Source organism: Lagenorhynchus albirostris, chromosome 2 (assembly GCF_949774975.1).
Source record: "Lagenorhynchus albirostris chromosome 2, mLagAlb1.1, whole genome shotgun sequence".
Classification (NCBI taxonomy): Eukaryota; Metazoa; Chordata; class Mammalia; order Artiodactyla; family Delphinidae; genus Lagenorhynchus; species Lagenorhynchus albirostris.
The window spans coordinates 31980161-32050254 of record NC_083096.1 but is presented as its reverse complement, the minus strand read 5'-3'; the positions used below and the strand labels follow the sequence as shown (position 1 = coordinate 32050254).

The window sequence follows — 70094 nt, the reverse complement described above, 5'->3', positions numbered from 1 at the left end:
TAGGTACATATACATTTAAGACTAACATGTTTTACTGATAAATTGAGCCCTTTATCATTATATAATGTATCCCTTTATGCCAAGTAATATTTTGTTCTGAAACCTACTTTTTCTGATATTAATACAGCCACTCCAGGTTTCTTATGATTAGTGTTCTCATGGTATATATTTTTCTATCATTTTTCTATCTCAACCTATCTGTGTATTTGTGTCATTAGTTTCTTCTAGACAGCCTATATTTGGATTTTATTTTTTTTAATCTAGCTGATTTATATTTAATGCAATTATAGATATGGTTGGGTATAAATCTACCATCTTGCTAATTGTTTTCAATTTATCCTATTACTCTTCGTTCCTTTTTGCCTCTTTTCCTGTCTTCTTCCAGATTAACTGAGTATTTAATATTCCAATTTATCTCCAGTATTGACTTATTAGCTATAGCTCTATGTTTTATTTTTTAGTAGTTGCTCTAGTTTTGACAATATTCTTCTTTAACTTATTACAGGTAATGTTACACCACTTCACATATAAGTAGCATTACCTGCTACTTTCAGGTAATGTTACACCACTTCACATATAAGTAAGAACCCTACAACAACAGTATACTTCTTTTCCCACCTCCCATTCTCTGTGCTATTGTTGTCATATATTTTATTTTTATGTTATAAACCCTACAGTACATTGTTATTATTTTTGCTTTAAATAGACAACTATCTTTTAAAAAATTTTTTTAATGAGGGGGGGAAATTCTTTTTATATTTACCCACATGTTTACCACTTCTGATGCTCTTCATTCCTTTATGTAGATGCAAGTTTCAATTTTGTATCATTTTCCTTCTGCCTAAAGAACTTCCTTTAACGTTTATTATAGTGAGTATCTCTTGATGATAAATTCTGCCAGCTTATCTTTATTTGAAAAAAAGTCTTTATTTCACCTTCATTCTTGAAAGATATTTTTTGTTGGGTACAGAATTCTTGTTTGATAGATTTTCTTTTCTTTCAGCACTTTAAACATATTGTTTTACTATCTTCTGTCCCTCATAGTATCTGATGATAAATCAGCAGCTTTAAAAAATCTTTGTTCTTCTAGACATAATGTGCCTCTTTTTCTCTGACTGCTTTAAAAATTTTCTCTTTATCACTGATTTTCAGAAGTTTGATTATGATGTTCCTTGGTGTGGTTTTCTTTCTTTTTATCCTTTCTGGGGTTCATTAAGTGACTTAGATTTGTGAGTTCATAGTTTCCATTAAATCTGTAAAAATTTTAGTCCTTATTTCTTCTAATATTTTTCTGTCCCTTTCTGGGACTTCAATTACGTGTCTGTTAGTCCACTTGATATTGTCCCACATGTCAGTGAAGCTCTTTTTTAAATAATTTTTCTCTGTGTTTCATTTTTTATTTTTCCTATTGCTTTGTATACAGATTCAATGAACTCTTTCCCTGCAATGTCTCATCTGCTATTAATCTGTTATGAACTGAATGTTTGTATTCACCCCCCCTCCCAATTCATATGTTGAAACCCTAATCCCTCAATATAATCAACGTAATTGTATTGATATTTGAAGATGGGGCTTTGGAGAGTTAATTAGGTCATGAGGGTGGGGGCCTCATCTCATGGGATTATTACCCTTATAAGAAGAAACACCAGAGAGCTTGATCTCTCTTTCTGTGCACCAGGGAAAGGTCATGTGAGCACACAGCATGAAGGCAACCATCTGCAAATCAGGAAGAGAGCTCTCACCAGAACCCAACCATGCTGGTACCCTGATTACAGACTTCTAGCCTCCAGAGCTGTGAGAAAATAAAATTCTGTTTAAGCCATCCAGTCTACGGTATTTTGTTATAGCAGCCAAAGCAGACTAATACATAATCCTATCCAGTGAAATTTTGATTTCTTTTTATATCTTCTATTTCTCTCTTCATTATGCTCATGTTTTTCTTTAAATCCTTAAGCGTATTGAGCATATTTATAATAGCTCTTTTAATGTCCCTATCTGCTAATTCTATCATCTCTATCATTTCTGGGTCAACTGACTATTTCAATTTACTAGTTTTTCTCCTGATTGTAAGTCACATTTTTTTCTGCTTCTTTGCTGCCTACTAACTTTTGACTGAATAACTGACATTGTGAATTTTATATAACTGAGTGTTGAATTTTATCATATTCCTTTGAAGAGTGTTGGACTTTGTTCTGGCAGGAAGTTAAGTTAGCTCGACCCTTTGCTTGAGGCTTATTTTTAAACTTTTTAAAAGCAGATCTAGAGTACCTTTTACTTCATTTTACTACTAAGGTGTGACTGTTTTGTGAGGTTCTTGCTAAAACTAGTGGAAGTTCAAACAATTCCTGGCTTTATGTGAAGCTAGGAATTGTTAAGATACAGAGGGGAACAGAGGTTGAGGGGCTTTTGACTAATTGGATTTGGAAGGATAAGAGATAGAGAGGAACTACTGGGTGGTGGCATTAGTCATCTACAGTAAATAGGTGGCAAAACCACTATGGTTGGCAAGGAAGACAGTACTCATCATCCTCATTTTAAAGATAGAAAAATGAATCCCAAAGGGGAAGAGATTTGCCTCAAACCATACAGCCTGGGACATGGCAGAAGAGATCCTATCCCCTACACCCGGCCACCTGACTTCCTATCCCACAAGGTTCCCTCCATATCAGTCTAGAGCCTTGCGCACCCCTGCAGGAACCTAGGAAAAGCTGGGTGCCTGAGTTCCAGAGAGAGGAATGCAGGGAGGGTCTTCTAGCACATTCTGGGAAGAGGTGGCTATTGGGAGAGGTATTGGGGAGGAGAAGACAGAGCTGGGAGAAAAGCAAAGGCACCTCCACCCAGTCAGCAGCTGCTCCCAAATATGTCACAACTTGTCAAAGAGGCAGAAATAGAAGCTGTCCAGGGAGTAGAAGGGGGGTGGGGTGGCATGCTAGGGCTCTCGGCCCACAAGGAGGGCAGAATTGAGAGGCTGGAAGGGAAGGGAGACAGGAGAGGGGCTGCGGTTCAGAGATGAGTATGACAAATACATGCCAGGCAGTTCTAGGTAGGCTGAAATGGGTCCAGAGAACATTCCAGTTGCCTTTCAGTGAGATTAAATATGGGAGCAGAAGTGGAGATGGGAAGGGACAAAATATCCAAGGAAACCTGCCCTCTCTGATCCTATGAGCTCACCTTCAGAGCTAGGTCTGATTCAAACAACACTCAAAACAGCCCTCCTACCCCCGACCCCAGGAGCACTTCCTCCAGCCCCACATGCTGAGTCAGAAAAAGAATGTCACCTCTCAAAGGGCCGTTTGAATCATTCAATCCAGTATCTGGATTTACAAACAGGGGAGTTGAGAACCAGAGAGGAGAAATGACAGTAATATGCCCTGACTCCTTATCCAGGGTTTCTTCTTCCTCTTTCCCTGAACTTTCTCACAGTATTTGTCTCAACCAGGAGCTGAAGTTCCAGCCCTCATAGGGATTTCATAAGAAATCCTCACCTATATTTCCAAAGGCCCTCAGGTTCACACTGCCACACACTCTCCTAAGCTCTGGTCTGGTTATTTAAAAAATTAGTTCTGTGCTTTGTGTCTACCAATCACCTCTCCATGACCCTAACTTCCCGAGGACCTATCCCCTTCCACCTCCAGACCTGCACTTCCCCACCCCAAGGCCAGAGATTCTTGATGAATGAGCCTGGCTCTGAGCTCCAGATTCCAGGCAGGGACGGATTTCCCAGTGGTTATTTGATGCGCAGTTCTCAATGGAAACAATGTGTGGCCTCTGGAGGCCTGGAGCCCTCCCCTCCCCCTCATCTCTCCACCCTGGCTCCCATCTGCCTCCAAACCTCTCCTCCTGTCTCAAGCCCTCAGGATTCCCCCTGGTCTCCCCAGCCTATTGTCTCGCACCCTTCTCTTGTGTCTTCTTTTCATCTCTCCATCACTACCTCTCCTGATGTCTCTCTCAACGCTCCATTTGAAACCTAGAGCACCTCCAGTTCCCTCACTGCCTCCCACCTGTGGCCTCAGGCTCACCTGGAAAGCATGTACTCACCTGAAGCACCCTTCTTCACCTGTCAGCCTCAGAGAGGGAGAGGAGGCACCTTCATTCAGCCCCGAGGCCTAAGAGGCAGTCCAAGAGCTTTAGGTAGTCCAAGAGCCAACACTCGTGTTCACACTTCTGACATTGGTGCTCTGTGCACCCAGTATGTAGAAGGAAGAAGGTGCACTAGCTGATCCTTAGACTACCTTACACCTCTGACATTCTATGATTCTGTGATCTGTTCTCACCCTGCTACAAAGCCCCACAAATAATGCTGATTTGCATGACCTGTTCTTGCATCTAGGTCCTATTGAAATTTACATGCATTTCCGCCACCCACCTCCCGCCTGGTCCTCATCCATAATACCAGAGAACTAGCCTAGGCAAACAAAATGTGGGGCCTGTTTGGAGAAGCCAGAGGCTCCCATTCTTCCAGAACCTTCTCCTTGATCCTCTATACCTAGGCACGTGAGACTCTGGGATGGGAAACTTGCTTTGATGCGAGTCAAGTAAACTAGCAGCCCAGGTCAGCCCCCCTGTGAGGTCAGTAGGGACTGGAAGATGCTGGGAGTCGGAAGGTTGGGACTGGGTATGCAGCAGATGTGGAAGGATAGAGTCAGGAGCAGGTGAAGGGGATCGCTGAGCATTTTGAAATCCAAGCACTACCATGCAAATGAGATCAGCCCAGCATGCAAATAGACAGAGTCCAGTTGAGACAGTCAGGGTGGGGGCACAAACAACCTGGCCCTGGAGCCCGAGCCAGGGATAAGGGCTTTCTCTGGAGGGAGCAGCACTGCTGGAGGAGGAGGCTACAGTCAGAGCAGGGGGCCCTGAGTGCCCAAGCCAGCAGGGGTGAGGATTAAGGCCTGACGCCCTGCTGTCAAGTTAGAGCTGATGGATCACCACTGGTGGCAGAGCACAAAGGCTGTTCTGTGCTTGGCACCAATGTGTTCCCATCCATCAGAGGGCAGTTTTCATGGGGTGGAGGAATATGCAGGGGGAGCCTCTAGGGGCAGCTTTTCCTCAGCTCAGTTCTAAGAGAGGAACAAGGAGAGAAAAGGGTCAATCGCTCCATTAGGGTTCTGAGGTGAGAGACACCTGGGCCACCCTATCTTCTCAGTCCTGGAAGGGTCTGTGCCTCACAGCTGGGACTTAACATAGTCCCCAAGCCACTCACTTAGACAGACATACACAAACACATCCACAGACAGGGAGGGATTCATTGAAACCTAGACACACAAGGTCACCCCTAACCTCCCAGTCCTGCCCTCACATTTGGTCAGAGGCAAAGGTCACACAGATCTAAGGCCAAACTCACACCCAGACTGAGGGCAGGGACTGATCTTATTTGCTGCTCTTGCCTATGTCCAGTCATGCCTGGGGAATAATAGAGAGTGGGCTCTCAGGAAATTGAGTTGAGCAGTGAAAGGAGTAAATGAATAAATTCCTTCTCTGGATTATAGTAGCATTTTTCTAGCCTACTCTATTATCACCTACTTTGTATAATCATCTTCCTCACTCAACTGTGAGTACCTGGCAGGCAGAAAGACCACATCTTATTCACATCAGTGACTCTCACACTCAGCACAAGGTGCACAATACCTGTTCCTTGAATGAAAGAGTGAATGAATAAATATATACACACGTGGGGTGGGGCCAGGTTTTCCCTGCTGTTTTGGTCCCCTAGAAGCAATGAAGACAGCTAGGGAAATAGCCTGAGGGAGAGGCCAGGAGTGGAGAAGAGGACAAAGCAAGTAAGGGGACTAATGTTTTGGAGGTGTTTCCATGTGCCAGGTGCCCTTTCATCAATACAACAACCACTCCCCTATAATACACATGTACCATCCCTTTACCAGCTGAAACATACATCCTCTCCCAGCTGAATCCATCCCCTTGCCTCTGAGTGGCTTGTTCAGGTCTTCAGCGCTTCACTCCGGGGTCACTGTCATGGTCTTCTATGCCATCTCCTTGCCTCAGATTTTCAAGTCCCTCCATTCTGCCTAGGTGGGCCTCCTCTCGTCTTTTGCAGGCTTGTCCAATCAGCCACTTACCTGAACCCTAAGCTCCATACAAACCCATCTACCCAATGCTCCCTTCACCCTCCTCTCCTCTTCTCATCCAAATCCTACCTTTTCTCCAAGACCCAGCCCAGGGCTCTCCTCCCCTTCCAGCCTTCGGTGATTTTGATTTTCTGTAAACTTCAACACTCATTTGATGAACCCACTCATTTACAATTGGTCGTGGCCCCCATGTTTACTGCTGAGTTAAAATAGCTCTCTCTTGCATTGTAATTTAACATTCACACAGTGTCCACACTCATCAACTAGAGAGTAAGATCCTAGAAATAATCACAGAACAAGCCCAGTTCTCCTGCTTCCATTTTTAGAGGATGTGGGCACATTGTTTAGGGGCGAGGCAGACTGGATCCCAAAAGGACAAAATAATGCAATTTCTGGGTTTCTATAGTAACTTCAACATCACTTTTTTTCTCAGCGCTCAGAGGATTAGAGTGTAAACTGAGACAAGGGTTTTCTTTTATTTTTTCTTTTCTTGATGGGATGTATGTTAGAAATAGAGATTCTTCTTCAGCCTATCTGGTCTGAGTCAAAGCAAGGTTTACAACCCACAGCCCCCAGGCTGCCACTCTGTATCACAGTGGTAAGGCCAAAAACCCAATGAAGACCTTGCCGCTCCCCCTCAAAATGCTTGGGTTTTTTAAAAAAATTGTCTAGTTATGTCCCCTCCTCATCTCTGTTCCTTACCCCAAAAGGACATCGGCATTTTCCTGGCTCCTCACCACAGACAATGAGACGGAGGAAAGCTGGGTTTTTCAAGCTCCATTCAGATCTCACCTTCTCTGTGAAGTCTTCCCTGAGTCCCTAGCTCAGTTTCTCTTCTTCTTGTTATCCTTGCCACTGCTTGGAACTTATAACATCAGCCTCACCTGTCTTAGGAAGAGGAATCAGACTTAGTCCAGAGTGTCCTAGGGGAAAAAACTGGGACCACAGGACAGAAGATAGTAGAGGGAGCAGATTGCAGTTCAAAACACAGAAGGTCTCCCTGCACATCAGTGGAATGGGCTGCCTTGTGAGGACAACAGATGTCGGACAATGGCCACCTGGGAAGGGGATTCGGACATCAGGGGTTGGGTAGAACCAGGTGACCAGCAGGGTCTACTAGATGGTAAGGTCCTCAAGGGTAGAGACCCTGCCTTGAGCATCCCTGTAATCCTTCAGTCCCAAGATTGAGCCTTGTTCACTGCTGATTTCTGAGGCCCCCCCTACTATATTGGGACCACTGTCCTCTCAGACCCCAAATCTTCTGCTGAGAGATGTCTGTGGACGAAGAAGCCCGAAGATTAAGTAGTCCCTCCTCCACCTGATATTTGAGATCTGCATGATATATGTAAAGCTGATGGCTCAGAAGGGAAGACCAGAACAACCAAGCCAAGTGGTCAAGGAGAGGGCATATTTAAACTGAGTTTGAAGGTCTCTGCTTTCTCTCCTTTCTACCCCACCCACAGTGAGGAGCCAGGAAAATCCTGGTGTCTAAATGGGGCAGGAAACAGAGCTGAAGAGGTGCCATGGGAGGACAGATAAATGATTCAGAGTGAGAAAGGGAGGAGACAGAGGGCTCAGTAGATCTTGACCTTGCCTCTGTGGGGAAGGTGGAGATGTGTAGACGGCTAAGTTCTAATCTCTGCTCTGACCCCGGCCAGCTGTATTAAAGAGAAAACTTCCACTGACACATACCAAAAAAGAAAAATAAGACCAAAAAATTCCTTTTGCCTCAATTTATCCCCAATCACATGAGACTTAAGTGACATATGATGTCAAAGCTTCTTTGAAAACCCAGAAGTTGAATCCATCTGCCAATCCTTGTTACCTCGGGCACTGAGTAGCAATACATGCCCCAAATTTAAAGCACTCTCACCCTCTGGGAGGGGAATCTTTCTAAGAGTTTCATCTGACTGATATAGTCTGGGTAAGGTGCTGTGAGGAAGCAGGGGGATGAATAAGTTGACTTCTTAAGGCCCCTTCCAGCCTAAACCTACCCCTTCCTTACTCCTCCCTCCACCCCCATCCCACCTCTTTGGGACTAGAAGCAGGCAGGCCGCCCAGCTAGGAGTAATTGAAAGGAGCAGATGAGAGGAGAATGTGTGTCCTCCCCCACCTCCCCAGCCCCCATGGAGGCTGTTGAGAAATGAAAACTAGTCAAATTACACCCTATGGCCTCCCTACCCGTGCACAAGAGCCGGATCGGGGTAGGCTGGCTGGGGGCAGGGGTGGGGGCGCACAGGGGGAGAGGGAAGGGGAATCACATCTAATCCACTGTAAACGTCTTGATGTGCAGCAACAGCTTAGAGGGGGCTCAGGTTTCTGTGGCGTTGGCTATATTTATCTCTGGTTCCATGCCAGCGGGGAGGGTTTAAATGGCACCCAGCAGTTGGCGCGAGGGGCTGCAGGAGCTTGGGGGCTGGTGGCAGGAACAAGTCTTTTCTGACCCCATGGAGCTGTATGAGACATCCCCCTACTTCTACCAGGAACCCCACTTCTATGACGGGGAAAACTACCTGCCCGTCCACCTCCAGGGCTTCGAGCCACCGGGCTATGAGCGGACTGAGCTCAGCCTGAGCCCCGAGGCCCGAGTGCCCCTCGAAGACAAGGGGCTAGGGACCCCCGAGCACTGCCCAGGCCAGTGCCTGCCGTGGGCGTGTAAGGTGTGCAAGAGGAAGTCGGTGTCTGTGGACCGGCGGCGGGCGGCCACGCTGAGGGAGAAGCGCAGGCTCAAGAAGGTGAATGAGGCCTTTGAGGCCCTGAAGAGGAGCACCCTGCTCAACCCCAACCAGCGGCTGCCCAAGGTGGAGATCCTGCGCAGTGCCATCCAGTACATCGAGCGCCTGCAGGCCCTGCTCAGCTCCCTCAACCAGGAGGAGCGCGATCTCCGCTACCGAGGCGGGGGCGGACCCCAACCAGGGGTAAGTGGCCACCCCACCCACCTGCCCCAGGGGGGAGGGGGGCAGCAGGCACCTGGATAACCTTGGAGGACCCCGCGGTGGGGCTCAGTCAGATGGCTAGAGCAGGAGCCAGACAGGGTCTTAGGAGGCTGCAGCATGCCTTCCTTTGTTAGAGCTAGGCTGCCCAGCTGACCTCCTGTGTCTCTGTGTCCTTTCCAGACAAGATAAAGGCAGTGGGGAGAAGAAGCATGTGGAGGGGGGTGGAACGGGACTGACGGAGGGATCCAGGAGCAAGTCCAAAGTCAGCTGGATGAGGGGGAAGACAGGGCCTAAAAGTCAAGGCCAAGTGTACCTGAGAAGACTGCTTTGCCCCTCACCCGACCCCCTCCTGGGTATGGCTGAGCAGAGAGCAAACCCACTCAGTCTCTCTCATGGAACCCCAACAGGCCTGCACAAAAGCGGCCCTGGTTGGGGCAGACATTCTGCCTCCTTCACCCTTATCCCAAGGTCAAGAAAACCACAGACCCCCTTAGGCTGGGTGTCCTATGAGGGCAGAATCACCACGCAGAATGGATGCTAGGAATGGCCCTGAAGCAGGGGCTCTGTGGCCAGAGAAAGGCATGAAGGGAGGTGATTTTGAAGATTCTGGAACAGGGGGTGGGCCAGGCTGGAGGGCTGCAGCTTGTGGCCCACCCTCCAACCCCACCACAGGTACTTCTGCCCATTGGGACTGGACGAAGAGACACCACCAGGAATGGCAGTGCCCTGACCTTGGGCCTTTGCCCTGTCTTGCAGGTGCCCAGTGAATGCAGCTCCCATAGTGCCTCCTGCAGTCCAGAGTGGGGCAGTGCACTGGAGTTTGGTCCCAACCCAGGGGGTAAGTGAGACCAGGACCCTGGTTACTTTGACTCAAACCCCACAGGCTATCTCTAAGCCCAGTTCTCCCCTCTTATCTTACTCCCTGCTCTAGTCCTCGTCCCTTGGCCTCTCTAGGGACCTTTTGAACCCAGGGCCCCAAATGGTGGGCTAGAAGGCCATGTGTCTCCATGAAGCCTTGACCAGCTAAGGAGTTGTCTAGGCCTCCTGCAACTCCCCAGCTGGTGCCTGGTAGATGACCTTCCCCACGGAGAGGACAATGTCCCTGCCCCAAGGGTCCCTGGGAATTGCTGAGTCAGTGCTGCAAAACTGGGCCAGCATGGGCTGGGGAATAGGACCCTGAGCTTTTCTCACCCATCTTTCCGGGAAAACCTGTGCCACTCCAAAGGGCTCAGCCCCTGTCTTGGGTCTTCACACACTTTTATCACCCAGGTAACATCTTCCTACTTTCTCCTTACAGATCATCTGCTCACAGCTGACCCTACGGATGTCCACAATCTGCACTCCCTCACCTCCATCGTGGACAGCATCACCGTGGAGGATGTCACCGTGGCCTTCCCAGATGAAACCATGCCCAACTGAGATTGTCTGCCAAAATGGGCAACCATGAGAGGCCCCCAAGCTGGCCACAGAGGCCACCACTTCTGCAGCAGGGCTCTCCTAAGCCAGGCTGTCCTGATGCCAGGAAGCCAGCCTTGGGGCTGCCAAATGCCAGACTATCCCCCTCCTCATCCATGTAAGGTTAACCCACCACCCAGAGAGGGAATGGATGCTCTCATTTAGCTAACTCCTTAGAGCAGAGAGCAGTTCTGTTTCCAGGGAGATAAAGCAGGGGACCGGAGTGCCCCCTTGTGTAAGCCCCCTGGCTCAGGGGGCAACTCAGGAGCTTCCCTTTGATCATAATGCAGCCTCCAATTCCACCCCCTGAAAAGATACACTTTGAGAGACGAAGACAGTGTCCTGACCTGGACAGACTATGTACATCTCCTGTTGTTGTCTCTTCCTATGCCAGGGTTAGGCTGGGCCTGCCCTGAATTGAGAGAAGGGAGAGGAACCATCCTCTGTTCCCAAGTCACTGGGGGGGGCCAAGCTTTTGCAGTGAATGCTGGGAACCTTCCAATGGTTTTATGTTTTGTTTTGTTTTGTGTGTTGTTTGTAAAGCTGCCATCTGACCAAGGTCTCTGTGCTGACGTTGCCAGGGACAGGTGGGGGTGGGGGGTGGGCAGGGACTCCTGGGGTGATTTATTTTGTTAACTAAGCATCGTGTGGTTTTGCCATTGTTTTGTATATTTTTTTTCTTTTTTTTTGCTAACTTATTTGGATTTCTTTTTTAAAAAATGAATAAAGACTGGGTGCTAGAAGAGTGTCTGTGATGATATAGAGGGAGGAGATGACTAATGCTATAGCCTCTCCCACCTCAGTGGTCCAGACACGTGGCAGGGCCAGGGCTTGTGGAGCAGATGGGGCTCCAAAAGCGTCAGAGGCACCATGTTGCTGGTGGTCACTAGGCGCTGGGATCCCTGCTCTTTTTACCATTACAAAGGAAGCCAGGTCTGGTCCATTGGCCGGGCGAAGACAAGATTCTACAGAAATCCTTGTGGGACGTGCAGGAAATTCTGTTGAGCATTCTGCTGCACTCTAATTCATAGACACTGTTCACAGTCTACTACACTCCATCTTATATCCCAATAGGTCCATTCCCTTCCAGTTAACTGAGCATGCTCATATGCCTAGCACTTAGACCACAGCCAGCAGACAGGGGTGTAGAGCTGGAATTTGTGGGTTTCCCCTCTCTAATCCCTGCCTCTCCTCTGGTGCCACATTAGCAGGAGTCCTGTGAGGAAGTGGGAGGTAAATCAATCAGGGTGACTAGGGTCAGACACTATCACTTTCTTCCAGGCCAACTAGCATGTCCCCTTACCACACCCTTCCATTCCTCCAGGCTGCAAGAGATTCTGGTCCCTGTCTACAGCTCAGAGAATGAAGGCAATTCTGCTGGGGGTAGGGGAAGGGGCTTACAAAGGAAACAAAGCTGGGGCTCTCTTCATGTGGGATGCTATCTTCCAAAGACTGGCTTCCTGAGGGGGAGAAGGTGGGTGAAGAATTGGGGAGAAAGAATTTGGATAGAGATCGCATAATATTAACTGAGAAGGCATCAGGAGTTAGAATTTGAATGGACTAAAACCTTTATTAATTCCAACTGCTTCACGCTAAGTGTGATCTGATTTATTGCAACTTTTAAGTTTCAGAATCATTACAGAAGTCAGGGGATTCAGAGTGTGGTACATTCCATCCTGCATTCAATTCCTCAGGGCCCTTTATAAAACACTTAACCCAGTTTTATCAACCAGGCCCTCTTACCCATTCTGCACTTGCTCTGGGCTCAGCTGGGCCGTCTCTACCACACCTGTCCTCTTGATTTGTTCCTGGAGAGGGGAGTCAACACACTGCTCCCAGAGGTTTCTCCAGAAACTCCATTTAAGCAAAAGGTGAAGTAGGCTCACAGAACTCAGGTGAGGGTGCAGAAGGGAGGGTCCCCCCCGGGGCATGCTCATCCCAAACCACCAGTCAGGGCTGGGCCTGTTGGGAATCATAAACTGGCCTAATCTGTCCCGGTTTGTGGGATTTTCTTCTTGGGTTTATGTCATTGTGTTTACAGCTGTGGACAGGGAATGTTGCCTGCCATCCCAAGAAACAACAAACGTTGCCTGCCATCAAACTATCATCCACTGTAGTGGCAAGGTACTCCCTGAGGGGAATCCAGGATGGAGAAAAAACAGGAAGCATTCTGTGCTTCGGATACTGGCCCTAGATTGTTAAGATGCACACCTAAGGAATAATTTCAGTGAGCCTGGACTCTTGCATCTTCCCATACATAGAAAAGCACTAAAATCATTAATTTGATATGCTTGTTTTTTGTGATTAGCAGTAATCTTTGACATCTGACTACATTTTTTTTTTTCAGCAAAAACTCCCATATATCCTGGCTCCTCCCTTAACTCTTCAGAACAGTTCCTCAGAGCTATCTGAGAGGCTGTCTCCTGGGCTATAGTCCTCAGTAAGTTCCCTGAGTAAACCATATCTTGCAACTTTTAGGTTGTGTGTTTTTCTTCAGTTGGCACAGTTCTACCTTCTTGGAAAGGCTGGAGAGGAATACCTAGGTCACTGCCACAACTCTTAGCTCTCCCTGGCTCCCTGCCCTTGGAGATGAGGAGAGTAACATGTGTGGATGGCAACACCTTGGCTCTCCAATCTATACTCACTCCCTTATTATGCACCAATAATACTGAACTACCCATTCAAGGGGGATCTTCTCCCCTCGGGTTCATTTCCTCTGCCCCTGGTACCTCCCAAGCTCCTAGGGTAGATACAAGCCTGCTGCCTTCAGTTGCCCTCCTTCTTACTGTGGGCTCTGTCTGGCCAAGAGAAAGGCACTCATCTCTCCTAACGAACTGATAGGCTCTCGGGTTGCCAGATATATTTTTTAAGTTTATTCCTCTCCAGTTATCATGTCAATTGGAATCTGAGGTTCATATTCATAATCTGTTACGAATGAACAGTTCTAAGCAATGGCTATTAAGGTTGATTGATCCTGACCATTGTCAGGTGTAGTCATTGTCTGCTTATTTCTTTTTCAGTCTTTAAGTCCTTAAGCCTCCCACCAGGAAGAAACAATTTGCTGGAACTTCACATGTGTGAATGGCAAACTTTGCCAAACTGGAGCCCAGCCTCACTCATTATTTTCACAGAAGAAACATTTGTCATCAAAGCACAGGGACTTTCTTAAATTAACAAATGCTTGACCTGCCCAACTGAATTACAGATAAGACTCCAATTAACGAGTAATGAGTGATAGTTCTTTGGGGAAATTAGCTTACATCTGGTCTCCCGTGGAAGCACATGCAATAAATCAAAGTTAAACAAATGTTGCCTAATAACGGACTTTAGGGAATCTGCTAGAATAAAAAGGTAAGATTTGAAATTGACATACCAATTGTCAGTGTGGAGAGAGGAACTTCTTGGAGTGTTTAGATAGTGTGAATTGCAGAATGCTTAAAGTACTATTTGCTACACTCCAATAAACATCCTTAGGTATCTAACTTCTCAAAGTAACCTACTTGGCAGACTGAAAAACCTTTTTAAGTGCTGCAGGTATAGTAGTAGGAGGTTGGACCAACTGGAGACGGAGGTAAAGGGGGTAAAATGGAGGGTGAGAGAAGAGGAGCCCCCTCAGCTCGGGTATCTGTTTCTTGGATAAGACCCACCATGTCACGTCCCCTGGACTTGTCTGAATTCCTGGTTTCCGGGCTCCAGGCTAGGGCAGAGATGCCTGGAGGTGAGCTAAAGCTCAGGAAGAACTGAAGGCTGTGAATTGGGCTAGGATCTTGGCTAAGGAGGCACCACCTAGGCCCAAATGGGATCCCCAAACCCCACAGCGATTCTAGCTGTCCCTCACTGCTCAGCCGCAGGCAACCACCTGATCCAGATTCTCTGCCTCTCACTCTGCTGGGACCATTCCTAAGGAAGGCAAAGGAAGGTGTTCTAGGAAAGAAACCTAGAGTCTTCTTTCTTTTTTACAAATGCTGACAGAAACATGATGTTGGGGTCTCATCTCAAATGCAGCATGTCCAATATCAAGCTCACATTTTCACATGAGCCTGTTCCCTCTACATTCCCCAGCCCAGTAGATGGCAACTCTGGGAAACTAGTTTTCCTGGATTCCTTCAGATCTCACTCCTGTAGCCAGCTGGTCACCAAGGCTGGTCAACTCTACCTTTGATCATTGAGAGGGTGGGAGGGGACCCCCAGAGGCTTGTAGGCACTAGGCCAGCATCTTCCCTTGCCTGTTTGGCCTCCCTGAGTCACAAGTTGCCTTGTCTTACTCCCATCCTGCCATCTGTGCCCATGGACTCTGCCATCCTGTATCATCAGCGGGTCAGTTAGCCTTGGAGAGGATACAAGGCTGGATGGTGGATTATGCTGCCCTCAGGGAGTTCACCATTCAGATGAACAGAAGAAACAAGCCTCCATGAAAATCACAGGAGCCAAGTACCGCATGAGTGGTACAGATGTAAGAGTTTGAGAAAGGGAGCTGCGAGAGGCTTAACTTCAGCGTAAGGTCTTGGGCTCACTTAAAAGAGAAGCAAGTAATATCTGTTAAGCACTCCTGGTACCAGGCCAGAAGTTTTAACAAACATCTGCACATCTATCTCACCAGCTGCACGGTCTCAGCTTTAGAATTTCCTGTTCTGCAAAACGGTGATGAGGATACATCACAGGGTTGGGAGGATTTAATGGGCCAATACATTTAGCATGCTTAGAACAGTGCCTGGCACACAATAGTTCTCAATAATTTTTAGCTTTATTTAATAATAATCCTTATAAAAACCCTCTGAGATAAGGTTGGTTCATTTATTCATTCAAGTATATACCTAACCCTAAAGGAGCTTCCCCACAGCCCAGTGGGAAACAGACAAAGAGAGGACAATGGCTGGGCAGCATCACCGTGTGCACAGAGTGCCAGGGGCGCAAAAGGTTGCTGGTTATCTAATTCTTCTGAGGAGAGGCAGGCAATGCCTCCCAGGTGATGCTTGAAGTGGGTCTGGAAGGTTCACAGCTGCAAAGGCAAGGGAAGAAGTATTCTGTGCTGCCTTCTGGTGATGGGCCTGGGTAGATGCAACATTTCTGAGTTAGGTGGACTCAAGACTGTTGGGAGGAGAGGGCACTGGAAGAAGTTATGATGGCCTCTTGTCCTACACCGAGGAGTTGGACCTCAGTGTTGGGGAGCTGCTACAAAAGCGAACAGCAGCGTGATATGACTAATGGGTATTTAGCTTCAGTAACTCTTGCATCAGTAGGAAAGTCTATGAGGATAGTGAAGCAGGTGTGTACAGAGGAAGAAAAAGAAATAAATCAATCCCAGCAGTCAGGACTCCTCACTCCTTTTCCTATACTCCCTTGGCACAAGTAGCTCAAACACTAATCTATCAACCCATGGTTATGTAAGTAAACAGAAGGTTATTGACTACAAGTTTAAAAAACTCTGATATTTACTTTCCAGATTACAGCAGCCCTTAGGACTGTGGAATAAGCTAGATGTATCAGGTAAGCTCAAAGTTAAAAAAAAAAAAAAGACCAAAGCCATATGTATGTTGTCTCAAAACCAGGTTATTTATTGGTATGTACACACACACACACACACACACACACTCACACTCATACAGACCCATACACCCATTCCTGATGCACTGTGTCGGCAGTACGGTACTGAGAAGGGACCTGAAAAGATACAGGAAGCTGGTGAGGGGGTATGGGTCACAAGTGACTCCCCAAATAAAAAGTATATTGACTGTGAGGCAAGGGATACACCAAGACAAGAGCCTTCCATCACTGTACGCATCACCTCCCTGCAATAATCCCAAGATGCCCCGAACAGACCTGGGTCCTGCCAGCAGCTGCCTTATGACATGACTAATTAAGATAGGGTTGAGTTGTAGAGGAGAGGCTGGGGCTGAATTTCCCACTATGCTAGCCTATCAGAGTTCCCTGAAGGAGTCAGATGGCCTTGTGGTCTCCAACTTCACCAATCTTAGGAATCTGGGGTTTCTCCATAATCTTAACATCCATTACCCAGGGATAGGAGCTCTTTCTCTCCATCCAACTTATTTTCTGCTCAAGAACTCCTCCAGCTCCATTCCCAGTGGCCTGACAGACAGGAAGGGCAGGGAACAATGAGGGAGAGCAAGGGAAGTTGGATGCCTTGCCCATACCCATGGGAGCCCACCCAGCCCCACCACTGGTAGACCTCTCCTCTACTGAAAAGTAGCAGAAACCTGTAAGCCTGGTACTGCCCCAGGCTCCAGCACTCCTTCTGGACAGGGTGCTCTGACCCATCATCCCACCTGCTAGCCTAGCCACCACTCAGAATCCAAGTCATCAGCTTGCAAACCAGCTGCTCAGCCACCTGCAGGGTAGCGCTTCACTGGCTCCTCTCCAGGAAACATGCTTCAGGCACTTTTCCTCTCCTTTCACTTGGATGAAACCTTAGGTTCCATCAGCTCACCCTGAACTTGGGTCCCAGACACTTCCAGGCACCTTGGCAGGATGAGTACATGGGTTAAGAAGAGGGATTTCTTGGAAATAACATTCCTACCAAAGCAGGACCTGTATCCCTCAGCCCTGGATGCTGCCGTGCTACTGGGGAAAGCAACTGAAACTGGGCAGGTCTCAGGAATTTCTGGACGAAGCAGTCCCTGCACACCAAAAGAGCCCTGAACAAGGGGGTAGTGGTGTGGGGACAAGCAAGAGAATGACAGTCTTCACCAACACTGGATTTCCTGGACCTAGGACATGATTCACTACAGGGGAATCTTTATTTTCTTCCTGGGAGATCAGAGGAAGGAAGCCTCAGATTACCTTTTTCCCGAACCAGACTTTAAGGTCAATGTATATACTCAATCCACCCATTAGGTATATTCTTACGGGGCTGGAATTATCAAAGAAGTGGGGCAGAGGGGGACAGAAAGGGAAGGAATACTGGGAGCATAGCTGGCAGTGCAAGGTTAGCTTGATCCACAGCCAAGATCCACACAGTTCCCTCTCCCCGCAGCCCAGCAGCAGCTCTACCCTACAGCTGGGGCAGGAGGCATTCCCGCTGCCATCTGGGCTTAAGGCTGCCACAGGCCATTGGCTCTCCCTCTAGCTGACCTGCCTGCACCTCTCACTGGGCAGGAGGGCTGAGTTTCCCCATCCTTACGCTTGGTGTTTGGGATTCAACTTAAACCAGGGCCTAGAATCTCCACCTTAGCCTTCCCTCTTCCCAGGTTCATCATCCTGAGGAAGAATGGGGCCTTCTACAGCCCTTCCCAGCCCCCAAGGAGGTCCTGGAGGTGAGGCAGGAGCTGCAGCTATGCAGATGAGTTGGGGGAGGGATAATGGTGAAGGTGCCAAGAGCAGATGTAGACCATCTAGTACAACCAAGAGGCGGACAGAAACCAGAAAGCCCAATAACCCAAGCAAGGCAGTCTGGAGTGCCGTTTTCTCGAAAGGGCCATCCCCAGCCCTTGACGCTGTGTCCTGGTCTCTGGTGGAGTTTGCAGTCCAGACCAGCTAGATGCAGAAGAGGGAAGGTGGAGTCCATCCATCTTGGGCTGCCTTCCTCTCCCTCCCGCAGACCCACAAGCATGGACAACCTGGTTGCCTCCACAACACCAGGAAACCCAGCCACATCCCGGAGAGCCTTACAAGGGACACACGTTGGACCTGGGGTAGAGGGATGGCTAGGGGGTAGACAGTATATTCTGAGATATGAGACTAGGAGCCGTGGGAGTAAGGGGACCGAGCAGGAGGGTTAAGGGCTCTCCGAGCCTGTGAAACCAAGCAGAAGGAAGCTGGCCTTGGGGCCTGTAGCTAGTCCCGGAAGGCGGAGAGCATGTGTCCGTAGAGATAGTGAGAGTGTGCTAAAAGAGAGAGAAAGAGACAGGCGTTGCGCGGTGAGCTGGCAGTGAGTCCCTGAGAGACGGGTTGCAAGGTATCTGCGGCGTGCTCGCAAACTCCAAGCGCCCAAGGCCAAAGAAAGCAGAAGGGGTAAGCCGGGCACTGGGCGCGAGCAGGGCGGGAGCGGCACTGCCGGCCGGAGGCCAGGGACAGGTGCGGGGAGGCCTTGTGCGGGCGGAGGGCGGGCCGAAGAGCGCCCGTGCCCAGGGCCTGGCCCACTTACCCCGAGCCACGGGCACAGCCCCGTCAGACCCGGGGCGGGAGGCGGGGTCAGCAGGAGTAGGAGGCGGGGTCAGCAGGTCCGAACCGTGGAGGTCTCCAGTCTCTGCGCCCCCGCCGTCCCGGCTGGGAGGAGTCGGCAGCCGCGGGAGAACACAGAGCGGCGGGTTAGTGCGCGCACAGCTCGCCCGTGGGGCCTTCCCGGCCGCGCCTGCCCGCGGCGGCCGTTAGTTAGTGCAGCGCCGGCGCGGGAGCTGTGCACCCGCCTCGGCCTCGCCTGAGCGCCAGCGCCCGTCCCACTCCGCCGCCCGGGCACCTAAGTCCTGCTGGGCCGCGGCCATGCCCAGCCAGCCTGCCACTCACCTTCAGGCATGATCTTCTTTGGCGGGGCCGGTGGAGGCTGCAATGGCCCCAGGGTGGACACGCGGAAGCCTACCGGGAGCGTTTCGGCAGAGGCGCTGAGCATGGCGCTGCCATGGTGGTCCCGCAGCCGGAAGCGTTTCCTCCAGGAGGGTGCGCGGCGGAACACCTTGTCCTCCCCCTGCACCGTGGGGACACGCAAAGGACCAGGGCTACCTTGGAACTGCCACCCTCACTCCCTGCCTGGGGTAGGACAGTCAATGGCTGGTTCTAGGGGTACCTTTCTCTTCGGAAAGAAGCAAGCAAGGTCACGTCCGCTTTTAGGCCCTCAGCTTTTCCTTGTGTAAAGTGAATGGGGCAAGTGGATGACTCCGGGGAGCCCTTGTGACTCTGAAGTTCCCTGTCTCTTGGCTCGCGGGGTGGGGTCCCCCTGTTCGGATGTGGCATCCTGCAGTTGAACTCTGTTTCTCTGCCCACCCCAATCATCTCAAACTGGGCTTGGGGTGCCCATTGACCTTTAAAGTATTCCTCCTCTCAGGCTCATCCATGGGAAGTAGTCACCAGCCAGCCTCCATTCACTCCTCCCTGCCTTTCTGGGGCCTCAGTATGGCTGCAGCACCGGTGTGCTGAAAGAGCGCTGGGTCAGGAGTCAGGAGACCTGGCTTCCATTTTATCAATACTAGCTATGTGACCCTGAGCAAGTAACCTCTCTGAGCTTCAGTTTCCTTATCTGTAAATGTGAAATAGGAATAACAGCATCTGCCCTACCTATTTCTCAGGCTGCCTATCCCTGAAGGGATCAGGGGAGAACATTGACCCATTGATAGTGATGGGTCAGGCAGATGGCCAATCAGAGGCAGGTTCCTCCAAAGGCTCCTGCTGTCTGCCCTCTCACCCATGCCAGCCAAGTCTCCAAAATAACTATCTCTGCCAGAGGGCACCCAGAGCCATAACTCTACAGGATGTCCCTCTGCACAAGCACCCACCCCACCCTTCAGAGCCCACATCCATCCTGCTTGGCAGCCATGCCTAATCCCCCTCAATGCTTATGTTCTTGGAACTGGTGCAGGTAGACCGCTAGCAGCAGGAATAAGAGACACTAACCCACCAGTTCTCACCTAAACAACCTCTCCCAACCCCATTAGGGTTTGTTGTTTGTGCTCTGAGTAGGCCAAATGCCCCCATCAGTTCTTAGCACCATGTATCTCTGTCATAGCATTCATCATAGCATTTTTAAATGCACTTATGAGATTATTTCATCAATTCCTTTCTCTCCCTCTCTTCCTCCCCCCACCCCACCCTTTCAAATTCTATGCTTCATGGGACAGAGATTATGATCTTTTTTGTTCCAACCAATATATCCGCAGACCTGAGTAGTGCCTGGGAACACCATAGGCCCTCGATAAATATTTGCTAAATGGCAGCTGGCTCCCTAGGCAGGCATCCCATCCCTGAGTTTATCAGGAACTTTCCTCATCATTTCTGTCTTCGCCATGATCCTATCTTTAACCTAATCTAGAGACCCTTCTCTTCTGCATGCTCTCTCTCTCTCCATTTCTATCTTCAGCCAACCCTAAGGACTAGTTTCTGTTTTTCTCCCCTGTCCCCTAATAGTCAGATGTTCTTTGTGTTCCTCATCTCCTCATTTCCCTTGAGTCCTGACATCCATGCATGGGAGAACTGGATATAGCCCTCCAGGGCCTTGAAGCTTGAGAGGGGAGACTGAGAACCAGAATTGTCAAAGGAAACAGTTGAAAGAGATAGCTCAAGGTTGCTGATGGTGTGCTGGATGGCTGGACAGGAGGCAGTCTCTTGGATCTCCACCCTCCCACCTGCCACTCCCCCTACCCCCAAATCTCACCTTATTCCTAGGACCTGGCCTTCTACTTAAGCTTCCTTTTAAAGAATCAGTTCCCTCCAGTGCCACACCTAGCTGCATCCCAGAAAGCCCACTACATTGCCAAGATGATGTCACCTACTCAGTAACCACCCCAATGCCTGAAGCCTGATAGGACAGCTGTCTCCACTTTTAGGAGGCAGCAGGAGGTAGGAAAAAGAACACAGGAATCAGATACACTTTTGCTCCAGTCTGGCTCTGCCACATGTCAGCCTGTGACTGCAGGTAAGTTATCTGTGACAGCAAGTAAGTTACCTCTTTCAGCTTCAATTCCTCATCTGTAAGATGGCATAATAACCTGTCTCACATGATGATTGTTAGCATAAAATAAGATGTCTGTCATCACTGCACCGCCATGCCTTGCCCAATGCCTGGCCCAGAGTAGGCATTCAGAGAATATTTTTGTTAGGATTGAAGGGGTAAAGAGTTTTCTAAATTAGAAAGCACCATTTAAAGATATATGGGAAAGCTGTATCAAAGAAAGCTTAGAACCTAGTGGGTGGGGAATAAGTAGGAGGGTCCACCTTGCAGGGGCATTGGGAAGATTCAGATCTCACAGTGGGGACATCTGGTGGGGTCTGGCAGTTTCTCTCCTTGAGTGGAATACACACACATACATATGTAATATGTGTGTGTGTAAATAACACACTCCAAATTTCAAGGCACCTCTGTGAAGAAAACACCCCTCCACAAATTCTGTATGTTTCTGAGTCTGTCCTATCTACCGAGGTGCAGTAGTCATTCCACAAAGGTGGGGTTTAGCCCTGTTAAACCCAACTAAGAAGAGACTAACTGATAAGCAGATAACACTAATGGTGTCCCACAAGGAGGCCCAGAAGTCTAAACAGAGGCATTGGTAGAGGTAGGGGTGCTGCAGAGAAAATGGGGATCAGAAAGAGTTCTGAATGAAGATGGAGAAGCTAAAAATAAACAGTCTGGGCTCTTTTTTAACTTGTTTGGAACCAAGGCAGCTAAGGCAGACCTGACAGGGAAGGCAGGCAAGGTTAATGGTAAGAAAGGGAGGAGGGAGGAGGGAGGGGAGAGGAGGCCAGGGCTGGGGAGGGGGCTGTGCCCTCAGGAAACACGTATGTTTTAGGAGGAGCATTGTGCTAGGAGCATCAATCTAGCATCCTAATGCTAGATTAGGAGCATCTCTAACAGGAGCATTATGGCTAGAACTTCGGAGTCTTCCAAGACATAGTCCAACCTGAACTCAAGGAGAAGGCCTGATGAAACTCAGTTGGAAGGGACTGTTTCTTCAGTGACCTGGGGCATAAGAGTAAAACTAGAAAGGAAGCTGGGATGATAGAGGCCTGAGCCATGTGTTTAGCTGTGTCAGACTGCACTGAGGAACATGTGAGCAAACCTGTCATTTAATGACCTCAGAATAATGTCTACCTCCAAACAACCACACTATTGGATGGGTGGGAAACTTAGCAGGCTGGAGATATGCTGTGCTCACAGCCCTGAAGAGAGGGGCTCTAAAAGATAAAGAAAAAGGTATGATCCCAAAGAGATGACCTTTGGGGAAAACCTCTGATCCTGTGTGGTTAGGAGGTTTAGGGCACAGAGTTGGGAGAGGCTAGAGGTACCCAGAAGGAGTTTCATAGAGACTTCTCCAGGCCTATTGCTAGGCCTGTCCCTGCCTCCCCAACCCCCTGATATCATGCCCATCCTCTATGACTCTCCTCCCTTAGGCCACCCCACCAGTCATTAGCCCGAGGAAAGCAGAACTCATGAACTCCAACAAACCAACAGTGACCAGTTCACAGCCAGGTACTCACATCATCCAGTTTCCGGTCTGTGCCTAAGGCCAACAGGTTGTTGAACTCTCTCTCCATCACCTGGCGTGCCTGGAGTCCACAGGGTGAAAGGGGGAGAGAAGGGAGGGGCTATAGTTAGTGACCTCTAATGCCATCTTTCACCTGTTTCCTAGGGGGTCCAAGGGCAGAGATGGGGTTTTCAGTGCATTTAACCCATTAGCCCTTGATGCCGCTCCTTTGAGCTAACCTCGGTGTCCTCTGAGAAGTCAAAATGTTAACCTTACAATTTTTTTCATATGGAGCAAATTAGAAAACTATAATTTTTTTAAAAAGTAGGATCATAGAACACGTGGATGGACAGACTTCACCTACTGGGGAAAAACCCCCCACAGTTTGTCTCTGTAAGGGAATATCATGCCATACTATCTTTCTGGAGGGGTAAATTAAGCATGTAGACCATGGATAATGAAGATTTAACTTATTTAGATTATATAAATGTATTTTATAAAGTTCCACATCAAAAATTAAACTTAGGAAAACTGCTCAGTCATGGATATTGGTGGCCCTTGGGCTGAGTGGGGCATAAAGGCCTTCTCTATAGGCCTCCCAGCAATTTCTCGCTAGGAGATTTGAGAAATGCCAGAAACAAGAAAATTTTCAAAATTACCACCAGATATTCTGAACCATTTTTAATGAAGGATTCCATATTGGGTCAGATCCTACTTCCCCTAATAGCTAAGCTAAATGAACGGGTCAGAATAATAAGAACGTTTAGAGAGCAACAGAGAGTAGCCCTGCTACTCTTTACAGATGTACTGCTGTCCACAAAAACTGGATGTATTTAGAGATAGGAAATGAGAGAAAAACAAGCCCATTTCTGGGTAGATAATATTAACCATAGAATTCTGTGGGGACAGTCTTTGTTGGTATTGGGAACATAATATTTTTTTAAGTGATCAGAAAGGAGAAGCATAGTTAATTTTCAAGTATCCAGGTGACACTGTTCCTCTGGGTAATGAAAGGTGACTATGACATTTACAAACTTCAGAAACATTTCACAAAGTTGTATGAGTGGGCAAGAAAGCAGCTGATGGGGTTGGAAATGGGCAAGCATAGAAAAATTGCATTGGGATTTCCCTGGTGGCGCAGTTGTTAAGAATCTGCCTGCCAACTCAGGGGACATGGGTTCAATCCCTGGTCCGGGAAGATCTCACATGCCGTGGAGCAACTAAGCCCATGTGCCACAACTACTGAGCCTGCACTCTGGAGCCCACGAGCCACAACTACTGTGCCCGCGTGCCATGCAGCCATATATAAATAAATAAATAAAATTTAAAATGACTCCTTGATTAAAATAAGAAAAATTGCAGCTTGGGGGAAATCTCAGCTCTTCCTAGAGAGCGAGGGGAATCTGTGCTATCCATTCTGACTGGTTGGGATGGGTCATTGCAGAGAGACTATAGGATGACCTGGCCCTGTGTGCTGCCATCACCCCTAAAAGGCCAACACTCCACCCAAAATTACAAGACAACTCAGCCCTATCCTCACACAAGCGAAAACTCGTCTGCTCCCAGAATAGCTTGTGCAGCTCTGGTGGCTGAATTTCAAGAGATCTGACAGCTGCAAACAGTCCAGACAAGGGCAGCTAAAATGATCAGGGCATGGAGACAAGTCTATATGAGGAAAGGCTAAAAGAATTAAGACCACTCTGTCTGAAGAAACAAAAGCTTGGACCCAGAGGCAACACAATCAGAGTTTATGAAATCACAGAAGGTGAGAGCTAGTCAAATACAAATACCCGTACTAAATCGTAGACAATTAGGATGAGGCAATTCTCTTCCCTGGGGGAGCCGACTGTGGGTACATTTAGGACAAATAAAATTAGGTAGTACTTTACACAACAGGTAGTAATTCTAGAGTCCATTACCCACAGGAAGTTAAAAAAGCCAAACATATAAATAGGTTCAAGAGAATTTAGGTATATTCTTAGATGACAGCTCCATAATAATTATCAAATGTAATGGAAGGAGATGTCTAATCTTTTGAGCTGTTGACAGGGAGGCAAAGCCCTGGCACGGAGAAGCTCTGGGCTGTGTTATTTGGTATATTTAACTTTCTAAAGCCTAGGGACCCAGGAACAGATCCCTGGGGCGGGGGGTGGGGGGGGAACAAAGGGGATATGGGTTCTCTGGTCCTTGTGGGCCCCAGCGCTAGTTTTCTTCTATGAATAGTCAGGTCAGGGAAGCAAGTAGAGGAAAAGTCTCAGCCGTAAAGATGGGGCTGGGAGGAGATGGGGGTGCTCACTGCAGTGTGGGGATTAACACAGTATTCCAGGCCTGTGGTGAACGTGCTCTGTATGTGAAGGGCACTTGTTTCCTAGGGGGGCTTGGTTATGCACAGGGACCACTTGGAGGTTTGAGGACATTTGTGATCCCCTCTAGAACAGGCCTCCAGAAAGCCCTCCCACCAATCCATAAACTTGCGCATATCAGAGGGAGAGAGAGCAAGAGAGTGGAGGAAAGGGAGAGACCAAGATTGAGACTGATGACCAAGATCAGACTGATTGAGACTTACAGCCTACCTGGGTATTCTGCGTGGGTATCTGGAGGACCAGGGCCAACGTGTTGTGGTCGAAGTTCTCGTCCAGGGCCAGCAGAGCACCATGCACACCACTCTCATGCAGGTTTCCTGCATAGTCCCGGAGCCCAATAGACTGGACCCAATGAACCACCTGGTCGTTGGTCCAGACCAGCACATCTGGAGGGCAGGGGAAGAAAAGGAGCAGAAAGAGACAGGTTTGGCCAAGGCCCCTCCAGGGACAGAAATAGAGGTTCCTAGACCCAGAGCCCCAGTCCACCCTGTTCTCTTGGCTCCTAGCCACCCCTACCCCCTCAACTTTCCACATCTTCTTTCTGTCCTCCCTGGCACCTGGGCTCTTGGAGAACCAGCCCCACACCACTCCATTCTTGCCAGCCTGCAAGACTCAGGGTCAGGCTAATAGGCTTTCTCCCCAGAGCCCCTGTACCAGTCATCCACTGACCCCAGGCGGGAATGGCCCTCTTCTTATTCTTTCTACCTTCAAGGTCTCTCCTAAGACTTGCCTTTCTTTCCTGTCCAGCCCCACCCAGATCACCAAGTTCCACAAGCACTTTCTCACACCAGTCTGTAGCACTAACCCAAGGGGATCACTGCATTTGTCTCGTTGGTGGCCATCGTCTAATGTGTTGGGGAGGGGGATGTTGCAGCTGATTGGGCAGGGGCTATTTTTCCTCCACCAGATGGCAGCATCCTTTGGGCATGGATTGCGTCTCCCTCAGCAGACTGGGAGCTCCCTGCTCCCTAAGGGCTGTGTCTTCCCTCTTAGATTTGGAGCTTCCCTGTGGCACAGAATGCCTCTTCTCCCTTCACTCAGCCCAAGGCAGGGATCAGTGAGGCAGGTCCCTGCTCCCCCAAGGCCGCTCCCACCACAACTTTCAGAGGAGGCTCTATTGAGCCTGACAAGCTTACCCTTGATCTCATGCTGGCTTTCTTCCCGCCTCTTCTCCAGCTCCTTCCGGTCATAGTTCAGTCTCTTCAGACACATGATGCCATACTGAAGACTGGTTCTGCAGGCACACAGTCCCCCTGAGCCAGAGCCTCAGTGGGGCCACGTTTCTACCACATCTGCCCCATATCCAGCAACAACCACAGCCCATCAAGACCTATATGCTCCAGCACAAAGAGCATCACAGCCCACTCCTTCTCCTCCTTCCCCCAGGGCTTAGACATAATCCATCACAAGGCCACTTCCCTCTCTCTGCCTACCCCAAGCCCTCCCTCTCAGCCAGGGTGTGGGCCTGCTTGACAAAGGAAAGTTCTTTGAATGATAGCAACATATCCCTCCCTCTCCAGGCACTGGAATGACAAAGAACCCTACAGATATTCTTTTGTGTCCCCATTTCACTCAGAGTCCTTACAATGGCCTACAATGTGATATATGATCTGCCCCTATACTGAGAGCCCTGCTGTTCCTCAAACATGGCAGGAACGCTTGGCCTATGTGCTTTGGGGCCTTTGCAGTGGCTGCTCCTTCTGCCTGGAACACACCCCCTCCCTGCCCCCCAGTCTGCTACATGGCTTACCCCCTTGTCTCCTTTAAGTTTTTGCTCAAATGTTATATTTTAAATTCAGTAGTTACCTTGTCCACCTGATTTAAAACTGCAACATCACCAGCACCACCAATCCCCCTGACTCTGGTCTAATTTTTTTTTCTACCACCTTTTATCTATTAACATTCTATATATTTATAATTCCTTGTCTGTCTCTCCCAGTTACAATGTAAGCTCCATGAGGGCAAGGAGGTTTGTTTTGTTCACTGATGTATCTCAAACACCTAGGATGGTGCCTGACACATTCCACAAATGTAAACACCATAAATGCTAAATGAGTGATGTGAAATAATTCACATAAAGTACTAAAAGTACTTTAAACTGTACCAGGTGCATAGTAAGCACTCAATAAATAATTACTAAGCCAGGCCACGAATCAAAGAATCCGTAGGTTAGAAGGGACCCCACACACTATCAGTCCAAGCTCCCCACCTAATGCAGGAGTCACCTCTGTAAGAGCCTTCTGAGTATTATGAACACCTGTGCCTAAATACCTCTGGTGACAGGGAACTCACTACCTCTTGATGCAGCTCATTCCATCTTGGGCAGCTTTCCCTGTAGTGTTCTTCATTAAACTTGAACACTACTCTGTCATTCAGCCTCTCTGGGTTTTGTCATCTACAAAGTGGAGGAATAAAATAGGTCTCTCCCAATTCCAAATACTTTTGACTCTATCATTGAGGCCATTGCTTTGTGAAGTTAAATTATGCTTGATTTCTCCCTACTTCTCTCCCCTCAGTTCTACCCAGGTAGCCCATCTGCCTAGAACAAACCCTTATAGCTCAGAGACACCACTTCTAAGGAATCCTGCTCAAGGCCACTGGTTTAAGCCTTGGTCCCCTGGAGGGGGCAGATGCACACACCTCCTAACTGGAAATGCCTCTAATTTCAATCTCACTTACTATAATTTTCAGTTCAGTTCCTATGACTTTCAAAGCTGTTGCACATCTTAGCAAAAATATAAAGGCCTTAAAGTCAGATCAACCTGGATCTGAATGCCAGCTGTGCCACTTCCCAGTTGAGTGGCACTCAGCATATGTGAGATGGGGGTCATAACTCTCCTGCAGAGTTACTGTGACCATTAAAGGTGATCTTGTATGAAAGGGCTTAGACCAGCCCCTGAACATCAGAGGCTTTCAGTAATGGTACCACTTTTGGGAGGACATTACTAATTATTGTGTGTGTTTTTTCTCCTATCAAAATAGGAGATTCTCATGGAAACCTGCTCAATAGAACACTATGGTCTAAGGAAAAGAGCTCTGAGTTGGGTGTCAAGAAAGAAGGATGCTGGCCCCATTCTGTAACCACTTGGCTGAGTGACCTGGTGACACTCAATCTCTATTGGACTTGTTTTCCCCATCTGTGAAAGGAGAGTTTTTAAATAACTCTTTCTCATCGTTAAAAAAGTATGATTTAAAAGAATTTTTAAAGATGTAAGAACATGCTTATGAAATATTAAGTGGAAAAAAAGCAGTTATATACCTAATTGAGGTAAGAAATGTGGAAATGTTTTAGAAACTGTGAAGTACCCAAGATTTAGAGCTAAATCTGGAACCGTGTATATAGGCTGAGAGTCTCTCATGGGCAAAGGGTCGGGGAAGGACTTCCATAATGCTGTATAGGGTTGGGCTGCCTGATCCTCTAGCAGCCGAGCCACATCTCAGCTTGGTGGGGAATGGCCCTTCTCTCCCCAGCCCTATCAATCACTGAGGAGGGAACAGGTGCAGCTAGGCCTGGCAGCCTCCCAGATTGACAGAAACAAAAGATTCTCTTTCATTCCCGGTGGTGAGGGAGGGGTGGTGCTCAGGGCAGACACAGATGGGGGTTCCAGCATAGGTGGCTCTGCAATGTGGTGGCAAGAGAACTGGGTTTCAGTCAGGAGACTTGCATTTTGGTAGCATCCCTGCGTGACCTCGGGCTGCTGCTCCTTCCCATGCCTCAGTTTCCTCACCCATAAAATATGGAGGCTAACTAGATCCCTTCCAAATATAATTTTCTGTTGTTTGTGAGTTGGAGAGACCAAGGGACACCTGCAGAGCCCTAAAAGAACCTTGAAAAGCCACACACTCCCAGCTCCACCCTTTGTCACATTAACTACTCAAGATAAAAGACCTGGCTCAAATAGCAGCCTGTGTGATTTGAAGTTGGATGTTAAAAAAGGACTTCCTAAAACCTATCAACTCCTGGAACCATTACCGAAAACCTATGTCTTAGGAGGGCTGCCTCCCTAGCTCCAGCTGGTTGTTTCCATGCTGGGATGTGCCCATAGAGCTTTCTCTTTTTCAAGAGAAGCCAGACATCCAGAATTTTGTTTAACATTTCCTAGTGTTTAAATATTGGCAGCTAAGGTCACAGTTTTAAAAATACAATGTAGGCCAAACAAATTACATGTGTGAGCCAAATTCTGCCCTCAGGCTACCAGTTTGTGACCTCCACTGCAGATACTTTTGCACAGAAGACCTTTTCAACAAAGAGGAGGAGAACACTGGATGACTTCCTGTACAAAAGGATGTGTGTTTAAAACTGAGAGGCTCAGATCTGGGATGTTGGCAGGGCAAGCATCCAGAAAGAACTTTCCTCTCATCTTGTAAGGAATTAGACACCTAAAATAGATGCTGGGTTCAGTGTGAGTCTTCTCAGGGTAAATGTAGAGAATTCAGCAAGCTCAATGACAAGAAATAAAATTCATATCTAGGGGGAAAATTTTCCAAGTGAAGCTAAAGAGAAATGACTGTGTCTTAAGGGTTGGAGGTGAGAGGACTAAACCCTCAAACTGCAGGGGAGACAACGATTTGGCTTTCCCCAAAGGGAGACCTGTTACCACCCAGAACAGGCAAAGAAAGAGATGGAAGCACCTCTATTCCTGGAGACAGACCCCCAGAGTTGGGGGAGACCTGTGTAGGGAGGTGGCCCCGGGTTCCAGCCTGGCTCACCGGTGGAAGCTGTCCACCATCTTCAGGTGGACCCGCAGGTCCTTCTTGGTGAGGTGATCCAGCATGCGAGCGTCCACAAGGCACTCCATGAAGTAGCTGCGGTACTGGGGGAGCCCCAGGCTGGGCAGCCACTGGTTCCCAATCCACTCGTGGTTCATGTCCCCATAGGCCAGGGTCTGGAGAACAAGATGGAGGAGGCTGGGGGCAAAGGCAGCGCAGGCAGGTTGCAGCTAGCAGTTCAAAAAAAATTCAGCTTACTTTCACTGAGGGGCTGGTAGAGGCGGGAGGTGAGGATTTTAAATGGAGCTTTTTAAGATCCTGGAATGATATATTCCCACTCACTTATCAATTATCTACACTAATGAACAGAAGCAGCCACCTAGGCAGCAAGTCATAGGAAATCCTTCCCATCGACTCTGAAATGCATCTGTGGTGCTGTAAGGCAGACTCGCCTTCCTGATTTTCAGTCAGCCTCAAGCCTGCTGAGCCCAGCGGATAGGCTGCATTACAGAGGGCCTGCAGAGTGACAAAGAAAGCCAGTCTCACTTGGGAAACTGGCCTCACACGGTCCACAGGGAGTTACGTTTGGCTAAAGATATAAAAAAATGAAGTAAGGTGAACTGCGCCTGCCAGCGCTCTTCTCTAAGGCTTGGTTGTCTCTCCAGAGATTCTCTAGGTCCTTCGTGTGCCGCCTCCCCACCCCACCACACACTGTGCGCCCCACCGCCCACCCAGTCTGGTTCTGAGAGGCCTGCTCCACTTAGTTAGTCGTTGCCTCCTGCCTTGAGGGCAGGGACCTCTTTAACCATCTATCCTTAGAACGAATTTTAATGGTAACCCTCCATCACTCTCTTTCCTTACCCACCTTGATTTTTTTAGAATTGAACATTTTATTTTGTTATCTTTTAAAATAAAACGATTGATACATATAAAACATATGTAGCGTATGTTCATTACTAAGCATAAAAACGAAGTTGACATCCTTGGACACCATCCATGTTATCCACACTGTTGCATCCATCCTTATGCTCTTTTTCCCCATCTTATGCCCTACTGCCCCCCTAGAGGTAACCACCATGCTGAGTTTTCTGTCCATGATGCCCCTGCTTGAAAAAATATTCTTATAGTCACCAAGGTATATTTCTCTAAATAATATGTTTAAATTTGCTTGTTTTTGAGTTTTAATAGAAAATCTTTGGGGACTTACACTTTTCACTTTACACTATATGTCTGAGTCATCCATTCCCTTTGCTAAATAGTGTTTTACTGTGAGAACATACTGTAACTGATCTGTCCAGTCTCCTGTTGATGGGGTTGCCCAACAAGTATAAACAGTGCAACGTGCTTCATTTTTATTCATGGCACTTACATCTATCTGATATATTATCCATTTATTTGTTTGTTTACTGTCTGTTTCTCCCCTAGAATATAAGCCCCATGAGGACTAAGTTTGCTCACTTCTGTATCCAGAGGGCATAGAAAGGCCTAACACCTAGTAGCTGCTCAATAAATCCTTGCTCACCAAGTGAATGAATGAAAGCCCTTTGCTCAGCTCACCAGGGGTACCCCTGAGAGGGACAGGAAGAGGAAGAGGATTCATACTAATCTAAGTCTGATTACTCCTGGAAAGAGGGTCGAACTGAGGGGAAGAGGCAGGCATGCTGGGGGCACAGCCCTCCAAGGCCCCTCACCTGCCATGGTGAAAAACCAGAAGTAGCTAAAGGGGAATGAGGAAGGATGGAGGTGGGTGGCTTCAGCGGAGGAGAGAACCTGTGCCCAGGACTCTTTGTGTGAAGAGGGACCTAAAAGACTGGGGCTCAGAGAGTCCTGCAGGGGAGCGGACCTGCTGGGAGAACACTACCCCAAACTGCTGAGAGTTGGTTCTGGACAAGAGGAGGGGGTCTTACCTGAGCCCAGCTGCCCTCCTCACTGTCCTAGGAATGAGTGCAGCATGTCAGGGGAAACAGGCAAAGTCAAGAAACCTGGCAGCCTCCACCCAAGGTCCCATCAAGAAGGAGGAGCAGACACCCCAGTAGCTGAATGGGTGACTAGGGAAAGCTTGTTGGGAAGGTTAAGAGAGCACAGAAGGCTGGTGCACGCGCCTGTGTTTGCAGTGAGAGGGGATCAAATGTGTGTGTGGCAGAAACACAGTCAGGCGAGGTGCCAGGTCCTCCCAACCCTCCCTGTTCCTCCACCAAGGTTCAAGCACAAGGGTTAAGGACTCTGTGGCTTCATGACAATAGCAGGGCAAAACGCTCCCAAGCCCTGCTCTTCTTCACTGGAGTATACCAGTAGCCCAGGGTGAACTTGTGACCCCCTGGAATAGACCACCCCCACACACACACAAACTGTTTCCATTCTCACTTCTTTCCCACCCACCCACCACCCTGAGAACAGAACTCCATCACACATCAGGGATACCAATCTCGTATTAGATCAGCTACAAGCCCCTTTGACTTCCCACAACCTTTCCCTCATCCTCATGCAAGTCAGCGGCCCTAACCCCAGGCCCAGGGCCCAGGGCCAGACTCACTGTTTTAGTGGATGTTGCCAGAGTTTCCATCTCTTCATGGGTGACCCAGACATTCCCAGAAGACTGTAAGCAGAGAGGAAACCTAGCTGGTCCTGCGTGTGAGCTCCTAGGCTCCCCATCAGGCTGGGAGCCCTAAGGACAAGACATAGCTCCCTTCCCCTGAGTCCTCCCACAGGCCCAGCCCAGAATTCTGCACATCGTCTAGCTCTGAGCAACTCTCTTTTATTACCGTATCTGCACTGCTTAGCACAGTGCCTGGCACATAGAAGTACCCAACAAATGTTTCCTGAATGAATATGAATAAATGGTGTGAATCTGGAATAAGGGCTGACCCCAATCACAGAGATGGACTACAGTGAAAGATTTTACCCTGGGGGTCCATGGAGAGGTTTACATTCTTGTGGAGAGGTTAGAGGACCAGAATTTACAAATGCCCTACTCCCTCTGCTACCCCAATCTGGTAAAAACACAGAACTCAGAAGTCCTGTCTTTGGAAACTCTGCCCAAAGATCTAAAATTACCGGCAGGGTAGGTATGGGGAGATGGAGCTCATGAGTGGTACGTGGGAAGCAGGGAACTAGGCCTGCTGGGATTCTGCTAGCAACAGTGTTACCTCCTCTTGGAGACCCGGTGGAACCCTTTGTGGGGATGGGAAGTAAGGGGCAGGACTCAAATGCTACCATCTTCCCAATGACCAATATGAAACTTTGTAAACACTATTTTGGGGCTTCTGAAAATGCCCTGGGTGAGGGAGAGGCCACTCACAGTCCTGGAGGTGGGCGGGGCAGAGGGGCTGGTCAGCGACACCATCTCCTGGATAGCCAGCCGGAGCTTGAGCCGGTGCAGGGCATTGCTGATGCCAATTTCCCGCTGGATCTCTGTGTCCGAGAGGGCTGACATGATGGCCCCACTCTTGACGTTGGCCCGGCAGGCTGCCACATACCAAGCAGGCATCCCCACCCAGAGCTGCAGATATGGGGCACAGAGGGTAAATTCAGCCCCTTTCCCGAGATCTGGGCTCCACTGCAAAAGTCTGGCAATACTGAGAGGCAAGGGCCAGGCCTCATCCATGGCCTCAGAACAGCAAATGAAGAGCAGAGGAATTTAGAAATGTGGAGAAGACCATCATCAAATGCCTCTTTTTCCCATTTTACAGATGAAAAATCTGAGGCCTGGGAAGGTGAAGGGACTTTACCAACATTGCATGGGTGATTAGCTCCTGGGGGCACCTATAGGAAGAATGAAACCACCTGTGAAAGTCTTAATGGCTCAGTGAAGATTAATTGCCCTTATCCAGACTTAGCTACTTGAGAGGCATGAGTATATAGCATCGATTCTGGCTAAGTGCTAGGTATGGCACTGTGCACTTGGCACGGGAGAAACATGCTGGGAAAATTCTAGAAATACCACCCCTTTGCCCAAGGAGTCCTTGTCCCAGTCCACAGATCCTTCCCACCAGACCCCTGAGTAGACTTAGACTCCCTTTGCCCAGGTTTACCTCTAGCCAGGAGACCACAGTAGGGCCGTCCCACTGGGCAAAGGGCATTCCTTTTCTGCGGGCATCTTCAAGCAGCTGGTGTCTTTCAGGAAGAGGAACAACAGACTCACTAGTCCTTCCTTCTTTCTCAAACAAGCTTACTCCCAGGGACCATGGGCTGTGCCAAGAGTTGGACTCCCACTACCCCTTCTCCCCACCATTGGACTGCCACCCCTGCTCTATTCCTGAAGCAGTGTGACACCAAGACATGAAGCAGCAACACCTCTCCATTCCCAGAGGTGAGGGCTCTCGCTTTGTTTGCACATGGCCTGAAACACATTCTACTCTGCTCTGCCAGAGATCCCCAGATGCTGGGTCACTCTCCCACAGCACCCTTATCTCCTTCTCACTCAGGTCATCCTAAGAACAACCTCCCAAACCCTGCTGTGCCCACTTAGACCAGGCCAACTCAGTCCAGAAAGGGCCTTGCTGGGCTCTGGCTGCCTGAGCTCAGTCCCATGGCAGTCCAGGGAAAAGAGTGTGTGAGGGGTTGGACCCCACCCTGGCAGAGACTGGCCGGTGGCTCTTACTTCTTCTTCAGCCGCCGGTCCTTTTCTGCCTGGGTCCCCAGCTTGGTAGGTACCATGGGCTCCTGCAGACCGAGCTCAGAGTCTATTAGCAGAACTAGAAGGGAAGAGATGGCATATCAGCGAGGCCCTCTCTGCTTCTCCTCCCTTGGCCTGGGCCAGGACCGGGGAGCAGACCAGCAGGAGGCTCCTCAACATGTGACAACCCGAGGGTCTGATGGGACAACCCATTATTCCTGGAGCCTCCACATGACATCCCTACAACCAGGCAGTCCCACAGTGGCATCGAGTGGGTCACCCCAAGCCCAGAGAGCCTTCCCCTGGGAGCCTCAGCCCTGGAGGTGTTTTTCAGCCAGACGGATGGAAGTCGTTCCACCCTAACGGCAGCAGAATCCTAGACAGAACTTGTCCCTCCTCCAAACCAAGGGGAAAAGGAAACCCAGAGAGCCATAGTGGGCTTCGAGGCTCAGACAGAATTATCCTGACCTGGGTTGAGGGTGGGGAAAGAGGCACGTTCAGAGATGTGTGTCTGGGCCTCTTTCTCAGGGCCACTCACTTGCACAAATCTCAAAAGGGAACATGCATAGCTCTGTCCTCTTCTGTTAAGGATCTCCTGAACTGATGCTAGAGTTCATGGCAGGGGCAGCATTTTACAATTCATTTAAGCCCTGGTCACTCCTCACAAGTGCACAGAGGACCGAGGGTGTTGGTAATCCAGAAGCCAATCTGGGATGCTGTCTTAGGTTTAGGTGCCAATGTGGTGTGGGGAACATAGGAAATCATAAGGCTTCAACACGAGATGCCTCGTCCACTGACCAGACCTTCTCAGCCCTGCCCCCTCCCATGTGTGGCTGGCTCCACAATATATTTTGCAAGGCCCTTATGAGCTGGCCCCAGCCTAGGGTCTAAACTCACCTCTTCTGCTCCCCCCACCCTCTTCCCTCCCCACTCTGAATAGACTCAACTGCTTACAAAACTCTCACACCCATGAATCTTTGCCTTTCTCAGACCCCCCCTACCCCCCCCGCCTCTTCCCCTCACACACACACACACACACACACACACACACACACACACACACACACACCCCTCTTCTTGGCTTGGCTAATTCCCACTTAGCCTTCAAGCTTCTGCCCAGGTGTTGCCCAGCAGAGAAAGCTTCTCCTGTCGCCCCCACCACTCCATGGCTGACCTCTGAGTTCCAGAAGCACCCAGAGCCTATTGCTATCTTAATATTGTTTTAGAATCATCTCTTTATTTTTTCCTTTTCATTAGAAACTGAGCTCCTTGAAGGAATGCACTATTGCTCCGATACCTAATACTAAGCCTTGTTTACAGTAGTTATTCAATACGTGTCTATTGAACAAATAACTGAATAGATGAGGGAAAGAGAAGAAGGAAGGGAGGGAAAGGAAGAAAGGAAAGAAGGAATAGGGGAAGGGAGAGGAAGACAGCTAACATTTATTGTGTACCTACCACACACCAAGCACACACTGGAACTTTATATCGTCATAGAGGTGTTAATAATGCTACCCTTGCCCAAGCACTTACTTGACTATAATGTCTACAAAGTCATGATTAGGCATTGTGATATTTTGAGTCCTGAAGGCAAGATATACTAGGAATTAAGAACTGACTCTCTTAGAGAAAGAACTAAGAAATTTCTCCTGAAGGTCCTGAGCACAGTACCTCAGAAAACCTCCAGATTGGAAGAAACCTCAGAGGTCCAACCTCACACTGAATACAGGAACCCCTTCTACAGCATATCAAATAAACAGCCTGACACTGATGCCTGACACTTCTCGTGGCAGGAGCTACCACCTCATGAGGTAGCCCTTCCCGCTGTGAAATAGCTCTAACAGAAAACTTCTTCTCCGGAGCTGAATCTCTGTGTCTGTGGCTTCTGCCCACTGGTCCCTGGGAGGCAGGCAGAGAAGACTGGATCCAAGGATACCCTCCTGCTTCTGCCCTCTACTCGCACCCATTTACTAGGAGACAGAGACCATGGCCCGTGGCTCCGTCCTGGCTCAGCTGGATCAGCCTGCCTTTCTCCTTCTTCCCAAACAGGCGGCCGATGGATGATTTGATGCCCTTGCGCTTGGTGCCCTTGTGCAAGGAGTCCTGGCTGCTGTTGCTGCTGCTGGGGTTGCTGCCTGGATCCTCCAAAGCACTACAGGATGACAGCCAGGAGGGGGTGGAATGAGAGGAAACATACTTAAATTACAGCATGAGAGATGGAAGTTAGACTTCAGGAAGAACTTACAGTAAGTGTCAGAGTTGGGAGGGTTAAGGGGGTATGATCAGAGCATGTGACCAAAGGAGACATGGAACTGTCCTTCCCCGATGGTGTGACAAGTGAGATGTTCAGACACCTGGGACAAGTGAGATGCAGCCTGTTCAGAGGCAGAGAGAGGGACGAGATAAACTTGGGAATGGAGAGGCTCGATATGGGGTCTGCTCCATTTACCTCTTGCCTTCTTCCTGGCTCAGGGCTGGGTGGCCAAGCTTCTCTAGCTGCAGCGTCCTGGGTGAGGAAGGAGGAGAAGTCTCACATTTTATGGTGGCTTTATCCTCTCGGTTCTCTTCCCGAGACACTGGTGACTGAACAGACAGTGAAGCCGTCAGGGGATAGAGGGAGAGATCTGGGGCCTGCCTACCCAGCCCAGACAGGCAGAGGAGCATGGAGAAAAGCAGAGGGGAGGCCCTAGGGGCCTCTCAGAGTTCAGACTCAGATTCAAGGGCCCAGTGGGGAGAAGCCAAAAGGGAAAGGCCTGGGAGAATTAACCTATTAGTACCTGCGTCATCAGGCAGCACTCACCAGCAGCTTCCTCCTATGCTTTCTTAAGTCACTGGGCTGGAAGAGAGAGTGAAGGGTGAGCTTGGACTCACCCTTTGGTTGCTTGAAAGTCTACCCCAAGGGGAGCCCAGTGGTCTTAGGATGAGAAGATAGGATTCAGTGCCTCACACAGGCCTGAAGAGAATATCACAGCAAAACAAAACAAAGCAACAACAACAACAACAAAAAACTGGCTTGAAAAAATAAATCAGGGCTACCTCTGGAAGAGAGAAAGAGGTATGGGCATTGGGTGAGTTTCTTTAAGCATTACCCAAGGGAGAGGGTAAGGAAGATACTACATAGCCCTTTCCAGACCCAGAAGGACATGCTGGTGACCTGGTATGCCAGGGTCTGCACACATCATGAGAAGAAGATGCTGGGGCCCAAATGAGAGAGAGTGAGCCCTGCTGTGCCTTCTCAACTCCCCTCGGCCAAGCCCAGTGATGACAAGGTTGTTCATCAACTGCCCCAAGACTCTCACCAAGGTCATGACCCCCATTCGGTCCAGGTCCTGGGTAGCACTGCGGGAAGTAAGCTTAGGTGTGGAGCGGCCGCTGAACAGAGGGGATGCGCTGGCCAGGGACAGGGCAGTCAGAGAGGTGGGGATGGAACCACGTTTGCGCAGCTGGGTCAGATTTAGGGCCTCCATGCTGCCACTAGTCACTCGTGTCTCAATCTCCTCAGCACGGAGCTCTGTGGACTCCTTCTCTTCCTGGATCATCCTGGGAGGCAGGCAAAACCGGATCTCATGATTAGCCCCAGAGAGGACGAGCAGGAGGCAGATGTGGGCACTGCCTGCAGTCACCACCCAGTGACCCCAGGTAGAAGGCAATGGCCAGGTATGCCCCATTGTTTTCGGCATTGCAGGGACATACAAGGCCCTATGGGCAGAGTTGGTTCTATCCCACTGCAGCTTAGACAATTTTCTCTCTTTCTTGTTAACTGGCCTAATGTAACAAAACTCCCTAATTTAACAAAAGCAGTTGCTGGGAAAGAAGGCAATTTAGTCAGTGGAATATAAACCTTCATGGAAGTCAGAATTCTTGACCTACCACTATCTATAGGGCCTCAGTTTCCCAATATACCCAATGTCAGGAATGGTCTAGGCCAGTATTTCTCAAACACAGGACCTTTAATTGATACTGATCCCTGATGGAGCCTTTCCTGTTCCAGGGAAAAATTAGAATAATAGTGATAATGTTATGTGTATGAAGGGGGCACTCAGAGAGGAATGTGTGTGTGCACACTCACACACACGCACACACTCTCTCTCTCTCTCTCTCACACACACACACACACACAACTAATGTAAACATGCCAACTATCCTTTAGGAACAGGACCTACCTTTATTCTCAGAGCATGTCTTTCCAACTTTAGGGATGTTAAAATATCCTTTCTTTTGTAGAATGGTTGTGATAGGAAATGGTAATTATCTTTAATGTTTCATTTTGCGGAATGAAAGTTGGCAGTCCTGTGTTAGTACCCTTCTCTTTGTGTGTGTGTGTGTGTGTGTGTGTGTGTGTGTGTGTGTCCAGTGTTTTCTTCTTAGCTGGTCTGTGAAATCCAAAAGTGTGGGAACCATTGAACCAGATGACCCCTACAGCCCTGTAAAGCTCTGACATTCTCTGGTTTGGATTTTCTCTTGCTGTTTGTCACAAACATTAATAAACTCTCTACAAAGGCAGGGTGAAGTGCAGGTCTTCATAACATTCCCTGCCAATGGTTTCTGTTTGATGCCTCATTAGAGACCAGAGGCATGACACAGTGCACTGAGTTTAGACCCGAGTTTGAATCCTGGCTCTGCCACTTACTGCATCGCTTTGGGCAAATCACTTAATCTCTCTGGTTTGTCTCCTTGTCTATAAAATGGAGATAATGCTGTCTCCTCCAGTGACTGTGATTAGACTGACCAAAGCTCTCACCCTGAGTTGGCCTCAGTATGTGGGAACTACACTCATAATGGTTATGTTTAGCTTCAGGAGCTTCAGGAACACAGTCTCCATAGACCTGGGAGAGAAAATGAAGCCTAAGAAGTCAATCTGAAGTCCTACCCCTCTCTGTCCAGCACTGGGCCAGAACCTTGCCTGATGCTCCACACAGGGTCCCTAAACTGTGGCACTCTAAGGTCCAGCTGTAACAGACAAGCAAACACATGTAGAATCTCTCCTGCAGTGACCAAACACAAAGAGCCTCTGTCCTTCAAGGAACCCCCCAGGCCCTCCACCCCTGCCCTAACCTGATCTCCTCGTTGATAGTATCCAGCTGCTCCTGCAGCATCATGGCCAGGGTCTGGGCGTCTGAGTGGCTGCTGGGGGAGACAACGTCCACGGAGCCCACCAGACCCCCTGGCTCATCCTCATCCACATCAGAGATCTCAGGGTCACTGTCAAAGGCAGGGGTGGCTGTGGGGACCAGCACCCCAGGCAGTGGAGATGGCTCCCAGTCCTTAGCAGAGAAGGAGGGTAGAGGAGTAGTAATAAGACACACCAGATGACTAAGGAGCAGGACCCTCCCAACCTATACCAGCAGCATTGGCATCTCCTAGGAGCTTGTTAGATAAGCTAAATCTCTGGCCCCATCCCAGACCTACTAATTCAGAATCTGCATTTTAACAAAATCCCTGGGTAACTTACTTGTATGTTAAAGTCTAAGAAATACTACACAAACTCAAGGAGCCAGATAGCAGAATGGTTAGGAACAGATTCCAGAGACTGCCTTGCTTTGAATCCTGGCTCCACCCAATACAAGCTACAAGAGAGTTGTTTCACCTCTCTGTGCCTCAGTTTCTTCATCTGTAAAGTGGGAATGGTAATAGTACCTACTTCATAGGTAGCTCTGAGGATTAAACTAGGAAATGCACGTAAGGCACTTAGCACAGGGTCTGGCACCAAGTCAGCATTATGTAAAGGCAATCTGTTTCTACTCACACAAAAGGTGACTAGATATAGGGAACGAGAAAAAGCCAAGCAGGCATGACTGTCTTGTGTCTCAGAGTTTCAGCACATTACAGGACCCTCCGATCAACCCTCAGAGGAGGTAGCTTCTCAGAAATCATTCTACAAACCCCTTCGGTAGACAAAGGTCCAGAAGCAAAAAGAGCACAGAACTGGGCTGGGAGTGTGAGAAGAGCAGCGGAAGAAAAGGAAAGAGGTAATCTCTAACCCCATCCTGTATGACCCAGACCCCCAAGATCCCCTTAGGGCTCTTTTCCCACTCCTGCAGCCTTTAGACTGAGGTCCTGGGTAGCTGCTGTGCTCTTATAAACAGAGGAAAGGGAGAGAGGGGAGAGAGAAAAGAGATGACTTCCGACTTCAACTCCCCCCTCACACTAGGGGTTTCCTAATGGCAGAGATGAATCTTCCGCCATCAGACTAGGAGTTCCCTCCTTCTCCACCTATATCTTCTAGTGCCCTAGAGCATGTAGAGGATCTGGGCTCGAGACAGAGCACGGTTAACAATTATGGGGCTAGGAAGGAATCAGACTTACCCAAAAGATCAAAGTCAGTCCTTTTCTGCCCCTAATCTTTCCTGCTCCCTCTAAATCTCCCTAGGCAGACTCCACATGAGCTACATGCTTCTCAGAAAACTTCAGGTGCCGTCCCATGGCCAGTTAACCTGTCATCCTCTCTCACCTACCCATAAACCACAGCTTTTGTTCCAGAAAGCTTGCCAATTCCATCTTGCCCCTGCATCCCCCAGCCCAACCACTAGAAATACGTGCCTGCACACCCAGGTACACATGCACAGGCTTCAGTGGGGCCTCAGGGACTAGCTGACCACCCACCAGCCTCTACCTCTTGCCCACCAGGAGGTCGAGGCGAGACACAGCTGTTGCAGTGATGGCCCCAACCCCAAGGCTGCAGCTGTCGTTGACACGGGGAAGGGTAGGGGGAGGATTTGCATCACACCAGCCGTCTGTGAAACTGGAGCAAGGCGCGTGGCTGAACTGACCCCAAACTCCCCAGGGTAGACCCATCCACACTCACCCCTCCACCCCCTCACCTTGGCAGACTCTTCCCGCAGTGCTGAGTAGGAACGATGCAGACCTTGAGGTGCGTGGGCGGTTGCGCTCAGGGAGAACCGCAAATCTGCTGCACTGCCTATGTGCGCCCTTGAGTGGCGGATGGGGGAGAGAAGACGAGCCCTGAGGACTGACAGCCCCAGGTTACACCCACTGGGCCCAAAGAGTTAAGGGATCTTCAGCTGGGAAAAGAGAAGTCTTAGCAGGACATGAGCTTCTGTTAATGCCTTAAGGGCTGCCACGTAAGCAAGAGATTAGGTTTATTCTCTGGTGCTCCAGGGATCAGTATGATCCAGGGGAGAAAGTTCTAGGGAGGCAGCTTTTCACTTAACACAAGAGGCACCTTCAAATAGCAAGAGCTGGCTTATGATGCAACTGGTAGCTTTAAAAAAGCTGCACTCCCCTCAGAGAGGTATTCAGGTGGAGACCCTCTGGCCACCTGACAAGAATGTGTGGGAGGGATCATGGCACCAAGAGAAGTTGGAAGGAATGAGCTCTAAAAGTCCTTTGAATTCTGAGCGTCTTTGTTTCTTGGTCTTCTCCCTAGCAACTACCTCTGGTCTTCCTCTGGACTAAATCCCTGGCCAAAATTCAAGCCAGGCATACTCCCTGTCCCCAGGAAGCTTCAGGAGGCCCTGACACTGTATCAGAGACATGGGCTAGAGAAAGCATTTTGACTGCCCCAAGGGTCTATCCCAACCCTGAAATTTTAGGATCACAGTAATGATCCTCTGGAATATCTGGAGCCTCCCCTACTGACATCTCTTCCCTATGCCTTCCCAGTTTAGAACTTGAGGGAGCCCAGAGCAAAGGGACAGGGTGAGCCTACAACAGGTTACACAAGCTATCTGGAGGGATGGGGGAGTTTCTGCTTATTCCCCCCTTTTCCCTGCAACTCAGTCCCAATTCCATGATGGGGCCAGTGCTTCTACAGTCAAAGCCAAGAACTCCCAACCACTAAGGAAAGCAAGCAGTGCTAAATAGCTTGGTGTGCTCTGGGCTGTGCCTTCTTAGTTGGCGTAGGGGGTTGGTCTCTTCTGAGCAACCTACAGGAAGGGAGAAGTAGGAGGAATTCCAACTACCATTTTCTGTCTCTATTCCCTGCTTCTCTCCACACTCCTACACAAATATTCCTAACAAACTTGAAATTGATACCCAAGTCTCTAACACCCCAGAAACCCACAGGCTTCTCTTCTTCACGTTCAACATCTCTTTCCCTAATTTAAGCCCTACCCCTCTGCACATATACATGTACAATTTTCCTTTAACCTCTCTTCAAAGAAGCTGATCCCTATTTCCCTGATATAACGAGAGCATGACCATAGGGAACCTTATGTGTTCTGATCTAAGAGACTTTGGTTTGGACAGAAAATATCCAGGAGCCATGAACCTTGAGTGGCATCATCCACTTCAGTCTCCTCGATCGTCAGCCTGCCTCTCTGGGCAAAGAACTGAGCGCAGGTTTGAGGTCTGAGTTCACTGCCAAATGCTTCACAAAATATGAAGAAAAATCCAGAAGTTCCCTAAAACATGGGCCTAATTTAAGCATTAGGTTCAGAGCCGTAAATAAGGTGTCTCAAAGTAACTAGAGTGGGACTTCCCTGGTGGCGCAGTGGTTGAGAGTCCGCCTGCCGATGCAGGGGACATGGGTTCGTGCCCCAGTCCGGGAGGATCCCACATGCCGCGGAGCGGCTGGGCCCGTGAGCCATGGCCGCTAAGCCTGCATGTCCGGAGCCTGTGCTCCCCAACGGGAGAGGCCACAACAGTGAGAGGCCCACGTAATGCAAAAAAAAAAGTAACTAGAGTGAACCAGATACTCCCTGTGAGCAGGCCCTGTGGGACGTAGGTGAGCATGTAACTCAGCAGACCCCTCTCAAGGGCGTGCCCTCTGTCGAGGAAGCAGGACTCATGCCCTGTGTCTCATGGCAGTGGCGAAGGATCATCCTGTGCTTTAGTTGCCTCTCAGCATCCCTCAGAGGACAGGTGCTCCCTTCTAAACTGCCCAAGTGAGCTGGGTGACTTTACAAAGTTCTCTAAGCCTCAGTGTCCCACCCTGAATGTGAGCAGGACCCTGAGATCTTGGGCGGTGTTTTGGTGGGAGGAAGTCTCCTCCCCCAGGGCCCATCTAGGTCTGTCCAGGACTCCATCACAGCACACTAAGCCTCCTGAGCTCCAGTACCTGGAGTGGATGCCATCCACAAATGGCCCTCCTCGACCCTTCAGCTGGTCCACCTCTTGGCGCAGTTTCTCAATCTCTTCAGACAGGCGGCCCTGTGCCAGGCAGAGCCATGGTGGGGGTAGGGGCGAGGGAGGGGAAGAGCGAGGAGAGAAGGACCAAGAGAACAGCAGAGTTGGGGAGAAGCAGAAGAAAGCACTGCAAAGTCCAAAGCCAGGGACCCAAGGCCAAGCCCACAGATGACACCAAAAGAGAAGAGGTCCAACTGGAGAGTGAGTAGAAGGGTTGGCAGGGGCAGGGCCAGAAGGAAGGTCTGTCTGGAAGGACTCTACCAGAACAGGCCTGCTGAGCCCTCACTAACAAGCAAATGCATGACAAATAAGGCTGGGCAGCAGAGGGGCCCTCAGTGAACTCCCAGACCTCACAGACATTGCTAGCATAGGGATAGTGGCTAATCCGCCCCAAATCACCAGAAAGCAAGAGCTTCACCAGGTTTGCGGCCCCACCAAATCCTTCTGTCGAGTCCTTCACAGCGTCCTGCCTCTCTGCTACCCACTCTCTGCCCTATGCTTACGGCTAAGTTTCTTCTTTACAGGTGGGTGGGTGATGCATCCACTACGATAGGCTTTAGGGAGGATTAGTGAAATAATGTGTGTACATGGACTAACAAACTGGCTAGCACAGTGCTGGGTTTTAGGGCAGCTGCTTGAAACACAGGCGTGTTCCTTCCTCACAGCAAGCTCAGTCCTCCCGGGCTGGCAGGGCTGGCCAGCAGCTGGGTACCTTGTCATGCTGCCGCTCTTCAATCTGCCGCTGGGAGCTCTCCAGCTCTTGGATCAGTGTGTTCTGGGGGAGAACAGCTGTGAGCCAAGATGCCCCCCTTCCCCTCCACCCCGGCTCCTCTACTCCGGCTCAGGCCTTCCCCTTCCAGCAAGATCTGCCTTCCGGTCTGCTCTCCCAGCCCTACCTCTCCTTGCCAGACCGCCCCACCCCCAGCCCAGGCTGCTCCTCTTCAGCCTAACTCCACTCCACAGCCCTCCGCACTCCCCGCCTCGCCCAGCCCCCCAGCCCCGCCCGCTCCCGACTAAGCTCTCACATCCCAACCATTCCTGCTCGCCCGGCTCCACCCACACCTTTACCCACCCCGCCCCTTTCCGCCAGCGCCGTCCTTCCGGGCAGCACTGCCCATCCAGGCCCGCCACCCACAGCACCTTCTCCTCCAGGGCCGCCATGCGCTCCTTGAGGTGGAGCTGCAGGCGCTCATTCGACTCGCTAAGCAGTCGGTCCACGGTGTCTGACAGTCGCTTGCCGTGGTCCTCGTTCATCTTCTCCCGCTGGCGCACCTGCATAACCAGACCACCTTGCACCAAGCCACCCCAGGGCCATCTCACTGCAATCCCAGGGAGCCACTCATTCCTGCTGTGGTTCCAGCCCACTCACCTGTCCCCTTCTTATCCTCCGGGGGCCCCTGTCTGCAGCTTTCCTGACCACCTCCTCCCACCCCTCTGTGGCTCTGTCTCTGTCCCTAGCCAGGTCCTTCCCTAGCTCTCACTCTTCCTCCTTTCCCTACCCACAGACCATCCTGGGATGCCGCCCTGGGGTTGAGAGGAGGCTCGAGAGTCTGGCCCGGTAAGCTCACCCTTGCCAGCTCTTGGTTCTTTTCCTGCAGCTGCCCCTCCAGCTGCCGCAGGTGCTTCTCAGTGCTGCCATGCCGCTCTTCAGCCTGGAGGGAGGAATGGATCAGTGCAGCCCGAATATCATCTGCCTTCCTGCTCAGACCTTGTATCCCATGCACCCAGGTGCCAGAGCGGCCCTTGGGAATCAGGGCCTCAGGGACCAAGGAAGCCAAGCTCTCCACTTACCATCTTGGAGCATAATTGCCACCACCGTTGCCTTTCTTCCCAAGTACCCCAACCCTGCCGCTTTCCCCCCCCCCATACCCTCTCCTTCCTGCTCAGGGCTATAGCCTTGAAACATCCCAGAGCTGGCAGCTCAAGAGGCTAAATTCTCCCTATGCTTCCAGAAAGAAACCCCACTTGAAAGTATGAGCGACCATAAATCTCTATGCCTCCAGATAGATGGAACTGCCCTTAAGAGCATGGACTCAAACCAGACTGGTTCAAATCCTGGCTCCCTCCCTTCCCAGCTGTGTGACCTTGGGCAAGTTACTGAACCTCTATTGAGCCTTTATCTCCTCAGTTGTAATAACAGCACCTATGCCCATGGCAAGGACTAAAGGAGATAATCCATGGCAAACACTTAGGACACAATGAGCACTCAACAAATGGTAGCCATGGTGATTACCTTTGTTATTAAAGCAGCCTGGGTGGAGTGGTCTCTCCTTCCATTCATGCATCTTCAGAGATGGAGACCCCACTGCCTCTTCTGACAAGGTATTCCAGACTATCACACATCTTACAGTCAGGAAATCCCTCCTTAAGGCCCTTCTACTATGACTCCCTTGAACATATTAGTCACTTCAGTCCATCCCTTCTTGTCAGTTTTGAGAGTTACTAAAACTGACTGCTCAGCATCCCACACATAATGTCTTCTGCTGCACTTTAAACTCTGCCCTTCATTCCTAGGGGCCTGAAAGGCCTTAGAGACGACCAAATTCAACCCCATCATTATAGAGATGATGACATCATCACAGAGATAATGACACAGACGCCCAATTAGGGAGGGAGTGACTTTTCCCAGGTCACAGAGCAAGTCAGTGGCAGAAGCAAACGTGGTCCCGGGTCTACCGAGGTACAGCCAGGCTGCAGGTTCCATCCCCAGAGCCCCCAAGCTGCCACACTGGCACAATGGCCAGCCTCTATCCTCCAGAGGCTCTGGGGTCTGATGCTTATTAAATATTGGTTTTCTTCTCTCCATTGCTTGGGTGGGTAGCTATGGTGATCCCACATGAGGCACCCCTGAAAGCCTCCGACCCGCTGTAAACACTCCTAAATTCTCTTGATTAAGCCACCACATGTAGATGTCCATGCATTTACATAGCTCTTCCAGACCTAGGATGTTTTCAGCCTGCATACCTCCATAAAGTTAGCTATCCATTGGGTAAAATTATATTCCCTTTTATTTGTCCAAAAGCTGAAGCCTTCAAACAGCTAGGGATGGTCCCTAGATCTAGAATGCTTCAATTTGACAAAAAAAAAAAAAAAAAGATATGCTCAGCCTAAACTCCCACCCCATTCAGAGATGTATAAACTTTGATCATATTTCCTCTCAGATTTCACCTTTCCAGAAATGAAAGTCCTATTTTTTCCACTTCAGACCCCCCCCAAAGGAAGTATTAACTACAATGGTGTAAATGATAATAAAAATATTTTGCATCAGCACAGTTTCTTCTACTTATTAAAGTACTCTTACATCCCTTCTTATGGGACTGTCACATCCCTGTGGGGTGATGAGGGCAGGGATTACTCTTCCATGTGACAGACACAACAACAAAGTGTGTTTCCTGGAGTCATGCAATGAGAAGCAGTTTCCTGGCCCCCAGCCCAACGTGCCTCCCACTCTCTCCATTCACTGCCTGGCTACATAAGAGCTCAGGAAGCAGGGAACAGAGGAAGATTCCCAGGCCCTTGGCCCGCTTGCCTTGGTGAGGGCTGCAATTCTCTGGGCCAGCTCAGCCTCCACCTCTGGCAGCGTCTCAGCCTTGCGCATTGTCTGCTGCAGTTTCTGCTCTGCTACCTCCAGTAGCTCCTGCAGATGCTGGGCTTTCTCCTCACACTAGCAAAGTAGGGGGTGGGGAGAAGAGTCAAGAGGGAGTACTGAAGCTTCCCCCACCCCCTGGCCCATCCTCAGTAGAGAGCAAGTGATAGGTCAGAAGCCGCAGGGAGCAATCTTGATTCTTGGCTACCCAGAGATACCTGACTTTCCCTTTCCCAAGGCGGCCAGCACCTCAGGGTCTCCTGGGCCACCAAGGGGAGGTTCCAGCATGATCATTAGGACCTCCAGGGTCAAGTACAGTGTCCCCCAACCCCATCTGCAGGAGTTACCTGGTGGTGCAGGGACTCCTTATTGGCCAGCTCATTCTCCAGTTTGTCGTTGAGGTCATGAATCGATGTGGCCTCACGCTGAGCAGCCAGGTAGCGCTTCTCCAGTGTGGTTATTCGCTTCTCCACGTCCTCCTTCTGGGCTAGAGCCTGAGCGGTACAGGAGAGGATGAGATGAAGGTCATCAGCTTTTTCCTGCCCTAATCGTGTCCGCACCTCCCCACCAAATCTGGCTGGCTATATCTCATCCACATTACCCTATCAGTTTCTGACCTTGACCCATCCCTCCTACCACTCGTCCCCACATTGGACCCTACCAAGTGTTCAGTCTTACACACCTCAGCCCTTGCCTGGCTCTCCCTCTACACCCAGGACATCCAGCAGCTACCTTCCTGAGTGCCAAATACCTGCACCCAGAAAGATAGGGTCGGGCCCAGGCCCTTGCTCACTTCCCGGAGGTCCCGCTGATGTTTGCTGCTCAGCTCCTCCGACTTGATAAGGTCCCGGCGGGCCGTGCCCAGGTCCTCCTCAAGTTTGGCCACGGTTGTTGTCAGGGTGACCAGTCGCTCCCGGGCCTCGCTCAACTCAAAGTTCTGCTTCTCCAGGAGCTCCTGCAGCTCTTCTACCTGGCCCGCGTCATGCTCCAGAGACAGTGAACTATCAGTCAGTCATCAGAGCCTTGGGCATCCCATTCCCCTGCCCTGCCCTGGGGAGGTGGGAAGAGGGACAGCACAACCAGAGCAGATCACAGCTCTGCCCCCAATTTTAGAGCACACCTCCAGGTACACCCTTCTTCCTCTGGCCTCCAGAAGCTCATTCCAGACAATGACCAAACACTCTCACTCTCCTGTGTATCTCTTGAAAAATAATCATGCCTAGTTTTACCTGCTATTTCAGCCTCTTGTAACCTAGGAAGGGGCATGACTAGGGGAACAGAGGCTCAGAAAGAGAAGTGATCTCTTAGGTACATGGCACCTAACAATGCAAGTGAACAAACACATTATATGCTTAGCAGTGTGTGTACTGGGCACTAAAACAAAAATCTGTAGAGTTCTTTGCAGATGGGGTAGGGGGAAGAAGGAAAGAGAGATGGTACCATTGGAGAAAGCTCCAAATTTAATTCAAGCAGTTGCTCTACTGCACTAAGGCAGGGCAGGGGCCCCACCTCCTGTCTGGGGTAAAACATGTCCCCTCTATGCAGCTCCCCATGACCCACCTTCCACAGGCATTTCGGTCCCTGTTCCACAGTCCCCTCCTCTTCTGCCACTCCATCCTGAACCCCTGCCTCCTGCTGTAGGGCAGACACCTGTAGGGCACAGTCCCCAGGGCAATGAGTCAAAGAGAAGAGAACCTCCTATATATTCCAGACCCTTCCAAGTCTCCCACCTCCTAGAGAGAGATGTCTCCTGTTGGCTAACAGTCTCCAGTTGAGACAGACGGGAGAAATCTGATGAGGAACAGAGTGGGGAAAAGGGGTAAACCAGCCTTGGCTTCCAGGAGCTGTAGTCTACAGATGGAGGGAGGGCAAGCAGCTTACCTGCTGGTGGGCACCTGCCAACTGCTCTTCCAAGGTGGTCACTCTCTCCAGGGCCACCCGGAGCCGCTCTCGCACCTGTCCAAGATAAAAGGGGAGATGAAGAAAGAAACAGGGACCCCACTGGACTCAAGTTGGAGAAGCCTGGGCTTCGTCTACCACCACTGAGCATAAGGCAAAGAGAAGGACCTGCCAAGGGGCAAATTTCTGAGAGGGAACCTAATAGGATGACATGGAAATTGGATTAATGGTAGGAGGGAGCCAGTTATGAAGCTAGAAGGCAGTTTTCCCTAAACACAGGATTCAGAAATCTCAGAGAAGGGATGCACGGAGGCTCTGGGGAAGGCTGGCTGGATTGGGGGTGGAGGCAGGCTGTGGGCCAGCCTAGGTACCTTCTCATCCAGGGCCTTGTGGTGCACAAACAGTGACTTGAGAGCCTTCAGCACCTCCACCTCACTGGAAACCCCTGAAGGTGACTGAGCCTGACGCTTCACCACAGTCATCCTCAGTGACCGCTCATGACGGGACACTAGGCACTCCAGATGTTCCAGAAGCAACTGGCAGAGAGAAGGGGAGGGCAAGAGGAAGGGCTGTGAGCCTATGCCCCAGGGGCTATAAGCAGGGTCCACACGAACACCCAGCAGACACGAGTACTGCCATGTGTACCATTGTCAGAATGGTGAAATACTTCTATGTGGGTAAACAGCTGCTGCCCCAACTGAATACCTGCCCTAGCCTCTCTCCCAAGACCCCGACCTTTCCCTTGACCCCGAACTAGAGGTGAAAAGCCTAGCACTGATGGTTGAACAAACTGACTATCACCCCAGGGTGATATAAGGCAGGAGGAGGTTAGGATAGGGCTGGGGATGTGCTGGCCCTGGCCATGCCTGCTCCCTTGGTCATACCCCCCACCCCCAAAGCACAAACACATGCCAGGTCACCCCACTTACCCTCGTGTTATTCCGCTCTGCTTTCAGCTCTGATATCTCTTCCTCCCTCTCTAGAAGCTGCTCCCGACACATACTCAGCTCCCGGGTTAAGGTGGCAAATTCCTGAAAACCCCCAAGACCCCTCAGTGCTTGGGGATCCACCACCTAAGAAGTATCCTGCACGCCCGAGTCAGTGGTGGGATCCTCTCACTCGTCCCTTACTTCCACCAACTGTCCCCAGAAATATCCCTATCCATCCATACTACTAGCATGTGCTTCTCCAGAGGGGAAGCATTCCAAGGGTGTGGTAGGGTGCAATGGAATACAGTTGCATAGAAGAGTGAGAAAGCCACCAGGTCTGCTCTGCGCCCCTTCCCCCTCCAGCCACCAATATAACCTGATTATGTCCTCCCTCCCATTTTGTACTTCTGTTTCTCCAACAATCCAGTGACATTTCCCTTTAGAAGTGGATGGAGGGGAGTTTCACTTCGGGTTTGGCATTAGTAACGTCCCTCCCCAACTCTAACCCCTCTGACACACTGCTGCCAGGGTAATCTCCCAAAGCACAGTGTTGTTTACACCGTTAAATACAAACTTATTATCCTGGTTTCCAGCTTCTCTCGCACAGTTCCTTTCCATACACCCTAAGACCTGGTCAACCTGGGTAACCGCTGTTTACAGTCACTAGTAAACTTCTTAATTCCACACCTTTGCTCAGTGGGCTCCCCCGACCCCTGAAAGCCCAATCTTCTGTCAACACCTGATCTTTCAAAGTCCATCTCAAAGGACACACCTCCTTGGGACCTTTCCAGACTTCCCAGTGGAAGGCTTTCTCCCTCCTCTGAAAACTGTTACGAACACAGGCACTCTGAGCACCTACCATGTACCAGCTCCTGTGCTGGTCACTGGAAACACAGTAACAGAAAAGACATAATCCCTGCCCTCATGAAGCTCCCAGTGAGGGGTTGAGATCAAATCTCAGGTCTGCCCGTTGGTGACCTTGGACAAGATACCTAACCCCTTTGAACCTCTAATCCGAAAGACAATCCTCCCTCAAGTGTTGCTCTGAGGATCAATTATCTGGAAGCTATTTTAGGTGTTGACACTGTTTTAACAATCCTTTGGGGGCCCCTCTTCTCTTCCTCCACATTTTCTTCCTATCATTTGGGCTCTTGTCTATCTCCTTTCTAGTGTTCAAGCTCCCTGGGGGCAGGGACTGGCTCCTTCATCCTGGGGGGGCTTGTTCAGGGCTCCAAACACAGTGGGATAGGATGGGCCCATCTCCCACCCCAATTCCTCACCAGGGCTCCATATTCCTATCTACAGAGCATCACAAGACTCTGCCCCCCGAACGCTTCTGGACCCTGGGTAGGAAACTCAGCCACTCTGGTTCTTCTCCCCACACGTGGGGAGAGGGCCTGGAGCTGAGTCCTGAGCTGTGTGGCCCCTCAGGGCTGCCTCCCTAACCCTTGCAGCACCCCCACAGGCAGGGTGGCCATGAGCAGTTTACCAATCTCCTCAAGTTTCAGCTTCATCATTTGTAAAATAGAGATGATGGCGATAACAGCACTAACTTCAGCACTGTGGAATTTAGTGAAGGAAATTCCAGTCAAAGTGCTTAGCACACAGAAAACACAATAAATGGTGACCATTATTGCTAGTAGTCATGTTGATTGAGGAGAATAAGAGGGGTATCACAGCTCTGCCTATAATATTCCATGTGATGCCTCTTGTTTTTTTCATCTGTGCAATGAGAGGTGGACTAGATAACCTCTAAGGCTTCTCCCATCTCCATTCTCTGTGGTTCGTCACCCACCACTTCCAAGAATAGGACCCTGGTGAGGAGCCTCCATGGTGGAGGTGTCTTTCCAGTATAGCCTGCCACCTTCTGGCTGCATGGGTTCACTGCAGTTGGCAACTAAGGCTGGGTTTTCTTCCTGCATCAAAGTCCATCCTTTTCTCCAGGTGGAGCCAATTTCAGCCTGAGGAGCTTGGGAGTAACAGGGAAAAGTATTATGAAGCAAGGCGAAGGAGAGTAAATGCTCTGTGAATTCCATTTGTTGAGATGCTAATAGACGAAGAGAGCTGAGGGCCCAGAAGCTGAGAGCTCTGAAAGGCTGGGTGAGGGGAAGGGGATGAGAGAGATGCAAGACTATCGGGCCTTACCTGGGGAAGGGCAGAGTTAAGGTGGCACTGGAGCTGGTCTCGCTCATGCAGGGCATCCTGGAGCCGGCTCTGTGTCGCCGCCAAAGTCTCCTGATTCTCCCGAAGGGACTCTAGCAACTTCTCCCGCTCATCCAGCATGTTCACCATCAGCTGCTCAAAGTTGGCATCAGCATCCGTTCCATGGGGAGACCCCAGGGGGTCCCCCTCGTTGATTGTGGGCATCACTTCACACATGGTGGGGGTGGGCAGGGCCTTCTCAGTGTCAGGGCACAGGGGAGGGTTTCACAGGGTTGGCACCTCCAGGGCGACCCGTGTAGGGGTCTCAGAGCAGGCAGTACCAGGTGAGTGAACAGATGGGCAGGGGCTTCTCCCATGGCATCAGTTGCTCTCGGTCTGAAAGGGGACTGGTGCCCAGAGTGCCCCTGTGAAATGGAGTGAGAGGGCCTGGTTTAACCTCTCAGCGCTGGGGCTGGGTGCCCTATGTCCCCAGGCAAGCAGGCAGCAGCTGAGTGTGGCCATGACAGGCAGGGAGAGCAGGGCTGGAAGAGGGCCCTTTCCTTAGACTGAGCACTGGAGCCTGGCAGAGTCCCAGCTGGGTCCAGCAACAACCATCGTTTCCGGAGGGCAGTGATCTGTTGGAGAAGAGACTGCTGTGAGAAACAGCTGAGCAGAGAAGGGCATCCAGGAGGTGGGTGAGGAGAGAGGAGGCAGGAACGTGGACCAGAACGTGGGGAAAGAGGGTGAAGAGTTGGCGCATGCCCCTTCTCCAGGCTTACTCACTCAGATGGTGCCTTCCTTAGTTCTCCCAAGAAATGCACATGCCCACTGCTGTAGCCTCTGTCACCAGCTTCCCCCACCCACAGCTGTCAGAAGTGCAGCCGCAGTGGAGTGGTTCCCCCTCCCACGTGGCTTGCTGGCCAAATATAGAAATAATTCAGTAAGCGGCAAGGGAGCAGCCGGAAGGCTGCCCAGAGTCCTCCCGAGACCTGGGGCTGTGAGAGTGGGAGGAGAGGAAATAGGGTCCCTGCCCCACCCCATAGGTTTCTCCCCCACATTCAGGCCAAGGCAAGCACAGAACGGGTTAAAGGGCTTTTAGTGGGTGTGAGTCCCATACAGGATGGACTACTGGGCTCATAGGAAACAGGGACAGAGTACCTCCTACCCTGACCACTGGCACAACATGGCTCCTTGAAAAGGCACAGGCTGGACACTGGGGCAGGCAGACAGCCCTGACCTGCTCCATGCCCATCATTCAGGGAGGAGGCTCTGGCTCAAGCCATCCCCTACTCCTGAAACCTGGCAGACAGCAGGCTTCCATTCTGAACTCATGGCCTACCACCTCTGGGTTGGAGCAGAGACGAATGATGTAAAGGATTCATGTTGGTAGGTGGGGGAGATGTTACTCTCCTAGGGCAGGGCTTCCATGTGGGGCCCCTGCTCGTGTCTGGGAATCTTCTCCCTCCATGTAACTTCCCAATGCTGGCACTGTCAGAAAGTCACCAGCTAGGGTGGTTAGCATGTTGACAGCCTGGCAGTAACGCCTTGAGCCTGGCACCGGGAAGTCCAGTGGTCAGAGCAAAGGAAGGTGAACCGAGGAAGGCAGCATGCAGCTAGGGATTTCTGCCTGCCATCAGCTTCCAACCTCCCTGCTCACTGCTGGAAGGCCACCACCTTAATCAGTTTTCAGAGGGAGCTGTCTTCAGAGCTCCTGTTTTATGAGAGATGGGATGTGAGACACCCAGCACAGTAATGGGCACTCAGAGAAGCCCCGTAAATGCTGCTTTCCTTCCTTCCCTACCCCATCCCCATTTGGGCGACACAGAGACAGCTTCCTGTTCACCCCTCAGGTAGCAGACTGGGGAATAGGCAGACTGGGAGGGTCAGGGAGAGGACAGGCGGCATTTGGACCCAGTATGAGGTGAAATGTCAGACACAGGGAACCTCTGGCCTGTGGCAGGATTGAACCTAGCAGGGGAACCAAAAACGGGCCGTGTCTCTTCTACCTGAACCCCCCTGTCATCCCCTTATCCCCTCCCCCAGAAACGGGGGATAGCCAAGGTGAGGCTGGGGAGGAACTTGGGCATGGATAAGATAAAAGTTAGAGTGCCAGCTTGAGAACTCCCAAGCTCATACCCACAGCCATTCCCAGAGGGCCCAGTAGTTCAGGCAGCATGTGGGCGTGCCCACACAGGCACACAGGGAGACACAGGAACTTGGAGACTTAGGACATACACATGTTCCCAGACACAAAAACTGGATACACACTCTGATCCAGGGATCCATTCCCCAAGCCGGACAGCCACCATAAAGGGCAGGGTTCCAAGAGGTGAAAAGTAGCACCTTGGTCTGCAGCCTACCTTACACCAATATCGCTGCCCCACAGAGCAGCTGGGAGCAGGTAGGAGGGGCTGCTACCCCAGTCTTGCCAGAGGTGCCATCTCACTAATGCTAATAACAGCAAGTCTTCTGATTCTCCAACCCACTTCACCCTAAAGCTCCAATCTGTGAGGTTTAAAGGCCACACTGGCCCCCCATACCTCTCCAAGCTCATCAACAGCCAGGCCCTCATCCCTTCCCACTCCCCTACCCCCATCCCAAGAAGAAATGAGAAGCAGAAAAGAAGGCCAGTCTGGGGAAGGGGCCCCCTATGGCAGAGGCTGTCTTTTGGAGAAGAGTATAGTGTGCTCAGGAGCTCAGGGACTCAGTCCAACAGATCTCCAGGCAGCCTGCAGTGTAATATAGAGGAAGGAGCCCAGAGCGGGGACTCTGGAGACCTGAGCTGCGGTTCTGCCAGACCAGCTGAGTGATCTTGGGCTTGTCATGACCTACTAAGGCCTCTACTGTAAGAACCCACAGCCCTTATTTAGTCCACCTCAGAGGGATGAGATCATGGATAAAGAGTTTGGAGAAGCACCCCACAATTGTAGGGGAGTATGAATTACCTTAGTAGTGGGCAAAGGCGGGCCTGTGGGTGGGTTTTGCCTCTCACTGTTGTGGCCTCTCCCGTTGCAGAGCACAGGCTCTGGACGCGCAGGCTCAGCGGCCATGGCTCACGGGCCCAGCTGCTCCGCAGCATGTGGGATCTTCCTGGACCGGGGCAAGAACCCGTGTCCCCTGCATCGGCAGGCGGACTCTCAACCACTGCGCCACCAGGGAAGCCCTGTGGGTGGGTTTTTTATGACTCCTTATGGGAAAGGGGTTGGGAAGTTCTCAGGAAGGAAACATAGGACCTCAGGCTGCCCACAGTGATGTGCTGGCCATTTGGACTGACTTGGCCTCCTCAAATCCTCCTAGTCATTCTGGTAACTGAGAAGCTGGCTTCAGTGCCATCAGCCCTTTCCCAGCCTCCTTCCAAACCGAGAGCCAGGTAGCGACTCCACTTACCCTAGTGAACTGGCATCATGTAGAGCAGGTTGAAGATGAGCCCAGAGATGTATGCCAGACAGATGCCCCTGAGATGACTGTCCAGGACTTCCTCTCCCCACAAACTGCACAAGCATGGTGAGCAGAAGGGAGCTTGAAGACAGCCACATCAGGACGCCTGGCTTTTCCTGGTTCCATGGCCATCTTTAAATAGCGCAATTATCATCTCAGCCTAACACAAGCCGCCTCAACTCCTGCATAATTTCTAAGTAACACTCACAAGTCCTGATTCAGAGACGAAAGCTACCAGCCCCCAAAGCAAACATATGTGAGGGGTTTTGCCAGGTGAGGAGTGTGGGCAGGCTGTGACACAACAGAGAAGGGCTCCAGACTGAGCTGATGTGTGTGTGAGGAGGGAGGGGTCAGATGAAAACCAGGCCTCTGGGCTTTTAAACACAGAAGAGGCAGACTCTGAGGCCTCTTTGGCTCCCCCCAAATCACCCCCATCTTTTCCTAACAAACAGGAGGGATGGGCACTTGGGTCTGATGCTCTAGCTGGCCACATGCACACACAGACAGGCTGGCTCCCCACTGCCCTGCCAGATGGCAGGCCCCACCATGGTGAGACAGCTCAGCAAAGGCAAAGCTACCAGCTCCCATAGAAGCCAAAGGGCCAGGGCAAAGCTTCCAGGAGCTGTGCTCAAGTCTAAGTGGGCCATGAGCCACACAAAGAGGGCGCTTCAAGGTAAAGAGGTAAGAGAGGAAGGTCAGATACCCACCCAAAAGGGTGAAGACCTGAGGAAATGGGGAGGGAAGTGGTCATCTAGGAAAATAATAACAATTATAATAGCAACTATGATTTATTCAATATTTACCATGTGCCAGACACTGTGTTGTCAGTGGACATATATTAACTTACTTTAATCCTCACAAGTCCTTGCAAGGAAGACACAATTCTTCTTCTCATTTCACAGATGTGAGAATTGGGACTTAAGTCATGTAATCAAGTCTATTACAGCTAGTAAGAGGAAGAGCTAGGATTCAAGTCCAGTCTGTCTGACTCCAAAGAGGGGTAGGGGATGGAGGAAGAGGGAGTGGACATGACTCCTTCTGGCATCGTGTTTCTTCCAAGAGGCCAAGGCACTTGGGCCCTGGCCCTTGTCGCCTTCATCCAGGGAGATGGCAGCCTAGGGATAGCTCACCTCGGGCCTCCTCCACTGATCCTCCTCTAGCTTGAGCGAAGGCCTCTGTGTAGCAGGCCTCATGGTCATGAGGAGTCACTTCCCCACTGGAAGTGACCTGTCTCCAAAGCCTCATCTACCACCTACCCAATTCTCTCCCTCTACCGCCTAGCTGGCTCCATACTGAGTTGTAAGGAGACTGCCTGAGTTCCCCATACCATACCACATTCCCACAGGAGCTACAGAAACACATTCTTCTGAGCCCTCAGCCCCACTCACCCTGTGGCGTTTTCAGATACCATCCTCCCAGTAGCATGAAGTCTCACTCCCCACCTCTCTTTTCCTCTAATCGAGAAGCTTCTCCTCCTCCCTTGTTCCTCTCCCTATCCAGCTCAACATCCCAAGAAGATTTGCCCTCACTCATCCTCTTCTCCAAAGCCCAGTCAAGCCCTCTCTCCCCTGCTACTCCCTAGCTCTGCCCACTGTCATGCTCTCAGAGCCCACCTATTGCTCATGAGCTTCTAGCACCTCACCTGGCCTGCCTCAGTCTTCCTTTCCATGTTAGTCTAAGGAACTCCTGATCACCCTTCTAAGCTCATCTTAAATACCACTTTCTCCAAGGAGCCTTTTCTGATTCCCCCCCATACATAAGATTGGCTGTTCCACTGACCCAGCACAGCCTTTCCCTCTGTTTGTGCAACATAGACTCATCTGAAGACTCTAAGGTAAGAACCATAACCTAATTATCTTTAGATGCTCCAACACTTACCACGGTCCTGACATACAAGGAGCTGAATGGATACATGTGACAGAGTCATTCTGCGAAGTGCATCTCTAACCAACTTTAAAGAAGGGGAACTCTAAAATAGAAAAAACTGACTCAAGGCCTGGGAATAGGTTCATTTGTCTTCCCCTCTGAAAAATTAAAGCTTCTTTACAGCAAGATGGAGGCCACTCCTGCCTCGAAAGGAAGACTCTGGAGCAGGTTGATGGGCTGGCTCCTCCACTGACATGTGACTCTGGAAAGACACCTAATCTCTCTGAGCCTCCGTTCTTCATCTGTGAAATGGAGATGACAATAATATTCACCTCACATAGCTGATGTGAGGATTACTAGAGTTAACATATGCAAAGTGTTGACATCCATGTCCAGCAAACACTCAGTAAGTGTTAACTCTTAGCACCCCAGGCTCCTGAAGCACCTCAAGGCTGGGCCCACTCCAATTACAATAAGAAAACTAAAAATCTATATTAGCTACAGGAAGCCTTCCAAGAGAAAAACACTCTTGGAAAAGCTTTATTGACAGTTTCTCACTGCTGGCCACAAATCACTTCTAAATCATCCAGTTCCCTGGGCCCCTAAAAGGCCAGCAGTTAGACTTTCTCTGGGCATCAGGTTCCCAAATCTGGAAAATGAAGGTTGTAACACACAACACGATACAGTGATCTTACAGGGTGTCATGAGGGTCAAAGGAGTTAAGAGACATGAAACTGTTCTGAAAAGTATAAAATGCTACCCAAACACAGGTTAGCACTGACTGCCAGCCCAGATACTCAACTTCCGAACATCGGTGCATTCTGTTGATTCAGGAAGAGGCCTCTCTATCTGACAGGTTCCTCTGGGCCCGTATCTGTGAAGCCCATCCCTCCAGCTGCTTCCCAGGAGTTAGTTATGAACCACCTCTTGCTAAGACATGGCCTATCATTTGGGTAAGCAAACAACTTTCTGTCCAAACCAGGATAGTGAATGGAAGCACTGTTAACAACCACACCAGGGCACAGATATAAACTGCAGCTGCCCCGGGCATGCCTAGCCGTATGGTTACTCTCATTCTCACCACCCCAGGAGGACTAATGTCAAAGGCTAGTGGGGAAAGGAGGACTGCAAGTCTCTGTGCACCTCCAAAATAGTTCCGCTTCAAAATTACAGCCATCACAACTACATCTTTAAATTAAGCCAGGGATTTGCAAACTGGGCTTTATGATAGAGTACCTTTGGGGCAGCCCGGGACGAAAAAAGGGGAAAGAGGTGAGACAGACACAAAGGGCTCTGAACTCTCTTTCCTTTCTTTAATCTCATCAACTCCAAGTCTGTCAATTTTACTGGACATGTGATTAAGGTTTCATTTGTATAAAAGGGTTCCAGGCCTAAAAGAGGTTAGAAGATCCCTGGAAAGTATTGTCTACAGAGACCTCTGCTAAAATAGATACATGTTCTCTCAGAGAGGCAGCACATCAATGCAACAGAGAAAAAAACCTGGGAAGGCTACACAGGTGACACTGGGGGCCCACATTCTAAATGTCTAGTAGAGATAATTTATTTACAAAAGCTAAGATAGGCAGGACCTGGCTTTCGCTGAACTTACATCATTAAGTACAGTAACCCTAACCATCTTCTGCTAATCAGAGCCATTGATTAACACTTATAGATGTCCTCAAATAATGTTTGCAAAAGAAGAAACAAAGTAATAAATGTCATTTATTTGGAGGATAAAAATCTTTCAAACTAGAGGTCTGTGTGGGACAAATCTGGGTCCTCTGGTGTTCACAAAAAACTGCTCAGAGGTTTCTGCGTTTGTAGGTCAGCCCATCAGATTAGAGAGCTGTCACATAGCAGAAAACAGAACTGCTCAGGGGTAATCAGGAACACCAGAAGGGAGTGCTGCCAGGTGCTGGGGTGTGAAAGGTCTAGAGTACACAGAACTACCCAGAGACATATAGGCACCACAAAAAGTGTGTATGTGTATGTGGTCACAAAAGTATGGGGGCTATATGTGGTTATGACACAGAGAGAACGTGGGGGAAGGCATGTATATTCACACAACAGAGTGTGTAAGTGCATAGTCATGAGAATTTGTGGCGTAAATGTGTAATCATGAAAGAGAAGCATGTGTGTGTGTGTGTGTGTGTGTGTGTGTGTAAGAGTATGGTCATGAGAATGGGGTCCTGAGCGCATGTGCATGAGAGAGCATGAGTATGTATAACGGTGAGATTGTGTGTGGATGTGTGTGGTCATAAGTGTATGACAGGGCTCATGATGGTATACGACTGTGGTCGTGAGAATGCATGTGTGTGTGCAGTCATAAGAATGCATCTGGGAGTCATGAAATCCTGTATGTTCATAAGAGCTCATGGGTGCCGTGAGAGCTTTGTGTGTGTGCATGATCATGAAAGCGTATCACTGGTCATGAAAGAGTGTAAGTGTATATGTGGTCTTGAATTTCTGTGGGAATGTATGAGAGGGAAAGGAGGGAAGGATGAGGATAATAATGAAGGAATGAAAATTCCACTTGTTCCATGTGCTCTGTCCCAAACAAGGGCCAAAATTTTGGGGTACTCCACAACTGGCCTAGTGTGAGCTGAGGTCAAGGAACTGGGCCGAGCCCACCCTTCTACTTACCACCATCCATCAGAGCTCTACTGCCCAATCTCCCGAGCCCAGGGCTCCGTGTGCATTAGAGATGGCAGTGGTCACCCCCTAAGTCTCCCAGAATGCTCACTCTTCATGGAACAGTCAACGTCAAGCTCCTGACCTGGCTGCACTTCCCAGGCCCTCCTCTCAGCAGCTATCCTCTAAGCCAGCGGTCCACAACCTTTTTGGCACCAGGGACTGGTTTCGTAGAAGACAATTTTTCCACGGACGGAGTTGGCGGGGGCATTGTTCAGGTGGTAATGTGAGAGATGGGGAGCGATGGGAAGCGGCAGATGAAGGTTCGCTCGCTGGCCCGCCACTCACCTCCTGCTGTGCTGCCTGGTTCCTAACAGGCCTTGGCCTGGTACCTGTCTGCGGCCTGGGGGTTGGGGACCCCTGCTCTAAGCCAAACACAGGAAAATCCTCTTTTGTAGTAGCTGTCAAGAACCTCTATCATCCAGTGCCGACCCCCACCCCTGCCCATACTTGGAACTGCAGATTCCGGCTTGAAAGGTTTTCTGAAGTCATGCAGGCCAACCTCCCACCCTGGGAGGGAGCTCCTTCCACAACATCCCTGACAGTTCAGTCTTTACTTGATTATCCTTCAGGAATAAGGAGCTCACAGCTAAATGAGGAATCCCTCATTGTCCTAAGGAAGTTTTTCTTAAATTAAATGGAAACCTATCTCTCCTTTAAAATGACAGTTATCTATCTGAAGACAGTGGCCATGAAGTCACATCAGACATGCATTTAATTTATGAGAATAAATAAAATTCCACTGACTGGGCAAAGTGAGCAATAAAGGCCTCTAAATGCAAACCAGCTATTTCATCTGACACTTAACTACAAAATTATACTTGTACTTAAATACTCTTTTAAATCATTGTATACATTATGTATTTTTATAATTACTATATAATATATACTATATCTGTACATTAGTATTATTATTCAGAGTTATAAACCTAAACCACATACCATGGCTTTATGGGAGATTTAGGAATTTTCACTTCACTGCCTATAGAATCTAATTCCCCCACTGATGTAATACCACTGTATTGGGTCCCCAGAGGATCCTCTGCTCCTGGTTAAATATTTGTAGTTGCAAGGAGGTTTCATTGAACCCAGAGGATCTGAAGACAGATCTCTTTAATTCAATCCAACGATTACTGTCAGTAGACTTCCTATGCTGTAGTAGATTACTTACTTAGCTAGGAATTGTTATGGATACAAAAGGCAAGTAAGATACAATCTTTACCCTTAACAAGTTCACAGTCTACCTGAAAGAACTTAAGATATACAAGTAATCATTTGGGAGCAATACGGAGTAGCATGTGATCAAAGATTCAGTCTCTGGCACAGCCTGGGGGTCAGCACTGAGCACCACTTGGAGTATGACCAACTGAATTAACTGGTGATAGTTTCTCCTCCAGCTCTTTGAGGATGAAGCAACCCCAGCCAAGGCCTCTCAGCCCCTGACTGACAGGCAAGAAGCGGCTCTGGATTAGAACTGACTTCACCTGGGGGAACAGAAGACACTCGAGGGAGGCGGGGGGCTGCAGCTCCCAATGCTCTCCGAAAGCAGAGCAATGAGCTGGGCAGCAATCATGCTTCTTGTGTGACTGGTGAGCCAGCGGCCAGGAGATAAGAGGGGAGTCCTCAGGCTCTGCCAGCCCTGGAGTTTCATACCATCCTGGCTTAGAGCTCCTTCCCCCACTGCTATTTCCCCATGACATTCTCAGGTCCTAACAGGCCACTCCCAATTCAGAAAAGGTCCCCTAGAAACACCCCCTCTCAGAGTTCGCCCAGCACCAGCACCTCTGAGTACTCTTTACTCTGCTGGCCATCCCAAGTGCCACACTCCTGTGAGCCAGCACCACACGCCCTCCAGAGCTAATTATAGCTCAGTGAGCAAGCAGGCCAGGGGGGGATGTATGGTGACTTCATGTGGCTGCAGTACACACTCACCCCTCCCTCTGACCCCACTCCCTCCCCTCCATTTCTCCCAATTCCCTACCTGGGACTTAGACTCTGAGGCAGCTTTCACTCAGTCCTCCTTGCTCCATACCAACTCCTCCTCTCCAGTACACACACACCACACACAACTCCATACCACTCAGAAACCGCACGTTGTTTCTATGTCAACCCATCCAAGGGCCTAAAGCCCCAGAGTAGAGTATCCCTGGCATAGAAAGACCTCAGCTATCTCCCCCATATCCTAAAGTCCCATTGGCCCCCACCTCCCTGGCCCTGCTCCTCTCCCTAGCTCTTACCCTGCTATCCTCAGAGGCTCTCTCTGAAAGGATCCACAAGCAATCCCTGACAGCTCTTTCAGCTCTAAGATTTCAGCAATCTCCTAGAAAGGAGACCCAGCAGCCTGTCTGCCTGCCCTGCCCTGCCCCTCCAATCTCTCCTTAGCACCCAGCTGCCAGACCTTCCTTATACATGCCACAGTTCCGGCATCATGACGTGCTCAGCTGCACATGCCCAGATACCACTGGACGAGATTTCCCTTTCACATCCCCCCACCCCTACTCTTCTATCTTCCAGAGATGGTGTCTCCCATTGTGCTGGGTGTCTATTGCATTCTTGGCCCCCGATAACCATTGTGCCATTCATTGCTTCATTTTTATCTTGAGATACCTTTTATCCCAGGCAGCCTCCTCACACCTCAGGACAAAGTCCTAGAAAATAGCCAAAGGAAATCATTCAAACTGTTCCTTTTGCTAAGGTAGTTTTCCTTGGGACTCCCTGCTAATTAATAGTGGTAGGGGGCGGATAGGTTGGAATCCAGTTCAGACAGTTATTTGAAAGGATGTGGACAGGGCTCTGGCTTTTTCTTATCCAATAGCAATGTAACAAAATTGGGGCTGGTGGAGGGCGGGGAGCAGGGGCTGGCGGTGTGCAGAGCTGTTAACAGTGTCTACTGTGTGTACCTTTCAGGTGCTCCATAGCCCTAAATTGCCTTCAGAAGACTTAGCACCTAGGATGGTGTCTGGCATTATAGTAGGTGCCCAATTAACATTTGTTGGATGTCAAACAAAGTACTAGGTACCAGTTCCAACGGCGAAGACTGGGGGAAGAACCTGAAACGTGGCTACTGGAGGAGCCCCTTAAGCTCCCGCCAGGAGGGGATCTCCATGCTAAGCAGAGTCTCCTCCTTAACCACTTGCTCACCACATAGGACAGCAGCCCCAATTCCCCCACCCCTCTACCAGCATACCTCTCCTCAAAGGTGACTTTAGCACCTGGTGGCACCTTGTCCTCAATCCCTCCTCCTCAAAACAAAAAACCCAGCCACACCTCGTTTCCAAGTCTTTCAACCGGACCTCTCTCTTCCCACCCACCACCAAACTGTACGGGGAAAACATCCCTACTGCGTGGTCGAAAGTCAGTTCCCCAATCCCACCCTCCCAGCTCAGGAATCTGTATTCCAGCACTCTTTTATGGTTGCGCCCACACTCAACCCCACCTTCACCAGACCTCGGATTGGCCGCTCCTTCCACCCCACCGCCCTGGCACTGCAGAGATGGGGGCATCTCTGGCACAGCCTGAGACTGGCAGTTCGAGGAATGGAGAGCTAGCAATATTAAGAACGGGTGATATGAGCAACGTGGGAAGGAATAAGACCCCCGGGAAGAGCGAAGACCTCAGTACCTCTTGTGCCAAAGGAGCGGAGATGGCCCAGGCTCTTCTTCTCTGACTCTCCTGGAGGGGAAATGGGGGCGCAGTCCATCCAGTTTCCACCGGGAGAGTTGCCAACTCAGCCCCCCCGCCCCAAGCTGATGGAGCTGAAGGCGAACTCCATGCCCTCCCCGCAAATCGGGCATCGTCCCCCCATTCTCACCTCCAAGGGCACAGGGCACTACAAAGGCTGGTGAGGGGCGGCAGAAGAAGCAGTAGCGAAGTCTAAAGGAGACGACACATTTGAGTAAAAAGGTGCTGTTTCCCCAGAACCGCTACACTGAGACGCCCTCCCCAAACTGTGAGGGGAGCTGAAAGTGGGAAAAAGAGGCATCCTTCCCCAACCCGGGCTCTGGACGCTCACCTGCCTGCAATCACTGAAGGCCGGGCAGCTCGTATCCGAGCAAGAAGCCACCCCGGACCCCGGGAGCCCGACGCGTCCTAGGGAGCCGAGCAGGCGCGAACGTAGCTGCAGCCTCCACCAGCGCCGTGGCGCCCCTCCTCAAGGTCCTACCCCCTCCTTCTGCTGACAGTCCCTGGCCCCACCTCAAGGGCGGGGCCTGACCGACTCCCTCGAGGCCACGCCTCCGCCCCGGCGCTCCCTCACACGTGACACAGGAGCCTCTTTGATGCTGCGCGCCATCTTGGTGCTGCCCGGGGAGTCCCTTACGAGGTGGCGGGGAGCTGAGGTTTTTACCCAACGCCAGTAAAGTTTCAGAGCCCAGCGGAGTCCTGCCTCCTTCCCAGTGAGGTGCAGCACATATCCCTTTGAACTTACCTTTGTCTCTAACCACCTGCTCTCTAAATTGGCCTTGTGATTGTTTGCCAATGGTTCGTCACCTTTCTCTTGCGCCCATTTACTACTTTTACTCTGGTTGTACCCATTTTTTAAGTGGAGAAACCTAATCCAGATACATTTCCCTAGGGTGCACTTCAGTGAATTGTGTCGCTTGCCTGAATTCAGGTATTTGGCTGTGCTAACACTTACTATAAAATGAAATGTTTGTCTATTATATATACATAGTATGAAGACAGTCTCAATGCCAAAATTCCTGACAAATTTTGGTTAAATCTGTACATTTTCTTGAATTGCTCCTTACCCTGTCACCGGTGGCTATTAATGCATCTTTCCCATCTGGTTTGTGAAGTATCATCACAGTTCCTACTCAGTCCTTTACAATACCCAGTACACACTGCTCCAAGTGTGAAAGATTTTTATATACATGCCATGTGTACAGACTTATACACACACATGTTCTATATCAGCAACAAATGCTGTAGTTGAGATCAGTGGCACATATAACCATTAATTAATTAATATTTTTCTTTCCCGCAATATATTCACCTTTTGGCTTAGTTTCCTTGTATCTTTGGTAGAAGGCAGGAAAATCTGAGTAATTCCGATTTATTTGAGGGGTAAGAAATGAAGCTAAGTATTTTGTTTGTCTGACCCTTAGAGCAAAATCAAGGTACATATTTAAGGAAGTGACAAGTACAAAGCAGTTTTTACAAAAGCAGTTCAGAAAGTTCCAACTCTTCTCCAGGTAGTTTCAGGTTCTCATCAAAAGGAAATCCCTGAGACACTTCATATCCTTTCACTAATGAATCAGGAATCATCCTAGAAGAGGCAACTCAGTCAGTGCAGAGGGAAGGCTGAAGCCATGACAACCTTTGATAACATACTTTACCAAGTGTTTGTCAATATTATACTAAGAGAACAGCTGAGGCAATATCATCATACCATGGAGTTTCATACAAAAACTAGGAAGATCAGTCAGAACACAATTATTAAGCCAAATTTATTTCACTCCCCTTCTAAAAGTTAACTCCTACTAAATGGGGGACACAAAATCCACCAGGACAACTCCCTTCTGTTCCATGGCATCTTTAATTCAGGGAACTAGGGACTGTGTGCTTCTCTCCTCTTGCCTCAAAGAGGCAACTTCTGATTGTAGAGATGGTGCATATTGTTCAGGGGTTTTTTGTTTTTATCATTTAACTGCCCAAATTCTGGTTTTCACTGACCCAGGCTCACTTTCTGTGTGAACAGCTTTAGTACCACCCTCAGTGCAGGGTAAGGTTAGCTGTTAGCAGCTGTATTAAGCAGGGGCTTCCTAAGAATATTCTTTAAATAGCAGGGGGTAGGGAATGGTAAGGAAAAAACAACACACTAATTTAGCAGTCAAGCTCATGATAATAACTACCCCCATGAGATTTTCATGTTTAAAGAATATGGTCGTAATGCCACCTCTAGCTAATATCCAGCTCCCTAGCTAATTTGGGTGGGGGGCAGGTGGGAGGAGACAAGCAGCAAACTTATCTTGTTAGCAGAAACAAAACAAAAACATGATCCTCTTCTCAGAGTACACAAGCTATACCAAGTCCTCTCACCAAGAGGACATGAGCATTTCTGCAGGGATAAAAGGCCAAGCTCTCATAGGCAGCACAGGGCAGAGCAGAGCAAAGGAGTCACTAAATTCTTATAGTGCAGGAGTCTGGTTTCAATATGAGAATGCAATTTTTTAATGAACCTTCATAATAAATGCCCTTCTAACAATTCAATGAAAATATCACTATACTTCCTGCAATAACTGTCTTGATTTGTTTTACATTTTACTTGGAAACACATATTTAAAAGATTCTTTCATCAATCTTATATAACTTTTAGGCTGATTAGGGATAAGGTATACCACAATCAACTTTTTACTCACCCTTTTACTCTTTCTATCTATGTACACTCTGCCTACTCCCCTGTGCCACCATCTACCACAAGAATAATGAGACTGACCTTTTTAATTGTGGCACAGCAAAAGGACCTGGGTCAGAATTCTGGCTCTGCCACTTATTGGATAGTATGGCCTTGTTTAAGTCACTGATTCAGCTTTTTCAGCCAGAGAATGGGAATAGTATCACCTACCTTGCAGGATTGTGAGAACTAGAGATACGAAAAGTTCCTAGTGTAGCACAAAATCATTATCATTACTATCAGCTTCATGCAAAAAAAAAATACCTAAAATCCAAAACTGGCAAAAAAATATTTATGTGACAAATATTTTTAAAGAAAGATACACAAGTCAATCTCATAAGTTTATGAAAACCCTGTCACCTGCTTTATTTCTAGAGAGGGGTAAAGGGAGAAGAGGAAATATTCACTTGAATTTGAGGGGCAGCTAAATTGGAAGCAACAGTAGCAACAATTTTAAGCCTCTAAGGTTACTCTGATCCATAAGGGAATGCTGAAATTTCCTTGTTTGGAGATTTAAGAGTTTAATTTTCCCCTAAAGCGAGATCATCCACTCTGGCTGGGATAAAAGAATAAAGAACAAACTCAGTAGCACCAAATGGGGTTTAACACAGAAAATAGGGCCAGGTTTCACCTTTCAAATGCAAAATTTTACATTAAAATATGTTTATAAATCATAATGTTTTTACTCCTGATTCAATCCTTCTCCTTCCCCTAGAAGGAGCCCCAGAAACCTGAAGAGCATGTGCATTACTGACCAGATATACAATCAGCTGCCCCTTCCAAAATGGAATCTGATTACAAATGGACTGGCCTAGCTCAGGGCTGCCCTCAGTGATGGGAAGCAGTATCTATGCTCTCAGGGAGAATGGATACTGAGGATGCCACCAGTCAAAAAGTCGAATGCTGTGCACTGGGTCCAGGATGACTTGCACACCCTGTTCACTGCGCAGTTTCCGACCTCCATGGACAGGAGAATCTTGGAACACCAGTCTCACTCGATGATGCCGCATGTCCGTGCTCACATTGATAGTAAACTGGGAGGGAAAAATAAATTCAGTACTCAAATTAAACAACCTTGTTTTCCTATGACTCACTCTAAAATGAGACAATCTAGAAAACTGACATGAACTAGGCCACAAAATAATCTCTAAGTTATACCAACAGCACTATACTATCTTTTTTTGCAAAGATATTAAAAATTAAGGGTGATTTTTATAAGTTTTTCTTAGCTTCATATATTTAAACTGTGCTAAAGAAAGCCTCTCCAATGGCTGAACAAATTAGGACACATGCACATAGACTACCTTAATGACAATTTAAAAAAATTGGATTAGAGCTATAAGAGATGACTTGAAGGGATTCTGATGAGATATTATTGAGCAAGTTAAGCAAGATGCATGAAACTGATCTGATCACATTGTTTTGGAAAATAAACCACAAAATCTCTAAATGTTTATGTATACGTAAATCTGTATAGAATTCTAAGAGTAGGAAGTATATGGAGTATAATAAGTATATAAATAAGTCATTAATGTGGCTTAATGAGAGATGCCTACAATAAAAACAGATATATGACATAATCTCAATTATACAAAATTATTTAAGAGAGTGGGTGTATACATGTATTGAATATATATTAACAGATACATTAAAGAACAGTTCCCCAAAAGTTAACTGCAGTTATAGGATAGCGGAAGTCTAAGTCACCTTCACTGTTCTCAATGTGTTTATGTATTATTTAAATTCTTCACATGAAGTATGAATTATTTATTTTACCATTAAAAAAAGAATAAAGCTATTTTCAATGTGGAGGGGGAAACATCTCTGAACATAAGCTTAAAATACAGAGAAGATAAATTACATGAACTCTCCAGTTGCCAATCCAGTTAAAAATGTTAAAAACATGGAAAATACACCAGAAGCATATTTGTTGTTTACTAATCTAATTCTTAGCTAAAATCTAATTCTTAGCTAAACCTTGAATAGTCAGAGCATCACACAAAAGACAGAGCTGGTAACCCTACATTTTAATATTCCATATATGATACCACATGCATGCCTCAGGTCCTGACATACAGTGTTCATGTATAAGCTTCATCATTAACCTTAACAGGATAATGTTTCTCAAACATTAATGAACACTACACAGGAGATGCAAAAACATTCTTTTCACTATAGAGAAGGAAACAGAAGTAAAATATTCTCAGACATAATTAACTTCACAAATATGTCTATTCCTAGTATATAAGTCTGCTTTCAGATTTTGTTTAAAATTATTCTTGAAAGATTTCTTCCTCAATGGTTAAATTTACAAATTTCTTTCAAACCCTAAGTATAGTGAGTCTATGAAAGAGCTGAGGATGACATCCTGTCTCCACTTACCAGGGTAAATATCATTCCCATGACAATTGGAATAAAGATGAAATTGAGGGTGGTGACCTGCAGTAGGCAGCAGTCCTGGTCTGGGTTGGTATGAACATCTTCGTACTGAATGGGAGGCTGCAATCCTCTCATACACTTGCTCTTTAATCTAGGGGACTGAAGAGAATTAAGAATTACTCTAATGGGTTAGAGGAAATGTTTATGGCTCTAAGACTCCACCAATGAAAATGGTATGGCTTAACTAAAGCTGCTGAGATCCATTTTTCTGTTATCTCTTCTCTCTTTAATATACATATCAGTTTCTATACAGATCAAGGAAAATCTGACCTTTGAAAGACATGGAAACACATTTGGATGAGAAATGTGACAGTGGGTGCTTCATTTAGATGGTGTTTCCTACCATCTGGCAAGACATGGAAACTTATAGCTCTATCAGAGGCCCTCCAATGTTTGAGAGATCACAAATTCCTTGTGACTTGTCAGACTCCAAAGAACATCTGCTGCACAAAAAGGGATGGAAGCAGAAGTGGTCATCTAATTCCAGGCATCATAAAACAAGAGTCACAACTCTCAGAGCTAGAGGAAATCTTAGCATTCACTTTCCTGCAGCAGCTCTGGTCTTAGCTTGTATACACTGTAAAGATTGCCCCTCAGTTCCCTCCCAAAAAGGTGCTATGGTGGACTTTCTACCAACATCTAATGGATATCATAGATTGTGGACATCTTATTAAAAGCAAATGATCTGGGCCAAAATTCATCCCTAGAACCGTGTTTTTGAAAAATCAATGTAAAAATATGATTTAGTTTAAATACAAACTTATCTGGAACACACTTGTCATCAAGTGAGGGATAACTGTAATTCTATTTGTAATGTGTCACCTCAGTGAGATACTAAGTATGGGAGACAGATGGAGGAAATGAGGCTGCTGAGGACAAGAAGTAAAGACATGCAGAACAGATCCTCACTGTAGCCAAGATCTCAGGTACAGTCCAAGAAAAAGGCAGAGATAAAGGTGCAATAGTATCTACTCTTCTTATAAATAGACTCTTGGCAGTCCCTCTCCCCATGGCTTGCCCAAACTGCCTCAGATATAAAACCATATGAAGTATTGTTGTTTACAAATACATTTGCTTTGAAAAACAAAAAAAATCTTAGTCAAATAACCTCAGTACATTGTTATAACAAGTTTTTCCCTTTCCCCACTTTTAAAGTCTTCAAATATATAGAAAAGTTAACAAAACCATGCAATAAACTCCTGTATACCCTTTACCACTGGATATTTTGCCACGTTTGTTTTCTCTCTCCCTCACCTCTCATTTTATATATATTCACATATTAAGAAAAAAAACACATGAACTCTTGGGGTAGGGGAGGCAAAGCCATTTGAAA

At 49.0% G+C, this 70094-nt stretch overlaps 3 protein-coding genes across 7 annotated transcripts in view; 1 reads left to right on the top strand and 2 right to left on the bottom strand.

Moving 5' to 3' along the window:
• Positions 1-8495: 8495 nt before the first annotated feature.
• On the top strand, positions 8496-11085 carry MYOG (myogenin). Its single transcript, XM_060142083.1, has 3 exons — positions 8496-9004; positions 9779-9860; positions 10320-11085. Exons 1-3 carry the CDS (start codon positions 8534-8536, stop codon positions 10439-10441), a joined length of 675 nt encoding a protein of 224 aa, XP_059998066.1. The 5' UTR covers positions 8496-8533; the 3' UTR covers positions 10442-11085.
• A 4922-nt stretch (positions 11086-16007) lies between these two features.
• PPFIA4 (PTPRF interacting protein alpha 4) lies at positions 16008-64067 on the bottom strand. Of its 2 annotated transcripts, XM_060128935.1 has the most exons (30): positions 63941-64067; positions 51937-52568; positions 49792-49893; positions 49234-49398; positions 48845-48919; positions 48524-48613; positions 47757-47948; positions 47311-47457; positions 46907-47041; positions 44946-45029; positions 44518-44649; positions 44090-44152; positions 43310-43401; positions 41112-41220; positions 39346-39554; positions 37590-37830; positions 37091-37126; positions 36740-36873; positions 36276-36442; positions 34276-34369; positions 33707-33788; positions 32974-33174; positions 32209-32271; positions 31583-31609; positions 29676-29851; positions 26102-26199; positions 25176-25351; positions 22616-22684; positions 18938-19115; positions 16008-18318 (listed from the first exon to the last, which is right to left on the bottom strand). In XM_060128935.1, exons 2-30 carry the CDS (start codon positions 52168-52170, stop codon positions 18269-18271), a joined length of 3621 nt encoding a protein of 1206 aa, XP_059984918.1. In that variant the 5' UTR covers positions 52171-52568; positions 63941-64067; the 3' UTR covers positions 16008-18268. The 2 variants fall into 2 exon arrangements, with proteins under 2 accessions (XP_059984918.1, XP_059984926.1); XM_060128943.1 differs by lacking the exon at positions 31583-31609.
• Positions 64068-66659: 2592 nt separating this feature from the next.
• TMEM183A (transmembrane protein 183A) overlaps positions 66660-70094 on the bottom strand; it is a 13853-nt gene continuing 10418 nt past the window's right edge. For 2 of the 4 annotated variants that reach the window (XM_060128901.1, XM_060128910.1), the window contains exons 7-8: positions 68705-68860; positions 66660-67356 (exon numbers count right to left, since the gene is read on the bottom strand). In XM_060128901.1, the coding sequence (XP_059984884.1) occupies positions 67171-67356; positions 68705-68860 (342 nt within the window). In that variant the 3' untranslated portion in view covers positions 66660-67170. The remainder of the gene's footprint in view (positions 67357-68704; positions 68861-70094) is intronic. The other 2 variants (XM_060128918.1, XM_060128927.1) reach the window with 1 other exon arrangement.

Excerpts from the sequence above, each read along its gene's own strand:
- PPFIA4 (XM_060128935.1), bottom strand. The coding sequence starts at position 52,170 with ATGTGTGAAGTGATGCCCACAATCAACGAGGGGGACCCCCTGGGGTCT. Across the intron at positions 36,443-36,739 it reads AGCCAGGAAGAAGGCAAGAG|TGCTTTGGAGGATCCAGGCA; the intron begins GTAAATGGAGCA and ends GTCATCCTGTAG. Across the intron at positions 33,789-34,275 it reads GACCGGCGGCTGAAGAAGAA|ACACCAGCTGCTTGAAGATG; the intron begins GTAAGAGCCACC and ends TCTTCCTGAAAG.
- MYOG (XM_060142083.1), top strand. The coding sequence starts at position 8,534 with ATGGAGCTGTATGAGACATCCCCCTACTTCTACCAGGAACCCCACTTC. Across the intron at positions 9,005-9,778 it reads GGGGCGGACCCCAACCAGGG|GTGCCCAGTGAATGCAGCTC; the intron begins GTAAGTGGCCAC and ends CCTGTCTTGCAG. Across the intron at positions 9,861-10,319 it reads GTTTGGTCCCAACCCAGGGG|ATCATCTGCTCACAGCTGAC; the intron begins GTAAGTGAGACC and ends TTCTCCTTACAG.